Here is a 65,862-nt window from a genome sequence, read left to right on the forward strand (position 1 = left end):
GGGATGCTCGCCGCGCCGCTCGGCCCCTCACTACTACAAAAACGTTGATTTGTCCCGGTTGGGAAACCCCTGTTGTCCCGGTTTCCCAACCGTGAACGCCAGTCCGGGACAAAAGGGGGTGCCCTTTTGTCCCGGGTCTGGCAACCGGGACAAAAGACGACTTTTTGTCCCGATTGGTAACACCAACCGGGACAAAAGGTCCCTTTTTTTCATGTTTTCCTTTTCTCAATTCTTTTTCAATTTCAATTATACTTTTGCATTTCAATTAAACTTATGTATTGGAATTCAGTGTGTATGATCTCCACTAATATATATATATAGTTACTTATATAATATTTGTCCTAGATAGTTTTCATATATAAATTAATTCACTTATATATATATATGTATACACATATCTATACATGTGAATTCCTTTACATATGAAAATGTCTAGGACCAATATTATATAAATATATATATACACATATATATTATTGGAGTGCTTATATATATAATACATACATATTCCATCATATTTGCATAGGTATATTCGTTCTTAATTACATAGTAGAATTCGCCTTTTAGAAATTTAATACATACATACATACTCATAAATAGAAATTTAATACATAGACACACATATATATTTACATAGGTATATTCGTTCTTAATTACATATATACGCGTATATTGTCATATTTGTTATGATTGTCAATATTAGATATTCCATCATAGTAGAATTCGCCTTTTGGATCGAGGACTTGCTCAACAATAAATCCGGAGAATTGTTCTTGAATCGCCATAATCGTTTCCTCCGGTATGAGTTTATCGCGCATCTCCCCGACCTATGGAAAAAGGGGATAATAATTAATTTCGACTAATTAAAATACGAGTTCAAATATTAATAAGTTTTTTACTTACTTCCTCCTCCCAATCTGTCCAGCCCTTTGGAGGACCTACTAGACCATGGATGTTCTCGCATACATAGTATGCGCACAATACAGTGCCTTGTTTCTGCCTCATACACTTTAAGAGAGAAGAAATTATCAGGTATTTACATGAATATATAATAAAACTAATGAATCGTGCAATGAATCATCCAAGTGCGTACCGCAAAATCTGTCTTGATCTTCAATTCCTTGTCAAATTTGCCTGGATGATTTTTAGCGAATTCTTTCCAAACCCTGTGCATGATTAGAACAATTATAGTCAAGTAACAAAGTGATTCAAATTATCGGTCATCGACGGAGTAGTGCTAGAATTACTTTTTCATCATGTTAAGAAGATTTTCGTATTGTTCTGGAGGTCTCCTCAATGAGTCCATAACCACGAGTAGGCTCTTCTCGGGAATTATCACAATTAGGACCCAGTATTCACTGCAAGATTATACGGAGGCAGTTCTTGGTAATTAAGATTTAAACAATTCGATTACAGAATAGAAAGAGTTAGACAGAAGGAATCACTCACGCAAAGTTGTAAGGAAACAATATCATTTGCTTGTTGTGAAGAACGCTTATGTACTTGAACAAGTTTTGTTATATCTCATCGGAATTGACGCGTAGAAGCCTCCAATTACAAGTAATTGGGTCGATGAAGCCGAGGTGAGAGTATCCCTTTCTCCTGCAAGTTTGTATCTCCATTCTACATGATACCGAATAAATCAAGGGATCAGTATGTTGAGATCATGCAAAAAAATACGTAAGGAGAGTAAAATACTTACAGAACCCACAAGCCGACCATAGAAATGTCGAGGTCCTCCTGATGGAATAGTTGGTAAATTTCTTCCCAGTTTATCCATATAATGGCCTCCCCCCGTAAGAAATCGTCATCTTTAATCTTTGCGCCCTGCATGAAGATGCAATCGGCCATCGCACGCATGTAGTGCTGGTGCAGCTTATACATTTGCGTTGGAAGCACAGACACTACTTCGAGGGGTACAAGAGTTTTGCCGATCTCAAACGTCAATTTGACGACCACATCGGCCTTTGGAATATCTTCTCCCCCTGCAATCTGAGCCGCCGTTAGGTTTGATTCTTTCAAAAATGTAACAAAGTCTTGGTCTTGAGTCGTCTGTCCCACTACGAGAGGCTCTATTGATTGTTTCTTTTGGGCTCCGAGCTGTTGAACGTCGGACGACAACGACTTTGATTGTCTCTTCTTTTTCTCAGTAGTTTTGATAATTGTGCATTCGTAGTCTGAAGGGGGGTCTTCGGAATGAATTTTCTCTTATTTGCTTCGCACATTCCCTTAAAAAATTTCAAATCTATCGGATTTATGACTTTCTCGGGCTCCGACTCCGGCTTCGGCTTGAAGTGCTCTTTAACTCTTTCTTGAGTTATCCGATCGCATTCTTCAAGGCTCATGCCCCAGGGTTTAATAGGAGCCTCCTTGGTTTTCTTCTCCTTTTCCTTCTTCTTTGGAGGCTCCTTAGCCGGTGCAGCTACCTTCTTTGCCGGCGGCCGTTTCTGCTTCTTTGCCGGCGGCGGAGGGGGTGACCATGGAGGCGACGGTGACGCTTGAGTGTTCATCGGCACATGAGATGATGGTGATGGAGAATGTGCCGGTGATCCTTGCCGAGACAGTGCTGCCCTTGGGGAGTTTTGCGGAGATGCCGGCCTTGGAGAGGCATGCTGAGATGCCGGTCTTGGTGTTTGATCATCCGACTTTAGGACAATGTAGCGCTTATCCCATAGGATGTAGCCATGAATGGCTTCTGCTAGTGTCCTCTCCCCATCGCCTCCAGGAATATCAAGCTCGAGCGTCTCCCAACCCTGGCACACCTGCTCCATGCCAACTCGTGTGTATCCAGGCGGAATTTGCTGCCTGTGGTACACGTCGCCTGGTTGGGTTGGCATGGAGGTACCGTACGCAACAGTGAACATTAAGTTCTTAACGGCAGTCTGCAGGTCACAAGGTGTCCGCTGGGTGATCTCATCCACTGGAAATCGCTGCGGGGCCGATGCTTCAACTGCGGCCTAGATCCCCGTTGGCTCGGCGATGGCGACGTTTGTGGAAGCGCAGCTGCTTTTCCGCTGAGACAGGTGATCGGCTGCGACATTAGACTCTGGAGGCACCGTTTGCGCTTGTTGTTGCTGGCTCATTGCTATGGCCACTTGGCGTTGAACCTCTTCCTCCAGTCTTTGATCGTGTGACATGAGCCGTTCCTCTAGCCTTCGCAAGTGCTCCTGCTCATCATTCTTTCTTCTTTGCCGGCTTCTATATGATTCAATGTAATCCCTGAACCCATACTTCCACGGAACCGTGCCTTTGCCTCTTGTGCAGCCCGGATGCTCTGGATTCCCAAGGGCGTAAGTCAGCTCGTCCCTCTCTCTATCCGGCTGGAATGTTCCCTCAGCCGCTGCTTGTATGGCCTCCTGTAGTCTCTGGGCTGCTCGCTGGATGTTTGGCCCATAGATGCAGTCACCAGTCAAAGGGTCCAAGCTTCCCCCGTGACCATAAAACCAGGTCCTTGACCTTTCAGGCCAGTTCATGGTCGCAGGTTGGATGCCTCTGTCAAGCAGATCCTGCTCCATCTTCTCTCATTTGGGTATTGCAAGCTTGTAGCCTCCTTGGACTAGAGTGTGATGGTACACTTTTTTCGAGGTGTTGTCTTTGGCCTTCTGCACCTTCTGAAGCCCAAGCTCTGAAGACTTGTATTCCACAAATGCATCCCAGTGACCTCTGAGCTTTTCGAGCTCGCCGGTAAATACGGGTGTGGTCCCGGTCTTGATATATTTCTTTGTCAAAATTTTCTTAAATGATTGCAGCTGTTCGGCCATCTTACTCAGGGTCCAGCGCTTGCATATCTCTTCGGATTCAGCTGGAACCGTGAAGTTTTTCTTAAGCTCCCGCCAGCACCATTCTTTTTCTCTTTCGGGTACCGCATCCCGTTCCTCGCTTGGATTGGTTGCTTTCCAGAGCCTGAAACTGATCGGGATGTGGTCCCTGACAATACATCCGGATTGTCTTATGAATTTTTTGGCGGCAGCTTCTGGAGCGATCGGTTCGCCATCTGGACCAACTTCCGTTATAATGAACCGCCCTTCCAGTTTTTTTGTTGGGCCTCGCTTCGTCTTTTTCTGCTGCGACGATGATCCAGACGGCTATAAAAAACATTCATAGTATTCATATATATTCTGATGAAAATATGATTGTCACTACAAATAAGTATAGTTGTGATATGTACATTAGCACTTTGTTCAGCAGCAGCGTCATCCTGAATAGATGGTGGCTCAATTCCATCACCGGACATATTCAAATATATGTCGGTATTGCTGCCATCATCAGCTTGTTCAGGGACATCTCCTTGACCTTCGCCAATCATATTCAATAGGAACTGTTCGTCTTCCGCGCCTGTGTGTCCTTGGTCCATCGTAACTAAAATATGAATACAAATAAAACCCTTAAAAATTCTCTAAATAATCCACATATTTGCGAGCATTTGACTAAGTACCGATCGATGGACGAGGTCGAGTAATATTCTCTAAGTAATTCAAGAAATAAACTTGAAATATTCTATATATGAAATATTCTAGACGGTTTTTTCACTATGTACCGATCGATGGATGAGGTCGAGAAATATTCTCTAAGTAATTCAAAAAATATACACTAAATATTCTATCTATAATTTCACTAAGTATCGACTGTGAAATATTCTAGATGGTTTTTTCACTAAGTACCGATCGATGGACGAGGTCAAGTAATATTCTCTAAGTAATTCAAGAAATAAACTTGAAATCATCTATATATGAAATATTCTAGACGGTTTTTCACTAAGTAACGATCGATGGATGAAGTCAAGAAATATTCTCTAAGTAATTCAAGAAATATACACGAAATATTTAAAAGAAATTTAAACTCACTTTGCACATACATACAAACATACACATTCATACATTTAAAAATTTGTAAATATACCTTTATTTACACAACAAATTATGATTTCACTCTAAACAACAAATTATGATTTCACTCTAAATAACATAAACTCTAAATAATATAATTTCAAAAGTAATTAACACCCTATTTGTCATCAAAATTAAATGAATTAACAAATAATCTAAATTTTACAACAGAATTTCTAAACAAATAATCCATATTTTCAAATTTAAACAAATAATCTATATTTAAACTAATTTCTAAACTAATTTCTAAACACATAAGGGTTAGGGCGGCGGCGCCGACCGGGCGCTGCAGTGGCAGGGCCAGGGCGGCGCGTGGCGCACGTACGGCGAGGGCGGGAACAGGCGACGGCGGGCGAGCCGGAGGACGCGGCGAGGCTCTGGGCGGCGGCGTGAGGTCGGCGGCGCTCGGGGATGTTGGGCTCGCGCGGCGGGGTCCGGGCCGGGATGGCGGATGTCGACGGCGGCGGCGCTCGCAGGTACAACGGCACTCTAGGCGGTGACGACGACGGCGGCGGCGGTGCTCGGGGACGTTGGGCACGCGCGGTGGGGGGAGCAGGGTACGGCGGCGGCACCAGGCGCAGATGAAACGACCAAGTGTTTGGGAAGGGTGAAGGAGGAAGGAAATATATGGGGGGCCTTTTGTCCCGGGTGAAGCCACCACCCGGGACAAAAGGCCCTTTTGTCCCGGGTGGTGGCATCACCCGGGACAAAAGGTGTTTTTGGCGGGCCGGGAAAATTCCCAGCCCGCGGCCCACCTTTAGTCCCGGGTGGATCTACCACCCGGGACAAAAGGGGCCCGTTTTCCGTTCCCGCCTAATCTTATGTTTGTTTTTGTTTCTTTTTACTTCTCTTTTAAAATTGGCTTTCATTTGTTAATTCAGTTAATAAAATTATGATTCCAAAAATTATGGAACAAAGTTTCTTATCTCTATATAAACTTGATACACGCAACAAAAATAATTAATTTTCATTCAAGTGATTGGGTCAATGAAATATCTAACTTTTTTGAAATCATATTTGTTATTTTGACCATGCAAAAATATATTAGGTGAACAAATTTTTTCAAACTGTTGCTTTTCGACAGAAAGTGGATTCTATCACGATATTAACGTTTAAAAAGTGAATTTTAGATAAAATTAAGCAATTTCATAATATTAATGAGTAGTGTGTGAGTTTGAGAGATAGTTTGTGTTAGTGAGATTGTGTGTGTTAGTGAGAGAGTATAGTGTGTTAATGTGAATGTAATTTCATGAAATAAATAAAATTAGTTGAGTAATCCATTATTGAATGAAAATTATAATTGAGTCTGGTAATTAAGTGAAAAATATATAAAATAATATATATAACACATAAAGTATAATTGTACAGTACATATATAATAAAAGTATTCGAATTGCGATTATGTTTTTATACAATAATATAAAATGATTCAAGTACATGAAGGATTAGCGGTAACAGACTTTCTCTTCACAAATGTCCCTTGATTATGATCACGGCGCAAGTATGGAGCATCATCATTGGCTAGCAGGATGCATGGATCAGCATTTACTTCGAAAGGTGGAATGGCAACAAAATTATTATATTCTTCTGACAAGTCTGTCTTGTCCTCCACTCCAACGATGTTTCTCTTTCCTGATAGAACTATGTGTCGCTTAGGCTCATCCTTTTGCTTGTTTATCCCCTTCTTTGGCTTGCTGGACATGTCCTTAATGTAGAAAACCTGAGCGACATCCTGGGCTAGGACAAATGGCTCGTCTCTGTACCCAAGATTGTTGAGATCAACTATTGTCATCCCATACTCATCTTTTGTTACCCCTCCTCCAGATAGCTTAACCCATTAGCAACGAAATAGAGGCACCTTGAAATTGGGACCGTAATCCAGCTCCCATATCTCTTCAATGTAGCCGTAATATGTGTCTTTTTTTCCATTATTGTCCGTGGCATCCATACGAACACCGCTGTTTTGGTTGGTACTCTTTTTATCTTGGGTTATCGTATTAAATGTGTTTCCATTTATCTCGTACCCTTGGTATGTTAAGATATTCCAAGATGGTCCCCTAGCCAATAAGAACAGTTGTTCACTTATATCCATGTTATGCATTAGATGCTTCCGCAACCAGCTGCAGAAAGTGTTCATGTGCTCACGTGTAATCCATGCCTCAGACTTTTCCGGGAAATTGGAGAGCAGAATTTTCTTGTGTTCCTCGATATATGGGTCAACCAAGGATGATTGTTGAAGAACAGTATAATGCGCTTTATTGAATGAGAAATCATCTGTGCAGACCTAAGATTTCTTTCCTAATGTACACTTTCCTGTTAGTCTCCCCTCATATCGCGATTCAGGGACTCCAATCGGTTTAAGGTCATCAATAAAGTCAACACAAAAGTCAATGACCTCCTCAGTTCCGTAGGCACTGGCGATGCTTCCTTCTGGACGAGCTCTATTACGAACACATTTCTTGAGTACCCCCATGAACCTTTCGAATGGGAACATGTTGTGTAGAAATACTGGTCCGAGGATATCAATCTCTTTGACAAGGTGCACTAGAAGATGTGTCATGATGTTGAAGAAAGATGGTGGAAATATCAGCTCAAAGCCAACAAGACATTGCACCACATCGTTTTGCAGCTTTATGAAATTCTCCGGGTCAATTATCTTCTGAGAAACTGCATTGAGGAAGGCACATATCTTCACGATGGTTAATCGGACGTTATCAGGCAGAATCCCCCGCAGCACAACCGGAAGAAGTTCGGTCATAAGCACATGGCAGTCATAGGACTTGAGATTTGTAAATTTCTTCTCTGCCAAATTTAAGATTCCTTTTATATTGGATGAGTATCCAGATGGAACCTTTATACTGCTCAAGCAGTCAAACATGGTTTCTTTCTCTTCCTTGCTAAGAGTATAGCTGGCAGGACTTAAGTATTGTCGTCCATTATCTCGCTGTTGTGGATGTAAGGCATCTCGTTCTTCCATACGTTGCAATTCTTGACGTGCTTCTACTGTATCTTTTGTCTTTTCGTACACTCCCAAGAATGCTATCAGGTTGATGCAAAAATTCTTCGTGAGGTGCATCACATCAATTGCATGACGAACATCTAAGACTTCCCAATATGGTAGCTCCCAAAATATAGATTTCTTCTTCCACATGGGCGCCATTCCGTTTTCGTTCGGAACAGGTTGGCTACCAGATCCCTTTCCAAAAATAACTTCTAGATCTTTTACCATGTTCAAGACGTCTTTACCACTACGGTGCATCGGTTTTGTTCGGTGGTCTGCTTGGCCTTTGAAATGCTTGCCCTTCTTTCGTACCACATGGCTGATGGGAAGAAACCGACGATGACCCATGTATACAACTTTCTTACAGTGAGTCAACCATATATTATCGGTATCATCTAAATAGTGTGTGCATGCTTTGTATCCCTTGTTCGAATGTCCTGACAAGTTACTAAGAGCAGGCCAGTCATTGATCGTTACGAACAGCAATGCTCGTAGGTTGAAGTTTTCCTGTTTGTATTCATCCCACATCCGTACACCTTCATCGCCCCAGAGCAATAAGAGTTCTTCGACCAATGGTCTTAGGTACACATCAATGTCATTTCTGGGCTGCTTTGGACCCTGGATAAGCACTGGCATCATGATGAACTTTCGTTTCATGCAGAGCCATGGTGGAAGATTGTACAGACAAAGAGTCACAGGCCAAGTGCTATGACCACTGCTCATCTCACCAAAAGGATTCATGCCATCCGTACTCAAACCGAACCTTATGTTTCTCGCATCCAAATCAAATTCAGGGTACGTTCTATCTATTTTTCTCCACTGCGACCCATCAGCGGGGTGTCTCAACATCGAGTCTTTCTTGCGTACTCAAACCATTCTGCTTGTTTGCCTCAGCCACAGACAAAAAATAATGCTGGCCATCAATGAATTCTTTCGAATGTCGGTCAGCACTGTACATCCATTGCCGGTCCATCTGCATTTTAAAAAAATCGATTTGAATTCTTTACACGTATCGAATAAATAAAATATATCAAACCTAAATTAAACTAAATGTAACATAACATGAATAATTAAAAGATATGCAATATCCATCATACATCTTGATTAATTAAAAGGAGTACTTAATCCATTACAGAACTTAACAAAGGAGTACTATACATGAAACTTAAAAATTCGATCAACAACACATAGGTTTTCAACCGTCCTTGTGTTGGAACGGAGAATGCTCTAACGGATTTCTTGCTGGCGCAGAAGAAGATGGCAGAGCTGAAACCTCCGAGTTTGGTGGTGACGAACCGTAATGCCGCAATAAATCCTCAAGATCAAACGGAGGTTCCTTGCCCCTTGCCTTGCATTCTCTATATTCTTTTTCCAAATAACAGAGCGCTGCCCTATGAAAAGCACTAGGTTTTTTGGACCGACGACCTACTCGAGTTGTGCCCTTCACTCTAGAAGGACAATGATCACCCCCACCAGCGCCACTCCCTCCAGCTGCTAAAGCCATATTTTACTGAAAAATACCTTTATTTTCCACAAAATTATAAATTCTTACCATTACAATGCAAAAATTATTTACTATTACAATTACAATGATCAGATTAATAACTCTTGCAAATAACAATGAAATCATATAAAAAAGACGAAATGTATCATTAATCCTCAAGAAATCTCTAATTAATTGAAAGAAATCTCTATAACTTCTAATTACTTTGACACCCTTCAGTTCCAGGAGTACACTCTTTTCAATATCCAGAAACCCTCTAGAAGAAAAATAAACCTTTATTTCTGAAAATGTATATGTCAGTAACCTCAACCCTGCGGTGATGACACTGCCTTTCGTGGGGACACGGTGCGGTACAAGGATGTCACCAATCGGCCAGTCGCAGCACCAACATTTACGATTAATAGGCACAGCACTTGGCACAGGCAGCATGCTCGTTGATATGCTCTCAGTACAACAACGGCCATGCTGACTACGTCAAATGCTGTCTTATTATCAATCGGAAGTGCTGGTGATGCGACCAACCGATTTGCGACGTCCTTATAGCGCATCGTGTATCCCCGAAAGGTAGTGCCATCACCGTTGGATGGAGATTAACGACGTATACTTGTTTCGAAATAAAGATTTTTTTAGCTTCTAGATGGTTTCAATGTGAGCCTGATTAAATACATCACTAGAGTGTCAAAATAATCCATTCATAATACAAAAAATTCTAATATACTCATTTCATTAATTCATTCATGAATAAAAAAATCAACTATCCACAATATGGTCATATATACAAGTACATCACATGAAGTGTCTACACTCATTCTAAAAATTTCTACTATCCACATACTCATCTAAATCTAAAAGAAAATCACACCTACATATGCAATCTAGCTAAATGTCTAAGAAATGAGCTAGCTACACATTTTCTCTATTTCTAAAGCATGAAATTAGCTATACAAGCCAAGGAAGAAGAGAAAAACAAGCCCCAAACCTTTAGCGCCGATGGATGGACGGGGAATCAAAGATCTTCACAAATGTGGTGAAGAAATGAGCAAGAACTCCTCTATCCCGAGCCAAGAACAGCAAGAAAACAAGTGAGCTGAATGGCTCGGGCAGGGGGAGAGGGAAGGGGATAAGGGGCCAAGGCCTTTTGTCCTGGTTGGAGGCACCAACCGGGACAAAAGGCCCCCATTTTATCCCGGTTGGTGCCTCCAACCGGGACAAAAGGCCCCTGTCCCCCCACTGGCCCGGCTAACCGTTGGACCCGGGACAAAAGCCACCTATTGTCCCGGGCCCAAAGACTGCCGGGACAAATGGCCTGGAACAAAGGCCTGTTTTGTAGTAGTGCCTGCCCGACCCGTCCCGTCGCCCTGTGCCGCCTCGCCGCAACACCGAGCGCCATTAATGGCTGCTGAGATGCTCGCCGACCGCCAGCCACCGTGCCCCGCCCTCTCCGCCGCCTCCCAGTGCCTATAAATAGGCCGGTGCGCAGCCCTCGACCACCACAAGCCGCCCAGCCCCGCTACTCGCCTTCTTCCTCCCTGAATCGAGCTCTCGAGCCTCTCGTTTTGGACCCTAAACTCATGTTTTGCAACATAAACACCCGATCCACCCCATTGGACCATAAACTCATGTTTTGGTGCGTTTTGTACTGTTTGAATAAATTTAGGACCGTTTTGTAACCTTACGAAAGTCAGTGCAAAACGGGCCAAATTGGTGCAAAAGTTAGTGCCACGAAGTTGCATCGGAATTTTTCGCAACGAATGCAACCGATCCAGCCCATTGGACCCTAAGCTCATGTTTTGGTATGTTTTGTACTGTTTGATAGAATTTGGGACCGTTTCGTTACCTTACAAAAGTCAGTGCAAAAGGGGCCGAACTAGTGCAGAAGTTCGTGCCTCAAAGTTGCGTCGGAATTTTTTGCAACGAATGCACCCGATCCACCCCATTGGACACTAAACTCGTGTACTGATACGTTTCGTACTATTTGAGTGAATTTGGAATCGTTTAGTAGTCTTACGAAAGTCGGTGCAAAACAGGCCAAACTGGTGGTAAAATTCGTGCCACGAAGTTGCGGGCCGCCCTAATCCGGCCCAGAACGCCTCTCGTCGCCCTTCAACGCAGATTTAGGAGCGTGACAACTTTCTATTTTATTGGCCACCGCCCATTCTGCATGCTTTGCTACATTAACCACATCTCAAATCACTGAGCACGCCTGCTAAAATGGTGGGCCCCGTTTGGCAAGGCCCGGATCGGCCCGGAACTGGCCTGGATCCGGCCGGAATAAAGCAGCCCGGTTTGAAAACAGTCTTGGGCCGGAATCGTCGTTCGTTTTGTGTGGCCCGGTTTGGAAACAGGCCCGGTTCGGCCTCCTTCCCAACCATTCCGGCCCGTATTCAATCCGTATGTCACACCCTCCGGATCCAATCCATCCCGACGGCGCCTCCTTCCCGACTGCTCGCGAGGCGAGGGCGACGGCGCATGAAGGCGAGGGCGACGGCGCGCCAGGCGACGGCGCGGCGGCTTGGCTGCGCACCGGCGGCGAGCTTTTCCTCCGCTGCCTTCTCCCCGGTAAGCCGCCGCCCTTCTCCTCCTTCCCCTCTCCCCGTTTCTTGGTGTGGATCTCCGGCGGATCCAGTAGTAGCAGCCAGCGGCGAATCTCTGATGGACCTGCTGCGAAAGTGATGTGTTGGCGACTTGGCGCCTCAAATCCCAGGGAAATCTTGCTCCGGATCCGGTGCCGATCTGATAAGCTAGCTGAGGTGCCCACAGATTTGGATTTCAGCGAGATCGGCCTCGCCAGGGCAGCGCTTCGCGTACTGATGCACGGCGCACCTGTCGATGGCTGATGGGCTGCTGCTGCAGCCCTGCGCGGCTGCGCGGTGCAAGTACGGCTGCACGGTTGCCGGGTTTGGGAGAGCAGTTGCAAGCATAGTCACAGGATTCGGGGTCGATGCCTCGGTGTCGATGCCTCGTCCCTCGACCCAGGAACGTCGTTCCGATTCGAGGGTCGGGGTCGAAGAGGGTCAGTGTCCCATTCAAGGTTGGATCGTGTCCCGGTTTGAAAGGGGTCGCAGCCCCATTGCTAGCAGATTTAATTGGGATAAGGAGGTCAAGGACAGTGGATTGGTGTGGTTTTTGTTAGACAATGAGCTGAGTACGTGTAGCATGGTCTAAATGTACTCTTTTATATGTTTCTTATATGCTTGTGCAAATTAGTTTCTTCATTAGTAGCATATATATAGTTTTTGTCTTTATCGACCCGAAGATATCGACCCCGATGAATCAGGGTCGCGTCCCACATAATAATTTATCGTTCTATAGATGTATACCCCCTTCGTACCACAATTTTATAAAATGACGACCCTCGACCCCGTTCCTCGACCCGGTTGACCCAGGAACTTTGTGACTATGGTTGCAAGCAGTGCAGAGCTCATCCTAATCCTATCAGATCGGGAGTAACTGACAGTAATGGGCGGACGTTAGGCGCAGGGTCGTAGGCAGGAGTGGGCAGTTTGATTGATGATTCAGTCATATGGTTGTGTTGTCGTGCAAGTGCTTAGTGTAGTATAGATAAGAAGGTGGCCGGCACAGGATTGTATTTTTGTGAGAGTTTGCACTTTCCATTGAAATCTATGAGGGTTTTTTCCCTAACACAGAATCTACGAGTTTATAAGCAGGAGTTAGCAAGTATCATTTTGTACAGGCTTGATTTAACTGTGCTTGTGATCGCTGAGGCCGATAAATTTATTTTAGAAATGGCAGTCTGTACTAGGAGTATCCATCTTTGCTATTGTAAAATAAATGTACAATAGTTCTGTGGAGTCCACACATTTATCTTGGTGCACACGGCTATCACTATGGACTATGGATTCATTCATGCATGTATGATGCATCATGTGCTCTTTGAGCTGTTGTTGTGTGTTTCTTTTGCCCCTGCAACCATCTACTCATATGTGATTAATCACATACTATATAGTTTGCTGCAAATACTATATATTTTGCATACTTTGAGTCTCTCTAGTTTGCTGATGTGCTGTCCTGTTCCATAGATGTCTTGTTCCTGTTTCTTTTAAGTTTTGGTGACTGATCTCAGTGGTGTTTGCTGTAGTTCTGTTGCTTGTTGTGTCCTAGAAATGTTCCTGGCCTGGCCTGTCCAAACCTTCCTGGCATTTGCTGGTACTGCTACCGAACAGCCGTTCCTGGCCTGGAACCAAACCTGTGCATGGTGGCCTGGAACTAGTGGTACCGGGTGGATCAACTGGTTCCAGGGCAGGAACGTAACCTGGCTGGATTGGTTCCAGGAACAACCGAACAAGGCCCTAAGCAAAAAACGCGAGCACGCCTGGTATACCAGAACGGAGAGTAACATGTATACCAAATGCTCTGCTTGTTTCCTCGAAGCAAGCAAACTAACATTCTAACAAGCAAACTAATAATGTGATTAGTTATGCACTCACAAGGTACCAGTTGATGCAAGAAAACCAAAGATTCAGTTGTAACATCTAAAAGTAGACAATTAATAATAGAACAACAGTGATTCCTAAAACACTTAGGCGACTGAATTCATAGAAACCTAAAAACAACCACATCAGTACTGATAGTCTCTCCCCTACCCATGGCTGCAACGCTCCCATGTGAAAGGACCAGCTACCTTCTTAGAATTCCGAACGAACGAGACACCAAAAAGTCTTGCATTGTGCTAAGCAATACAGGGCGTCCTTGTATCATAACAATGACGTTATGTATCATGGGAGTTCTTTATTCCCCTTTTTGTGTTTTGTTGTTGTCCTCTTCTAGTAGGAGGGTGCGTTGACCAAGTTCAATCACCGGGGCAGTATCATAAAAAGTTCGCACGGCAAAGGAGACCCAACAGTGGCACAGCTGAATAGTTCGACAAGACGTCCTTGTACCATTATGCCAGCGAAGAAGCTGGCCTTAGCTTTGTTTAAATATTAAGTATACAGTTCCATTCCGTGCAATAAGGAGGTGTCCTAAATCCTAATAACCGCGTAATGATTGTTCTAATAACCTACTATGTCGTCCAACTCTTGTCCCAATCTCTACAACACGATTCGTGGGCTCATTCCCTGGCCTCTCATCGTGCCACGTCGCTCGAAAGACGATCGGCCATCGGATCTTACCAGCATGCAGCGTGAACCATCCGATGCAGATCGAACCGGGCTTGCGACCTGACAGCCCGTGAAGCTTGGAGACCCCCCCCCCCCCCCCCCCCCGAAGCATTGCCGCCGCCTCCGCCTTTCTTTTTCCTGGGAGAAGGTCCCAAGCAGGAGAGCGCCGCCTCCTCCCTTCCTCTGCCTAGCCACAGCGCAACCACCACGACGAGCGGCGCCGCCCGGGATTGAGCGAGGTAAAGCCCTGGTTGCGCGGCCTTGGCACGAGCAATTGCCGGAGGTCTAGAGCACTGGCGAGCAGCGAGCGAAGGCAGAGGGGCGACTCGGGCAGCGCGTATTGAGGGAAGGGCGACAAGGCTGCGCGCGGCCTCCCTGCTCCTCGTGCTGGCGGACGCAGCGGCTGCGGCGGCCCATACCGCTCGAGTAAGAGCGGAGGAGGAGAACAGCAGCGATGGCAAGGAGGGTGTCCACGGCGCCATCAAAATCCACCTCCGACGCCAACAAGAAGACGGAGCCAGGACGGAACTCTGCTGCCTGCAACGTATTTGATAGAATTCCCACACGAGATGTGGTTTCCAGTGGTAAGCTTTATCCTGTACTTCAGTCTTCATCCTGGCAGCACAAGCAGCAAGGCCAAGGATACACGAGTTGATGCTCTGCAATAGACAAATTATATTGGGAGGCCGAGCAAGATCAACTGCATCAGTTTACGAAGGCAATTAGTTTGGTAATCTCTAATCCTGCCTTCTTCTAGGAAATATCTTCATTTACAATCCTCACTTGGTTTGTCATCTGATAACTAGTATTTCCTATGCCAAGCATTTTCAAAAAGACTGAAGATTTTGCAAATGAAAAAAACTTGATTTAATTTTGGAAGTGACTCCATCTGCTGATCCTGTAACTACTGAAATTGCTACACCTGAATCAAAGAATGATTGGGATTACTTGTATTCCTGAAGGATGTTGGTTTAGAAAAATTAACACCTTCAATGCCAAATGCTCAAACTCTCATGTCGCTGTATTACGCATTGTGCACCAAGGTCAATGGTTACTGGTTACAAACTATTTTAACCTATCATACAGCATCTGCTAAGGACAAGCTAAATATATCTTATTGACCAAAAACACTGCCTTCTCCAACATGTACAATATATGGTACTCTACCGCAAGCTGCTAAACAGGTCCTTACAGCCTATCATTATCTGCCATGCACATAGCTCATATATTATTTTCCTTGTTCTATCTGTAAACTTGTATCTATCATGTACTTTTATGTCTTCCAAGCAGTATTCGGACATATATACCTACTGCAGTGCCTTCGTAGTTAGGCTACATATCTTATTATGTTTGCCACTAAAGAATTCCGCATAGTGCAGTTACAACACATATCTCAATATGTTTGCTCTACTGGCCAGCGCGGCAATGCCGCGTGCAATTTCTAGTGTATATATAAACAAATGTAACCGACTAACCACTTACCGCCCCTCCAACACTGAGATACTAACGTCATTCATGGAGCTATTTGTATTTTCTCCTGTTCCTTGGGCTTCTAAATACCACTTGGAGAAGTACATGGGCTGCTTTGGAACTGAACGTAATGTGGTGGTTTCGTTCTCCAACATGAACACAACCGATGACATAAGTGGCCTACTATTTGGATTGTCTTGCACACACAACAGTCCTATGTGGATACATCGCAAAGCTTCAACTGGTGAACAGGTCCCAACAAATGATGAGTCCACGAGATCAATTGCCTTACCATCTTTCCATAAGCTCCATGCCTGAACCAATTCAACCAAATTCATAGCTAGGATATCAGCATGTTTTCTTACGGAAGATGTCAACACGTTTTGATTGAACTGCGGAAATTTCAAGAATAGCACAATACTCACATAAGCTAATAAGCTAGGGAAGCTGGTGAACTGAGTCGAAGTGATCTTTAAACCACTTATAATCTCCAAGAGTATGACACCGAAGCTATATGTATCTGACTTGATTGAAAAGGTGCCGTCCATTGCATATTCAGGAGACATGTAACCACTACATAAAAAGTTAGCACTAAGTATAAACAAATTAAAAGAATGGAAAAAAATTCATATCAAGAATATAATGCATGGATTACTCACTATGTCCCAACAACTCGATTAGTATTTGCTTCTTGTTGGTTTCCACCAAAGATTCTTGCCATACCAAAATCTGATATATTTGGGCTCATATCTGCGTCCAACAGGATGTTGCTTGTTTTGATATCTCTGTGAATTATAGTCAACCTTGAATCCTGTTGGAGATAAAGAAGTCCTCTAGATATTCCTTTAATTATCTTGAATCTTGTTGGCCAATCGAGGGCTCTTTTACTTGCAGGATCTATTTGTACAGACGTACAGTAATACTATATAAGCAGACAAATTTTACATGGTAACTATAGCAAATGTTTATTTATTTCTCGAAAAATATGAGATTAACTACCAAAAATGAAGCAATCCAAGCTTTTGTTTGGTAAATACTCGTAAATCAGCAGCCTCTCGTCTCCTTGAATGCAGTAACCAAGAAGTCTGACAAGGTTTCTGTGTTGCAGTTTGGCAATTAGAACAACTTCATTTCTGAATTCCTCTGCCCCTTGTCTAGAACCCTTACCAAGTCTTTTGATTGCAACTTCTCTGTTATTGGGCAGCATACCCTGCATGCTTTCATCATTCAGGAAATGTCGAAAGTTTCGTACGATGCTTGGATTTTCTTTTTCAAAGGGATGGCAAAAGTTTTGCCGCATTTTTATTAGACGAAGAAAATAAAAATACAAGTGTTCTGTAAGAATTTCATTGTAGTTACCTTATAAACCTTGCCGAAGCCTCCTCTTCCAAGCATGTTACCATCAGAAAAGTTGTTTGTTGCAGAGACAACATCTCTAAAGCTAAGAAATGGAAGCTCGAGATCTTCTTCGTCTCCAAGTTCATTTGACGTGCTCTCTAAACCTATCATTACTTTCTTCCCGCTACCATTGTTTCGACTTGGGCCTTGCAGCAAAGTCGTATTAGTGTAGTCTGTTAACATATGCACTCTAATAAAAAAAAGTTGCCTAGGGGGGAGACCTCCATTAGTCAATTAATCTCAGGGAGATTCTCTAATATATGAACTCTGAATTATTTTTGTTGGAATGGTGGGCAAAAGCCTTGCCGAGAATTTATTAGCAGAATAAAAAGGAAAAGGTTAATAATTTACAAAACGACACGCCGTCCTCCGGGGAAGCAGATAAAACTAAAAAAAGGAAAGAAAGCACTGAAAACCGAGACCACCGGGGGGACTTACTTAAAACTTGCAAACCCATCATGTTCTAAGAACTGTTAAAAAAAGAAAACGCCCAAAAAAACTAAAGACTTGAGACTTGTTGTAGTAAAGTGTGTTTACCTCTAAGCTTGCATATCCAAACAAGGTACATGGCAGTGACCATGAGTGCAAGCACAGACGCCACAACTGGAGCCAAGATTTTCACCACACCCCTCTTTTTCCTTGCAGCTGCAGAAGTGTATTACAGGAGATATTAACACTGTAGTAGTTGATCAAATGATGAATTCTGCCTAACTGGTGAAGTTTTCTGCCTACCAAATTCAGACTTTGCCAACCTCACGTAGAGATCCTGCCCTCTATCTACATAACGAACGTCCACGATGTCATCCATCCACATGACGCAACCACTGCCACCGCCGCCACCTCGGATGTCAGCGGGGGCGTACGCCACGCAGGAGCAGTTGGCGAGGCACCGCGCCCTGCACTGCGCCAGCGTGGCGCTCATGTCCACCAGCGCGTTGTCCGTGTCAGGGAGTTTCACTCCTCCCAACACCATGAACCCATCCGTTGTCGTCCCTTTACTGCAATCCAGTGGCGTGTGCCGACGGCAACCACCGGAGGTCTCCCTCATGGACCACTGTGACGGCGATGCCGGGCTGAACCCGTCTATGCAGCGGCAGAACTGCGTGGACGCGGTGGCCGAGTTGCACAGGCCGAACGTGCCGCACTCGGCGTAGTTGTCGCAGAAGTCCCTTGGCGATCTCAACCAGACGTTCCAGATCTGGGTGGCCGGATCCCACGCCAGACGCTGCACCGATCCGTCGTCGTTCAGTACGAGGCGGGAGAAGGGCGCACCGGGCATGGCGGTGACGACGTAGAAGATCTCGTCGGGGCTGACAAAAACCTGCACGGAGAACATCCCGGAGTAGGACGCTATCTCGGTGATGCCGCTGAACCAGCGACCGTTCCACGGGCCGGCGCGGTAATTCTTGGCGCTGCCTTGCCATGTGAAGATGTCCGGCAGGCCCCTTGTGTCCATGACCCGACGGTAGTCCCCCGTCGCCGGGTCGTCCTTGGACCGCCACGACGTGAGGGACCACTCCAGGCCGGTCTTTAGGTTCCTGCCGAACCTCATACCAGGGAGCAAGGTGTTGGACGGGTGGTCGAATGACTGCCACAGGCTGGCGTTGCTGCTCTGCTCGCGCACGACAAGGTTGCCGGACTCAAGCAGCTGCGCCGCCCAAGAGGCAGAGGCGCCCGTCGTGTTTGAGGACCAGGCGGTCTGGCCAGAGCCGTCGAGGAGGCGGAGGCCCACCCGGCTACTCATCACCAGGACGCCGGAGCTGCTGTTTAGCGGGGTGTCACGGTTGGCCACCCACAACACAGCGCCCGTGCCAGACGCCGTGAACCAGATCCCGAGGTATCTCTTGGTTGGCACCGTGGTCGACGGGGAGAAGAAACCCAGGGTAAATGAACCACCGGCGGAGAGCAGCGTCTCGCCATCGGTGATGTTGCCTCCTTTGTTTAGCGTGTCCGACGAAATGCCGGCACCGGAGGCTCCGAGGAAAAGGAGTAGTAGCATGGCAAATACCATGGTGAGGAGGTGGAGAGCCGCCAACTACCACAGAACTGCCAAGCATCCGGTTCTAGAAGGGGGCACACAACACAGCCGGTTGAACAACCGGTTCTAATAGCAATTAAAAAAATAGAGCCCGGCTGGGCCACCGGCGTTCCACGCGCCGCCGGCCGCTCGCCCGCGCAGCTGCCCCCCCGCCGCAACGCCGCGCCGCCCGCGCAGCCCCGGCCGTCCGCGCCCGGCCAACCGCGCCGCCCAGGCAGGCCGCGCCCCACCTCCCGCGCCGTGCTTCGCCGCCCGTCCAGTCACGCCGCCCAGGCCGGCCGTGTCTGCGCCGCCCGTGGAGGAGGAGCGGTTGCGCGAGGAGGAGGAGAGGAGCTGCGGGGGCCGCGCGTGGAGGAGGAGGAGGAGCGGCCGGGGCCGCCCACGCCCGCGCCGGCGGGGCCGCGTGCGCGCCGCGCGTGGAGGAGGAGCGGTTGCGCGAGGAGGAGGAGAGGAGCTGCCGGGGCCACCCGCGCCCGCGCCGCCGGGGCCTCGTGCGCGCCGCGCGTGGAGGAGGAGCGCCGCTGCGCGAGGAGGAGAGGGGTGTTTGGTTGACCGGTGAAGGCTCTGAGCTAGGCATGTGTAGTGTAAAAAGAGGTCCTTAGCTTGCTGGAAATGGATTTAATAGTATAAAAAGGGGATCTTAGAGTATCTTCAGCAGTCTCTCAATCCCAATAAACTTCTATTATTGAGAAAAAGATGTGCTCCAACAGTTTTCCAATATATTTTCCTTTCCCCAATAACTATTGGGATGTCCCAATATTTCATCCCATCTCCCCTCAAATAAAGGGAGGGTTCATGCTCTCTTAATACAAGTTGTATTGGGAAAAGATCATTGGAAGACTATAAAAAGTACCCCTCCCAATAATAGAAGATGGTATTAGGACATCCCAAAAACATTTTATTGGAAAGTGCTTATTGGGGAACTGCTGGAGATGCTCTTAGCCAGACTTGTTGGAAATGGATTTAATTCACGTTCCCAGCTTATGCAGGCTGGCTCCGCTCGCGGCACCTCCTCACCTCTGCCGCTGTTGGCATCCTTCCTCCTTGCCGCCGCCTCCATCTGCCTTCCTGCCACCGTCGCCTCCAGGGATCCTCCCCGCCCACGCCACTTCCATCTGCCTCCACGCCGCCGCCTCCATGGATCCTTCCCGCCGCCGCCTCCATCCGCCTCCCCGCAGCCGTTGCCTCCAGGGATCCTCCCTGCCGCCGCAGGATGGAGACGGCAACGGGATCCCTCGGCCGCCTCTAACTCCCTCCCCGCCGGATCCCACACCGCTAGGCGGAGCCGACGAGCCGACCGGAGCAGACACTACAAGAAATTTGGCCTTCCATGACGATTAGATTGTGTCACAGAAGACTAAATATTTGTCATTGTATCTAATCTATGACGACTTTGTGACAAAAAAAGTTCGTCATTGAATGTGCGTCACTAATGACAATCAGTGACGAAATATATTAAAATTGTCATAGATTTTATGATGATACATTTATCGTCACAGATTTTTATGACGCCTTAGAATCGTTATTGTTGGAGAGAAAATTGTCATAAGCTGTAGAATGTGATTTCGCCACATAGGATCAAGCTGGGTGATGTGGTTCTGACGTGGCTCTACCTTGTGACGTTTTTATTTCATCATAATTTATCTGGCCCACATTATTTTTAGGCCCACTTGCAGCCTGGTCCAGCCCATGTTTAGACCCATTTACAGCCTGGCCCAGCCCATGTTTAGCCCCACTAGTAGCCTGGCTCAGCCCATGTTTAGGCCCACTTGCAGCCTAACCCAGACATATTTAGGTAACTCAGATCATGTTGAGGCCCAACTATGCTTGACCCAGCCCATGCGAAGTCCATTTGTAGCTGGACCCAATCCATGTTGGCCCAGCTCATATCAAGGCCCGCAGTTGGGCCAACATGAGACCAGCCCACTATAGTGCTGCCCAACTATTGTGGCCGTCCAAACATGAATCGTATAATGCTAATTTAATCTCATTTGTAACCCAACACATCCACATCCAGCTCACAAAATGGTATTTGTAGTATAGAATAACATAACCATACTTCATTCACATAATATTATCACAGTTCAATAGTTCATTGACATAGCAATAATCCATATATTCCACCAACAGAACCATCTCACAAAATATGACAACCACCATCTAGATCCACACACATAATAGGATCTTCACATTTTGCACATTTGGCAGCCAACAGGTTCACAAAACAGCAGAGCAGTATGTCACTTCAAGCCAAAAAGGACCTAGTGTTCACATCTGGACACATCAACTCCTAGATCCAAAGTTAGCTATAATATTCCCAAAATACCATAGTCCCATGAAAGCATAAACCACGTTAGGGATAAGTATTCACCTATCACTGACTCTGATTGAAGCTGATCAAACCACGAAGGAGAGCATTGTTTTCTTCTAATTGCTTCTTGAGATCTCCAACATCTTCTAGATGCTTCTGTCTTGCTTCTTCTGACTGTTTCTTTAGGTTGTCTATCTCTTGTTGCTGACCATCAAGCTTTTGTCGAAGTTCCTCTTTGTCTTGTTTCTCCTTCTCAAGTTGCGCTTCAAGCTCTTGCACACGCAAAGTTTCAGCTCGGCTAGATCTTTTCTTCAAGGCTGGCTGAAGGCCTACATTTTGAAGGAATTTACTTGATGGTAGAACTTGAGAAACTGCTTCAATTGCAGTATTGGGTTGCTGTTCATCTTCAACTGGAGCTGCCATAATAGCGTTCATGTCATCCTAGCAATGAAAGGATAACAAAATATTAGATATAAGTTTCAAGCGAAAGCTATACATCAAATTTGATCATAGTAAACTGACATGGAAATCATCATTAAAAATTTGGTATTAGAAGTGCTAGTTTAGCAATGCATAGCTCCAACAGGAATGTTCAGAATCAATAAAAATTTAAATCTCTACATCATTCATATAACGAATATTAAATAACAGGTGATGTGGCTCATGGTAAAGCCAAAGGAGCAGGTAAAGAATATTAAATAACAGAAATTAGAGATTTGTTCAGTGAATAACTAATCAAATATTGTATGATGTAATGTTAGAAAGAAAGAAGGATGAAATATTTTCTCAAGCTTGCACAGAATGATTGGTATTTCTTCTTTCATTCTATGCAAAACATCTACCTTCAGAGTTTTAGCACATAATTGCTGAAAGAAGTTACCTAATTCAGCAATTGCTTCATATATTTCCTTAGGCATGAGCCCTCGTAGAGCAGCAGGCAAAATCCTTTGTAGTAAGATATGGCAATCATGAGTTTTGAGTCCTTGGAGGTTGCATGCATCAACACTAACATGTGTTGCTAAATTAGAAGCATATCCATCTGGGAATTTCACACTTCTTAAAAATTCACAAAAAGCAAGCTTTTGTGTTTTACTTATTGTGTAAGGGGTGTGTGGTAAACAGTATGAATCTCCATGACGACACAAGTGTAGATTTTGTCTTATGCCCATGTCTTCCAAATCAAGCCTGGCATTAATAGTGTCCTTTGACTTCCCAACAATGCCCAGAAAAGTGCCAATAATGTAGTCACAAATGTTTTTCTCGATGTGCATTATATCAAGATTGTGTCGCAGCTTCAAATTTTCCCAATATGGCAGATCCCATAACCTCGACTTCGCTTCCAACATTGATCTTCTGCTTCCCGCTTTCTCTTTTTGCTTCCAGGATGCTTTCCTGGCCTAACATCCTTCACCCTCTCCAATTGCTGCATCATCTCATCTATACTAAATTCCTCTGGCTTGTCACGTTTTTCAGTTTGACCATCAAAATATTTCTTTGTCCTCCATGGATGGTCCCTTGGAAGAAAACGACGATGTCCAATATAGCAGATTTTATTCCTAATTCTTCTGGAGCAAGGATTTTTGTCACAACGCACACAAGCATAATATCCTTTTGTGACTCTACCAGACAATGTGCTCAAAGCTGGATAATCATGAATGCACCATATAACTGCGGCATGTAGTTTAAACTCCTTTCCACTAAATGCATCTTTAGTTTCCAAACCTGCCCAAAGGGTGAGCAACTCTTCGACGAGTGGCTCCAAAAAGACATCAAAGTCCTTTCCTGGGCATTCCGGACCAGGGATGAGTAGGGACATCATGAAGTTGGATTCATCCATACATATCCATGGGGGAAAGTTGTAAGGCACAACAAAAACTGGCCACATGCTATATGAGGAGTTCATTTTGCCAAATGGATTAAAACCATCCGTAGCAAGACCAAGTCTGATGTTCCTTGCATCTTTTGCAAACCACTCATATTTTCTATCAAATTCTTTCCATGCCTCACCATCAGCTGGATGGCTAAGCTCATTCTCCACTGGTTTTCTCTTCAACTTGTGCCATTGTGCCTCCTCAGCGGTTTTTTTGGAAGCAACTATCCTCTTCAGCCTTGGAACCAATGGGAAATGCCGCAATACCTTCTGAGGAATCTGTTTCCTTCCATCCGCATCTTTCCATCTTGATTCACCACATACTGGGCAATTATCATGTTTTGCCAACCCCTTCCGGAACAAAACACAATTATTCGGGCACACATGGATTGTATCATATACGAGTCCCAATGCACGAATAAGTTTCTTTGCTTCATCATAAGATGTGGGAAGAGAGCAAGCTGGGAATGCTAATGATAACAACTTTAGTATTGCAGTGAACGCAGCATTGCTGATTCGATAGAATGACTTGATGTGGAGTAACTTCACAACAAAAGAAAATCTTGTAACAGCTGCACCAGGGAAAAGTTCCTCCTTCATCTCTTCTAATATGGCTGCAAACATAGAATTCTCAGCACCTTGTTCCTCAGCTATGAACAACTCCTTTACCATATCAGGAATCCTATCATCAAGGTCTTCTTCATCCTCATTCATACCAACATCCTCGTTGAAAGGAATATGTTCATTAAGATGATCTGCATTTTCAATAATTCTGCCATCTAGTGCTTCTCCATGATGTATCCACTGATCGTATGTGCTAGTCATCCCATGGATGTACAAGTGATCCTGCACAACTCCTTTATTTCTATGAACCCGATTCAAACACCTACGACATGGACAAAGTATGTCTTCGTCATTGGGAAATTTCTCAGAGACAAACTTCATGAACTCACTGACTCCATCTAGATGTGCCTTGCTAAAAAGCCTACTATTGATCCAATTTTTGTCCATCTGAAGATCACTGAAACAAGTGCAAAACTTAGCGAAAGATGGGAGGATGCATCTAGAAATAAAGAATGGATACAAACTACCATGAGCACAAACATGCTTCAGCAATCAACATAAATTAGTAAGCTTCTGTGAAATGACCAAGCAATATATGAATTCCACAAATACAGTCTAAAGTATCATGTCCAATTTTATCTGGTTATTACCATGAATTCTTCTCCTCTCTACACAAATCAAATAGCAAGTGCTAGGCGCTAACATGCGACATGAATCCATGAAATAAAATGGTGCACTATAATGCATCCGTACCATCAAGTGAAATGCAATACTATTTCCTTGTCATCAAGTAAAATGCATTGTTGTAAATAATTCGAAGTCCATGTGCCTTCTGCACTTGGCTAGAAATATGTGCATATGTTATCTGTAGTTGGGCAATTCCAATAAAACATAAACCTTTACCGAATCTGTTTTTCCTTGAAGGTTCCAGTTATGTGGATCAAGTATTTAATTTGCTTCAGTTAAGGCATAAATTTTGTTGCAGACTTAATTTAATAAAGAAAATCTGCCAAATTTATGTATGCTTTTCATTTATGCATCAATATTCTACCTTTTCCATTTGCAAGATTTTGGTTTATGAACAGGGACTGTGCATGGAGTTCAGCAAAATGGAAATACAATATGTACATTTGAGGACCTTATCCTCTATGCTCACCATTTGTGTAGGATATTCGTCTTTCAGTGTATGATTAGAAATGAAAAGCTGACCATGGGTGAATTCATTGTAATGCGTACTACTTTCTGTGATGATTATTTGTCTCCCCGTGAACAATAGCAGGGAAAAGATTGAGCAAAAAATAGAGGAACAAATACCCTCAACATTTGAATGCTATTCACCAGCATTTAAATAATCAATTTATTACCATTCAAAGGTTGGGAACCAAAACCAGGGAATAATAGCATAGTAAAGCAAAAATTATGTTCCAATAACTAGCCTTATTTATGTATTCCTACCATCCATGTACATACATCTGCTATGTAGTAGAGCAGCTCCCTGTGTACATATATTGTATCCACTTAAGATTCCCAAATAAAATCTCAGACAACAGAATGCGCGCAGGGGGCGCGCAATGCACTAGTAATTTCTAATTCCCTAGTCTGCTGATTGCAATTGGAGCAAAGAGAAAGAGTAGTAGTACCAATCAGTAGCGATGGGCGGAGAGATGCAGTGGGTGACTGATAGCGGGATGTGACGGGTGGCCACAGCACGGCGCAGGCTGGACCAAGCGAACAGATGCGCCCGCAGGCCGCAAGCCGCAGGGCGGCGGGTGGAGCCGCCGGCCACACAAGGCACAGGCGCGCTGCGCGCTGCGCTAAGGGGCGGCAGGGCGGCGGGCGGCGGGAGGGAGCGGCGCGCAGGGCGGCAGCGGGCGTGCGGGCGACGGGCGGAGCCGTGCGGCCGTCGAGGGAGCCCGGGCGCCCCCGATTGGATCTCGTCTGCGCCCAGTTCCCAGGAGCGGTGATTTTGTGCTGGTGAGAGTAACTAATAATTGTAGAAATATGCTTTGTTTACGAGTAAAATTAGGAAACATTCTCTAGCTCAGTGGATATGGTGAGAGTTTGGAATCTGGAGGTCTCTGGTTCGATCCGTGGCACCAATCTCTTCTTTCCTGTTTTGCTTTTTTATTTACATGGACCGCCAAATAGCTCCAGGTTAAGGTGGGCTGTTATTTTTCTTTTTGAGGGCGTTAGGATGAGCTATTATGTTCAATGAGTTCAATATACTATAGGTAAAATATTATATTTAGCCATGGCTCATATCGTACCATTTCCATCTTAAAATCACAATTTCTATTTTTTCCTTTCACTTATTTTTACATGAACAATGGGTGTGGGACCTAATAAGTTTGCACGTAGGTCACCGTCGTTGCCTAACGAAGACATTAGTGACGAACACCTAAACTAGTGACAATTTAGCATTGTCATAAAATTATGACGTTTGTAGTTGGACTCAAGTGACAAAAATGCATTCGTCACAACATGAAGTAAAACTAGTTTATGACAATTTTCATCTTGTCTTAGTGACGAACACCTAGTTTTCGTCGCTAAATTGTACCACCCTATATAAAATGTCATAAAAGGGAATGACCTAGTGACATTTTGATCGAGTGTCATGAGATATTCGTCATAGAAGGTCACATTTCTTGTAGTGAGAGGAGCATGGTCGGGCAGCGCACGCGGGCGGGTCGGAGGAGCGCGGACGAGCGGCGCACGCGGGCGGGACGTAGGTGTGTGGACGAGCGGCGCACGCGGGCAGGGCGAAGGAGCGCGGACGGGCGGCACATGCCGGCGGGGCAAAGGGTGAGGACGCCGCATTGATCCTGGCCTTGGAGTGGAAGGGGGCAACGAAGCACGCCGCTGTTGCGTTGTCTAAACCAGGCTTTAGCTGGTCATGCATTACTTCTGGCCAGGTTTATGCTAGTCTGACCAACCAATCACCCCCTGGAACACGCCAAATTTGCCCAAACAGTGATGCTGCTGCTAAAGTCTATTCCACTTTTGCATAGTACCAATCACACCGATCTTGAGTGGCACTGGCCCACCCGATCTATGAATCACAAGTACTGTATTCAAAGTGCCAAGCACGCAAATTATAGTAGGGTGTAGAAAAAGACGCGCGGATGAGAGTCATACGACGTCAACACGCCACGGTACAGCCGTAGAGAAGGGACCGTCACGTTGTCACCTGGCCCATGCAGCGTCATGCATGTCAGTTTGCAATTAACCGGCCGGGGATGCAGGGGCAGGGAGCGCGCAGGTGAGGATTAATGCGGCAGTGGGCCAGTCAGGTTGAAGCCCTTCTTCAGCCATGACTCTTTTTTTTTTTTGCGAAAGAAGAGAGTTGTATTAAACTAAAAGGGAACAGTACAATCCTACTCTATTATAGAAAAGACCCATAAGAAACTGAAACCGAAGATTACAGCCGCCACACCAGGGTCTTCATGCCTTTTCCCTCGATTCCGGACGCAACAGCTCGCTAGAACCAAGGCAATAGCCGCCGTCTGCACCAACAACGAAGTCCACAAGGTGGAGACTGCATAGGAGGACTTACTGCTAGACGACGAAGCCGAATAAATGGCCTCCCAAACACATCGGCCATCCCCGCAATAAGTGATTCTTCAGCCATGACTCATGACGGGCCAGCCGTGTTTGGATGGTATCCTCTCAGGCACGCTGCCGCTCAGACATCCATCGCAGTCTGAGGCGTCCGAAATTGAACGCCTAGTCAGGCGAGCTGCCCAAGGCTCTAATGAGACGCTGCCTGCGTACATTCTCCTGCCGTGCCTACGGAGACGAATCGGGGCTATGTTTGCATCGCCTCGTCAACTTTTGGATCCGCATTTCGAGAAAAGAATATTGTATGCATGGAGTAATAAATGAAGTCTATTTGTAAAAAAATTTCACAGATGGATGTAACTTTACGCGACGAATCTAATGAGACAAAAAAATCTATGATTGGTTACAGTGATACTACAGTAACCGTCTTCTAATTACGGATTAATATATATCATTAGATTTGTCTCGTGATTTTACGAAAGATGGTGCAGTTAGTTTTGTCATTAGTCTATATTTAATATTCATAAATAATGATCAAACATACATTTATGATACCTCCTCAACTTTTGACCCTCTCCCAAAAACTCTCCGGCTCGGTCCCTCAAGCGAGAAAAAGCACTGGAAGGGGTGTTTAAATCCAACTGTGAAAAATTTGTTAGAAAATTAGGTAAATTCTTGTTAATTTTAATCCAGAAATATAGTAGCATATACGTGATGATAAAAATGTGTTGCTCGAGATTACCAGTAAACAGCTCTAGTATACTAGCAATTAAATAGAGAAACACAATAGAAATATACCCTGCGGAGGGACCAGTGCCGAGGGCACCAGCGGCTCCATTCCCATCAGACATGATGAGTTTGTTCGGTGTAGTCATTCAGAGTCGATGCAGGACAAAGTACGCAGTGCCGTCCCGTGTATAGTGGCTTGGTTCGCAGATCGCCGGGAAGTAATCGAAGAAGTGGTATAGATCGCTGGCGAGCAGTGGCATGATGACGTTCCCCAAAAACCTGATCGCCCGCACACCCGAGCAGATGCGTCGATGCGGGTGAGATTCCGGAAGCCTGCTCTCCCGTTCCTCCATGCGCGCACAGATCCGGGACATGGAGAACTCGAAAGGCAACTCGACAGAGGAAGGAAGGTGAAAGATCGGGTACGTATGCGTAAGGAAAGCCAGAGCCGGGGAAGGAAGGTTATAGCCAAGAAACGGCTGTCATGAATATAGGAAACCGACGATCATCAAATCCGCAACGTACAGAAACTGACCATCAATTCCATAACGTATAGGATTGATATCACACCGATAGGATTCCTTCCATAAACCACGTCCGTTTCCAAATAGCAAAACCAGATCTCTCTCGCGGCGGCTCGGCTCGGCTCGGCTTCGCGACGCACGCAGCGCACGCTCGCCTCGCCACGCCACGCCACGCCTCGGCTCGGCGGCGGCGGCGTGGCTTTCCCTTAGCCTCTCTCAACTTCTCTAACTAATGCACCACGTGTACACCTATTAAGTTGAGTTTGCAAGTAGTCAATATCTCATACGGGACTAAACTATTTTGTAGCAATAATATTTAATATGGACCTAGAATAATTGTTTTAATTAAATAAAATATAGGCCAAGTCCATACAATATCTAACAATCCCCACCAAATCTAGTGCTCATATGAAATGTTCTCAAATTCCTCTCTGTCGTTTGATATATCAGCGTTTCGATGGAGACTGTTAAGTTGAACATCCATCTAGAGCAAAGGATATACCTATTCACAACTGAACAATGGACTAAGCCTTGAATTGACAGTTTTGTGTGAAACAGGTTTCACCTAAGCCCTTTACTGATACTAGGTTACCAAAAGCATCCCCTCTGGTTGGAGCGTATGAGTCATACTTCTAGCCCATTCATGAGTATTTAGAGATTCCCACAATCTCATAGATTATGACTAGCAGTCGAACTCACATAGGTGCATTCCTCAAAAGACATAGGACGACATCTTAGCTTCTCTTAAGCATGAACACATTAAGGTAAAAACCAACATGCCATACAGTATAGAAAAGAGTACATCTGAGATGAGCCGATAAGGGTCTTTTCTCTCAGACTAAAACTAGCTTGTTTCACCATTCTACTTACGGGATCTCCGATCACATAGAACAGATTACCGCTAGAATAGTCCATCATGTGGGTCTCAAGCCCATCTCACTCGATGCACTGTTGATCACATTTCGTGACAACCTCTTTGTAAATTGATCTGCCAGATTCTTAGCCATACGAACATAATCCAACGCTATCACTACAGAGTTTCTCATTAGTGACGTAAACATCTGGGCCGACATAGTAACCACCGGGGGCGCGAGCCTGGGCGGAGCGGCCGTCGGTGCAGATCTTGGTAGTAGTAGCAAATATTCAAATGAGAACTTTGAAGGCCAAAGAGGAGAAAGGTTCCATGTGAACGGCACTTGCACATGGGTAAGCCGATCCTAAGGGACGTAGTAACCCCGGCAGACAGTGCGATCACGCGTGTTGCCCGAAAGGGAATCGGGTTAAGATTTCCCAAGCCGGGACGTGGCGGTTGACGGCGACGTTAGGAAGTCCGTAGACACCGGCGGGGGCCTCGGGAAGAGTTATCTTTTCTGCTTAACGGCCTGCCAACCCTGTAAACAGTTCAGCCGGAGGTAGGGTCCAGTGGTCGGAAGAGCACCGCACGCCGCGCGGTGTCCAGTGCGCCCCGGCGGTCCATGAAAATCCGAAGGACCGAGTACCGTCCACGCTCGGTAGTACTCATAACCGCATCAGGTCTCCAAGGTGAACAGCCTCTGGCTAATGGAACAATATAGGCAAGGGAAGTTGGCAAAATGGATCCGTAACTTAGGGAAAAGGATTGGCTCTGAGGGTTGGGCTCGGGGGTCCCGGCCCCGAACCTGTTGGCTGCAGGCGGACTGCTCGAGCTGCTCATGCGGCGAGAGCGGGCCGTCGCGTGCCGGCCGGGGGACGGACCGGGAACAGCCCTCTCGGGGGCCTTCCCCGGGCATCGAACAACCAACTCAGAACTGGTACGGACAAGGGGAATCCGACTGTTTAATTAAAACAAAGCATTGCGATGGTCCCTGCGGATGCTGACGCAATGTGATTTCTGCCCAGTGCTCTGAATGTCAAAGTGAAGAAATTCAACCAAGCGCGGGTAAACGGCGGGAGTAACTATGACTCTCTTAAGGTAGCCAAATGCCTCGTCATCTAATCAGATGGACGTAAAATGGCTAGGATGAATATTCTAAATGGACACAAGTGTCTTATTGGTGCAGTGCTCTTTTTATTAGGAGCTTGTGAATTCTTCGTGCCTACAATCAAGCTTTTGGAATGTGTTTAAGGTACTCTTGAAGCGAAAATCATTTCTGCGTATGCCTAGCGAGGCTCAAGTAGCTTCGCATGTAAGCCTTATCCCACTAGTAGAAAACAATCGCATGTTGGGTCTAAAATCCATTAGGCCCTCTTGGATGTGCTTATTGAGACTAAAAGTCTATTGAAGATCTACTTTTCCAGCCGTTACCCCTACTACACATTATCCACCCATCTCCACCTTAGGGGTAACATGGTCTTTTATACAATTCATTTTATGACTTTTAGTTCCCTTTATCCCTGGTTTCAAATAGGAAGGGGACTAAACTTTTTAGTCAAGGGACTAAAATTAATTCTGGGACTAAAGGAACCAAACAGATCTTAGGGTCTTAGGCGCACTTTGGATGCACTTGGTCTTGCTTGAACGCTTTGATTGTGGTGTAAGACACTGCCGAGTTTTAGGTTATTTTGTCATTTCATATGAAGAAGCGGGGTTCTGTTCTTTCTTCTCCTTTTCCACCTGCACAGCATCTTTATCTTTTTCTATGCTTTCTGAAGAACAGTCTCGACTTTGGCGAGTACTGAAAATCGGGGGAAAAAGAGGCCGTGCGTGCTCTGCCCGCTGCCCGCTGGTGCTCGGCCGGCAGCTGAGCCCATTGATAGTTTAAAGTTGATGTCGAAAGCCCTGGAAGGCCGCGGAATTCCAAGGTAGCTGGGGACGACCGCGTCTGCTAGGTCGTGAAGCCAAATTGGTTCTATTCGACACTGATGAAATGGACAGCCAGTTTTTAGTCATTGCTTCAAGTAATCTCTCATGTAGAACGTGCTAGTCGAAGGACAGAAGAAACATCGTCACAGCTCTTCCCGAGTCATGGCAGTTTACATTAGTCAGTCCGTGACTGGCCAGCTACACGTACGAATTGAATCAGCAGCATATGCTGTGCTGAAGCTTTATTGCAGGGACCTGGTCACCTGGGAATTCCGCGGCCGCTCCATATCACCGATGACGAACTGATGCAGCAAGCACCGTGTCTTCACCGTTTCACAGCTCGTGCGTATCACTCCATCTCAAATTATAAGACATTCTAACTTTAAGCATATCAAATTTGAGCAAATTTATATAAATAGACTAATAAAATTTGCGATACCATATTTTCATAGTACACCTATTTGATATCATAAATCTTTTTAATTATCTCTGTAATCTTGGTCAAATGGTTTGACTAAAAAAATTAGAATGACTTATACTTTTGAAACGGAGGAAGTATATAGCGTATAAAACAAGGCGGACCGAGGGTGCAGGCGCAGGCACACGGTACGTCTGAATTAACTACTACTACTAACGGGCCAAGATTTCGCGTGCTCCCGTGCATTCTGGCCCCACATGGGGCCATGTGACTGTTTACGGTGGGCCAACAGTTCTGTGGCCGACGGCCCCCTCGATGGGACTCACGCTGCACTGTTCATAGTGGGCCCCAAAATACTATTTATAGTGGGACTGTAGCCGAGGGCACCCTTCCCCGGTTGTTAGTCAAAATTTGGTTTCTAAATTTTATATACAACAACATTCCAATTTTTTTAAACCTCTCTAAATGAACATAAACTCAAACATATATTACAAACAAAAATTATCAAAATCATAAATCACTTTTCTATAACGTTAATAAATTATAGAACACACTCTATTGTCTACAGCGGACCAGCGCTAAACAATGATAAACTCAAACATATGCTCCAACAAATTATCGAATCCATAAACCAGTTCAATGTAATGTATACAAAACCATTTCTCCTATAAAACAAAATACATAAACTAAAAACCTTAAAAAAAACAATCAATTTGCAAGCAAAGAACCTACTCTACGGCTCCAAAACCAATAAAACGACATAACTATTTTTTCCAAAAATGAATTCCATGCAATCAATTTTTTTTTCTGATTTTATCTTAGTATCTATATTCAAATTCACACCACGACATACCGCTTTAGTACAACTATTTTTAATTTTCCGCACGGCACGCATAGCGCGCCAACCTAACTAGTTATTCAAAACACTGCACGGCCATGCCCCCCAGGCACCTTCTCGCCAGCACCCTAGTGGCAGCTGCGCTGCTCGCGCTCGCCACGGCAGCGCCCAGGCACGATGCCTCGGAGGCGAGCCCGCCGGGCAACAGCACCGACCTCGCGGTGCTGCTAACCTTCAATGCCGCGCTCTCCAACCCGCTCGGCGTGCTTTGCCTCAACTGGAGCGGCAGTGTCAGGCCCCTGAACATGGTATGAGAGCCATTCAGTTTTGTCAGTCAAATTCAGAAGTGGAAGCTCTAGTGGAAGTCGGCGTTGGAACCTCCAAGTTGACGTCTTCGCTGAGAAGCAGCCGATTGAAGATCTATGGTGGAGATCAAACCATCTTTAGTCACCGTGTGTTAAACAGTAATTTGGGTAATTCAACTACCTGCTGTAATTCGAATATCTGTAATAACGCCTTGGCTGGAACGGAGAGAACTCATCGGGTCATTTCGTGAACTAAGTAAACCCTAGGTGAGAGTATCTATAGCCGCATCCGCTTCACTGGCGGCGCCTGGATCGGTGTACGAACCCTAAACCCATCGATTCAGTGAATTCAGTTGCTCTTCCTTGGAATTATCCCCATCTATTTGCTATCTTGTTTCGGTATTTCTGTGATCCTCACAATTGGTATTCAGAGCCAGTTCATTTCCTGCGAGATCCACTCGCTTCTAGAGCCAGTTCCTCGTTTCTAGTCCGATCGGTGTGGTGCGAGGTGGTTTCGGCTCACCCATAGAAAATCCCACCCTCCCACCCGGATTCGAGGAAGCCACCCTTCAATTACCCTTCATCTTGCAGTTGATTTGGTTGTTGGTGAGGGTTGCAGAGCAATTGTCTCTGTGTAAAATTCCGGGAACCACACCGATTCAATCTGCGGCGGCGACGGCGGGAAGCACCATTGATTCGGGTTGCAGGACAAATTCCTATGTAAAATTCCAAGATCAATTCCGTGCTTCGGGCGGTGGTAGATTTGGTTAGCAGATCTTGAAGGGGAGGGTTTTGCCCAAACCGATTTGCAAACCAGCAGATGGGGAAGGTTGGAGCTGCACCGGAGGATGAGCAGTACGCCACCTCAGTGGAAGTTAATGGCATACACCGAACATTGACCAACTTCATGAAGACACAGGAAGCTAGTAATGAAGCAATGAAGGGCCTGTTTGGCAGGGCTCCGGCTCTTCCAAAAACAGCTCCGGCTCCGGCTCCTCAGATAGAGCGGCTTCTCTGGTGGAGTTGGAGCCGTTTTAGAAAATGTTTGGCAAAACAGCTTCACTTGTTAGATTGATGTGTAAGGCGCGTGAAGCCACGATTTCATGGCTTCACCTTGCCTGTGTAAGCCGCCGATGACTTCAGGACCGGCTTCACACGTGAAGCCGGTTATAAAACAAACGTTTGGGAGGGCTTCACCTGGAGCCGCTCATGAAGCCGCTCCAGAAGCCCTCCCAAACGGGGCCGAAGAAAGGTTTGGATGATGTGCTAACAACACTTGCAAAATTGAATGGTCCATCGGTTGACGACAAGGGTTCCAGTTTTAAAGGTAAAGATCCCCAGCATACAAACCCACAGCACTCTACTCATGCCTATGTTCCTGCTCTGGAAGAGATTAATGGGGGCCACCATGATTCTGTTTTTGTGGAATATGATTTGAATGACTGTCCTTGGAATGCTGATGAATTAGAACAGTTCTACTAATTTGCTACTGCTCCTTCTAATGAACCCCCACACACTGTCAGGCCTTAGCAAGTATATTAGCACCAAAACAGGCATGATTACCATCAAGTTCACACCCATATTCCTGAAACTATATTTTTTCACCCTCCACCACTTTTCCATAATCATATGCAAGTTCAGCACAGAGCTGTTGCAAAAGGCCCTAAATTAAGTTTTCCTGAGTTTGATGGATCTGACCTGTGGCGGAACCACCCAAAACTACTGGGCCCGGGTGCACTGATCTATGTTGCTAAGCAACTCTGACCCAAATTGGCACTCACCGGTAGTTCCTCGAGTGAAGCCTCGATAAAAGCCACGCTATTCCAGGATCAGCAGACAACACTCACGCGAAGGTGAGCCCAGAGATTACAACACAGAACATTTCATACATCTCAGAGTGATTGCAGCGGAAAAGAAATTTATTACAAACCAAGTTCAGAATAGTAAAGCACTACAGAGTTCCATCTACTCAAATTATTCAAGTCTCATTGTTCAGCGGAAGCATTAAGAGAACACTAGCGAAATAACGTGACGCATCGATAAAGCCCGTACGAAAGCATCATTCAGTGGGAGGGTGGTCAGCACCAGCTGAAGGGCCATCCCACTCAACAGACCAACCCGGAGGCAAGGTACACGGCCAAGTAAGACTCGCGAACAGATCTTCGAAGTTAGTACCTGAAAAATAGTGCCACAAGCAAGGCTGAGTATACTAATACTCAGCAAGACTGACCCGTCACTGGATATATCATAGTCCGATAACTAGACATGCAAGGCTTTTTGGTTAGTGGGGTTTGTTTTGCCAAAAACGCCACTAAATGTTGATTCTTACGCAAGGCTTAAGAATTTCAACTTAATGAAAAACCACCGGATATATCATAGTCCGATAACTAGACATGCAAGGCTTTTTGGTTGGTGGGGTTTGTTTTGCTAAAAATGCCACTAAATGTTGATCCTTACTTTCAGATTTTATTTAGCCATCTTCCAGTTGGATTAACCATTCTAAGTTTGCATCTAACTCTACACAAACATGGTAGAGCAACCATTTAATCATACATCAGTATTATCATCATCATGTTCCACTTGTTACTCTGTGTGACCGAAAACATTAAGCAATCTCATGCCGTGAGAGGCAGACGATTCCGAATCGAATTTCAACCTGGCCAGGGGAACCTAGACCACACGCATGGGGATCGACTTCGCTCCTGCCCACGCTACTTTTCCCCTTTCTTTCCAGTCTGTGGATCCGGCACACCCTCCCCGACTACAGAGCCCGACGTCTCTGCACCCGTATGTCGCGACAAAAATATAAACCCTACTTCTACCAGGAGGGTGCGAGATCGTTCCACACGCCGGTCCAATCAGGTACTTAAGCTTATCGATTACCATATTTCTCGGTATGTGGCTAGTACTTTCAAACGCTTAACGAAATGAGCCACACACCGCGACCTTAGCCATTTTTGACTACACCAGCGGGGTATCACAACTACACAACCCCACCCGTTGTCCTTACATTTCAGCAGGAATTAAAGTCAATCAAAAATTCCTATTTGCTCGCGAGAGGCAGGAAACCACTCGACTTCTACCGTATCTAATTAGAATGGCAACTAGTCGATAAAAAGATCCGGTCTCAAACATAGGTACCTAGGGATCATGCATCTAAGGTTTTCGATCAACGCCTAGAAAACTTAAATGCAGAAAGAAACTACTACAACAAATTATGAATAGATAAATGAATAATAACTCGGAAAATAAGGCATAATGCACCGGGGCTTGCCTTCTTGGGCACTGTCAGGCAGAAAAGCCTCTGGGGCTTGGCCTAAGTCTTGAGACAAGTTAGCACAATTCAAATTGACCTCCTGATCTACACGAGAGTCCGCGGGCACCAATTTGTAGTCCCCGTCCGCGAGATTAATCGTTTCTATATGCAATGCAAGATTAGGAGTTATTCATGGATAACAATTTATTTCCTTCACGATAAAGTTGTAGTTCAACAAAAGTTAATTTAGTGATGATTTCAACATTTCATTTCATGGGCAGTCATTTATGGAGTAGTAAACACAACTATGTTTCTTCATGAATGGGTGTGGGTTTGTTTTTCATTTCCAAATTTAAAACATAGCATGCTTTCATTATTTCATAACAACAAATTTACTCATGAGCTAGTGATGAAAAAGTAATGTAACACAGATCCAAACTTAAGTACTTATGGTATAATTTTCAGCCTCTAACCATAAAGCAATTACCACTACTATCCATGTAAGTAGATTACTCTAGTTGCTTCACCTTTTTGCACAGAAAGTTTTGTATGGGTTCTGGTGCTACAAATTTTACGAGAGCATATAAAAAGCATCTACTCAGCACTGAAATTTTTCCAGATTTTATTCACCTATACAGCAGAGGTGAAAAAAAGAACAAAATCAGCAAGCCATTAACTAAGATTAATTCTACAGAGAGTTGTACCATGGATATGGTTCTCAAATTTTTACCAGAGCCTAATCATGAGCTAAACATGCTCTAGAAAAATTATCAAGCTTTATATCCACAAGATAAATTAGTTATGCAATTAATTTAACATGAGTTAGCATAAATTTCTCACAGATTATTTGACCAGTACTGCATGTGAACTTTTTATTATAGCTATCACGTACTCTAAACAAGAACATATCCAAAAATCATGACCAGATATAGTGTAGTTTACTCAGAACAAAAATGGTAAATCTAACCATGAGATGCTAAGCATGATTTTTAACTAAGGCAAAACTCAGTAACTGCAGATCAAAATTTTTAGGCAGGACCACAGAACAAAATTGAGACTTTAGAAATAAATATAGATTTTTCTGAGCATAATAAATATATATGATGAATTAAGTTGATTAAACAAGCATAAATCATGATATATAGAAAACGAACTCTAATAAATCTGAAATTTATGGATTAATAGGGCTTCAGTTGCACATGCATGCAGTAAAAAATTTCAGAGCCAGTTCATGTATATATTTTCCAGTATTAAATCGAGAAAGCCAACAACCGATTAGAGAATCTTGATTGTTCCAACATGATAACTATTTTGGTTAGGTGTCATCTTTTTACTGTGATCTTAATATTCCATTAGTGATAACATATTCAAAAATAAAGGTCATTTGTTGAGTGAAACTTCCTAAACATGCATAGGGTTATTTTCTTATTCTTTTTCCTAGATTAAATTTGGTAGAATTTCTGCAGATCTGACTGTTACAAAACTTGTAGATCTTGTTACAAGGATTCCAGATCAGTTGAGTTTACATTTTTACGATTTTTCTATGATTTGTTTAGCATTTTAGAAGTTCACTGCCATACATTGGAATTCTTGCAAACACACCCTTGAACGAAAAAAGAAATTACAACCGGGCCCTTCGCCGGCCTTCTCTGTCGTGGCATCTTGCCGGTGGTGTTCTGCTAGGAAGGGCTTACCGGGGCTGCCACGGGGAGGCGCGTGGGAGAGTAGAGATCGAGGAACACCTACCCTTATAGTCGTTCGGGTGGAAGAAGGTCGGAGGTGAGCTCGCCGGCACTAATGGCGGAGAGGAGGTTCGGGTCACCGGCGTTGTAGGCGAAGGAGGGCTCGGGGTGGAGGAACGTGGCGCACACGAGCACCGCGAGGGCGTGATGATGCTCCTGGGGTAGCTGTCGTGCTCGGTCTCCCTCTGGGTTGGCCGGTCCGCGGTGAGCCCGAGCTCGCCGGCGGCGGCGCAGAAGGGGAACGGCGTCGGGAGGGGGTTTGGGTTCGATTCCGCGTGCGTGGAGCTCAACTGGAAGGTGGAGAAGCTCGTGGGGTGGTCAGATGGAGCAATGCAGGGCTGTGATGGCTTTTCCGCGCGAGCTTGATCTCGCCGGCCATGGCGGACGGCGGGAGGAGGAAGAAGGAGGAGAAGCCGTGCAACGGCGGGGTTCTGGGGGTTCTTATAGGCCAAGGAGCACCTGAGCGAGGGGAGTAGCGTCTGGGGGAGGCGGGTTGGGGTTCGGGGCGCACGACGGCGAGCTGGCGGAGCGGGCAGCGGCGCTGCACGTGGAGGAGTGTCGTGTCGGCTCGGGAGGACGCCCAGGACGCGTGTGAGCGTGGGGAGGTGCCAAGAGGCAAGCCAGGTGGCACTGGAGGGCTCCCCGGGTTCATTTGGCCGCGGACGCGTTGTGGACGAGGTCCACCGGCGGCGTACGGCGGGCGGCGAGCGAAATAGAGGAACCGGGAGGATAGAGATGGAGGTGAGGGCATATCTGCGATTTCTGAAATTCCAGGGACCTGTCGGTAAACTAAAAATATCTCCCACTTAGAGGGCTCAAATGAAAAAGTGTTGAATACCAATTTTGCATAACTTTTCAGGATCTACAACTTTCGTGTTATGCAAATTTTTATTTGAAACTCAAATTTTGAACTATTTGTAAATTTGCAAACTTGCACAAAAGGGCTTTGGTTTTATTCAGTTTTTGATTAGTTTTTGGCTGAACTTCAATTGAGCACATGTCAATTGAAGTACCTCTCATGAGCCAACTAAAATTTTGTGCACATTTTTGAATTGAAATTTGAGTAGCTTTTCACTCCTTTTTCTTTCTCCTTTAATTTCTTTTGTATACTTTGACTTTTATTTGACCCCCTTCTCTTTGAATTAATTTCCCACATTTTTCTTTTAAGTTTAAAATGGGGTACAATGATTGTTTTTTAAGTGTACTAACACCTGAGGTGTCACAGCCTACCCCCCTTAAAAAGAATCTCGTCCCGAGATTGGTTGATTGAATTTAGGTAAGGAAAGTGATATACCTGAGGTGGAGCTAAGAAAATTCGGATAATGTCGATTAAGATAATCTTCCGTCTCCCAGGTGGCTTCTTCTTCAGTGTGATGAGACCACTGAATTTTATACATTTTTACTACCTTTCGATGAGTACCTCTCTCTTTTTGATCCAGAATTCTTAGTGGATATTCGGTATAAGAGAGATCGGGCTCCACTAAAATTTCTTGTTGGTCGATGATTTCAGTAGGAACTCGAACACATTTCTTGAGTTGAGATATGTGGAAAACATTATGGATGGCTGCGAGTCATGAAGGAAGTCGCAAACGATAAGCCACGGGTCTACATTCTTCAATGATTTCATATGGCCCGACATAGCGAGGTGCTAGCTTACCCTTGACTCCGAAACGTTGAACGCCTCGAGTTGGTGATACTTGTAAATAAACATGGTCACCAACCATGAACTTCAAAGGATCCCTTTTTTATCAAAATAACTCTTTTGCCGAGACTGGGCTGCTCGGAGATTTGCTTGTACTATTTTTACTTTTTCCTCAGCCTCGACGACCAATTCGGGTCCAAATACTTGACGTTCTCCAGTCTGGGAACAACTCAAAGGAGTTCGACACCGTCGACCATACAAGGCCTCGAATGGTTCCATCTTCAGACTGGCCTGATAGCTGTTGTTATAAGAAAACTCAGCCAAGGATAAACATTTGTCCCAGTTCTTGTCATAATGGATGACACATGCTCGAAGCATGTCCTCGAGAATTTGATTCACCCTTTCGGTCTGTCCGTCGGTCTGTGGATGGTAAGCTGAGCTTCGAATTAATTTAGTTCCAAGAGCCTCTTGGAGTTGCTCCCAAAACCTTGCCACAAACTGAGGACCACGATCCGAGATAATCGTTTTGGGTATACCGTGTAAACAGATAATCTGATCGATATAGATTTCGGCATATTTCTTAGCTCGATATTCAGTATGCACTGGAATAAAATGAGCGGTCTTTGTGAGCCTGTTGACAATGACCCAAATGGAATCATGATGCTGAGAAGTATTTGGTAAGCCCATGATGAAATCCATACTAACATCTTCCCATTTCCAAGATGGAATTGGCAGAGGTTGGAGAGTTCCGACAACTTTCAAGTGACTAGCTTTCACTCTCTGACATGTGTCACACTCTGCGACATATTTGGCAATCTCTCTCTTCATGCGAGTCCAACAAAAAATTTGTCTGAGATCTTGGTACATCATGGTGCTACCCGGATGAATGGAGAATTTAGAGAGATGAGCTTCGTCCATGATTTGTTTTCGCAGCTCATGATTTTTGGGAATGACTAGGCGATCCTCGAACCACAAAATTCCTTTATGGTCCACTCAGAAACATTTGTATTTATTTTCACCTTCTACTACTTTCTACTTGATGATACCAACACTTTTGTCATGTAATTGTGCCATGATGGTTTTGTCATAAAGTGTCGGTTCCACCGAAATATGATTTAGAGAACCCTGAGGAATGATTTCCAATTTCAGCTTTTGCATTTCAGCACATAATGTGTCATTATATGACTCCACTGAAAGGCAATTGCAGTGAACCTTACGACTGAGCGCATCGGCTATGACATTGGCTTTGCCCGGATGATAATGAACTTCCAGGTCATAATCTTTGATTAATTCCAACCATCTTCGTTGTCTCATATTCAGCTCACTTTGGGTGAAAATGTATTTGAGACTCTTATGGTCGATATAGATATTGCAATGAGTACCCATAAGATAATGTCTCCAAATCTTGAGAGCATGAATAACTGCGGCTAGCTCAAGATCATGAGTGGGATAATTTAGCTCGTGTGGCCGAAGAGCTCGGGAAGCATATGCTATAACCCGATTGTCTTGCATTAGAACACAACCAAGACCAGTACCTGAAGCATCACAATAAACATCGTAGGGTTTATTGTTGTCAGGTTGAGCCAAGACTGGTGCTGTGGTAAGATGTGCTCTCAATGTATGGAATGCTTCATCGCACTTCGCATCCCATTTAAACTTGACATCCTTCCTTAGTAGTTCTGTCATGGGTTTTGCAATTCTGGAGAAGTCCGGAATAAATCTGCGGTAATACCCCGCCAAGCCGAGAAAACTGCAAATCTGATGAGCTGAAGTAGGAGGTTTCCAGTCCATCACTTCTTGTACTTTGCTAGGATCAACGGAGATGCCTTCGCTGGATATCATGTGACCCAGAAATTTGACTGTGTCCAGCCAGAATTCACATTTGGAGAATTTTGCGTATACTTTATGATCTCTGGGACGTTGAAGAACAATGCGCAGATGTTGTTCATGTTCTGCCTCATTCTTGGAATAGATTAGAATGTCATCAATAAAAACCACGACAAACTTATCAAGTTCCGGCATGAATACCGAGTTCATGAGATACATGAAATAAGCTGGCGCATTGGTGAGACCGAAAGACATAACCAAATATTCATAGAGACCATATCGGGTTGAGAAAGCGGTCTTGGGAATATCACAAGGCCGGATTTTAATTTGATGATACCCCGAGCGAAGATCAATCTTGGAGAAGATCTTTGCTCCAGCCAACTAATCAAACAGTACATCAATGAGGGGAAGTGGATATTTATTTTTGATGGTCACCGCATTGAGAGGCCGGTAGTCAACACACAACCTCAGACTGTCATCCTTCTTCTTTACGAACAATGCTGGACAACCCCAAGGTGAAGCACTTGGGCGAATAAAATCCTTGTCCAGCAGTTCTTGCAGCTGGCTTTTTAGTTCAGCCAATTCTTTAGGCGGCATTCGGTACAGCCTTTTTGAAATAGGTGCTATACCAGGCTGAAGTTCAATGACAAACTTGATATCCCGGTCTGGCGGCATACCCGGTAAATCGTCCGGGAACACATCTGCATATTCACGGACTACCGGAATATCTTCGAGACGAATATCTTTCATGGCATAGGCACAAAAGTTGTTGCATTGGGGATGATGTAAATATAGAACCGAATGACCATGAGTTGGGGAATTTATTTCAACGGCTCGGGAAGAGATATCTAACAATACCCCATGTCTTTTCATCCAATCCATTCCCAGAATAATGTCCATACCTTCTAGTGGCAATAAAATTAATGTGGTAGGAACGGTTTTACTACCCAAACTAAGTGGCGCATTATTAACGATTTGGTTTGATGCGACTTTACCACCCGGAGTAGATATCATGAATGACCCTTTCGTGTGACAAAAATCCAACCCAAGCCTTGCTCCGAATTTAGAACTAATGAAGCTATGAGATGCACCAGAATCGAATAAGATAACTGCGGGGTGATGGTTTATGAAGAATGTACCCGACATAATTGGTGCTCCCTTAGGAAGGTCAGCAAGGCTGGTGAAGTTAAGTCGGCCCTGCCTGACTTGAATGGTTTGCATCTTGCCCTTGTTCTGATCATTTCTGCGAGAAGCCTGCCCTTGAGATTGTCCCGCCTGGGGGCACATCTTGGCAAAGTGATCCGGACTCCTGCATTTGAAACATCGGTTATTGTTGTCAGGGCGAGCGGATTGCTGAGTATTCGGCCAAGGGCCAGTCTGCTGCTGCTGAGGTGCAAATCGAGCTTGCTGAGAAGCCCGAATCGAGTCTGCTGCTGCTGTTGAGGAGGCCGAATAATCCAACGCCCTGGCTGAGGGGCCTTCTGAGAGGGTGCGGGTGGGTTATTCTGCACAATGCGATACCTCGGTGCAGAGGCACTCGAGGGTCCAGCAGGTGCCTTGCGCTTCTTTTCAGCGTGGTGTGCAGAAATAAGATCGTCTTGAGAGATAGCCATATTCACCAATCCATTGAAAGAGTCCGCACGGACAAGATTTAGCCTTTCTTGTAACTTGGTGCTAAGGCCTCGATGGAAGCGTTCACGCTTCTTAGCGTCGGTATCCACGTGATGTCTAGCATATTGACACAATTGATTGAATACTTGGGCATACTGCACCACAGTACGAGTGCCCTGAGTTAAGGCCAAGAACTCGTTGAGCATACGGTCAAGAAGTCCAGCTGGAATATGATGATCTCGAAAAGCCAATTTGAACTCATTCCAATTCACCACATGATCAGCCGGTAGCATCCCATGGTAATGATCCCACCACATCCGAGATGATTCGCGAAGCTGCTGCGCGGCGTAGCGAGTCTTGTTCTCTTCGGAACAAGGAGTAGTCAATAGAGAAAACTTGGACTCGATTGTGCGAATCCAAGCGTCCGCGTCCAGAGGCTCATCCGCTTTATTGAACAGCGGAGGCTGAGTACTGAGAAAATCTTGGTAGCTCACTTCTTGTGCTTGGTGAGCATGATGCCCACCCCGCGGTTGTTGCTGAGCTTGAACCAACTGCCGCAAAATTTCCGTCTGGGCGGCAAGAACCTCAGCGATACCCACTGGTGGAGGAGGTGGAGGTGGATCGCCATTTCCCCCGGCTCCAAAACCACTAGGGGTGCCTCGAGTTGATCCAACCATCTGAAATGTGAGTACTTTTGCATTAGGCTCAACATTATCATCATTTCAAACGGAACATACAACTCAAAATGACATGGAAGTATTCGGAATCGCTTAAATCAGATTGTGCAGAAAAACTAGGGATACGAAAACGCTCATAACTGGAGTTCTGTAAATGATATAAACTTGAAATTTTTACAGGAGATATATAATTTCATGAGATACAACTTTGGTAGTCATCACAAAGTCAGATTCCAAGAATAGGTTAGTCGAAAAATTCATTTACTCCTCCTCTGGTTTTTCTGTTTTACAGAAAACAGAGCTTCGGTAATTTACGATTATCTCCTGCGATACTCATCCGTTTGAGCTGAAATTTTGTGAGCATTTCTACGATGAAATTTGGAACAACTTTGGTATTAAACTCAGAAGCTAAATCAGAAAGGAAAAGAGGATAACAATTCGAACTAGCTGCTACATTCAGCTTTTCACAGATCACCGATATATCACATTAGTAGCATTAGAGATTCATTACATTCATCATCCTCTCATTTCTACTTGGTTGCTTCTACATCAGTACTAAGGGGGTTACTCAACTCTAAGTTAGCCTAGTAGCCATGATCCAAAAGTAGGCTACACGAAGAGGAGTCTACAAAAGCTAAGAAAACAGCGCCTCGGTCTACATTTTGACCGATGCCTCACTCGCCGCGGGAGTGTGAACCTCAACCGGTGCGGGCTACGGTGCCTGGTCCTCGGAGTCCATCTCTGAAATGCCCTCGATCTCCTAGGGCTCGTCCTCACCGTCCACCTGTATCTCGTCGGGTGGTGCGTGAAGGGCATCCTGCGCGTGCTGTATCGCGTGGAGCTGCCCCTGAGCCTCGTCCAAGTCAAGCTGCATGTCGTGAAACTGGTCCTCCAAAAAGTTGATCGTAGTGTCACAATCCAACACCATGTCCTGAAGCTCATGAACCTGTCCGTGGAGCTGGGCGATAAGAGCAGCCCGACTCTCGAGCTCGACACTAGCCTCCTGAAGTTGCTCATCTCTCAGCTGAACCGCCAGGTGCAAGGCCTGAGCATGGTCCACCAACTGAGCGACGGCGTAACTCTAGTAAGTGTGAAGTCTGTAGAGACCGTCCAAGCACATCTCTGTCGTCCAAAGTGCTCCGACTGGGTCGAGGGTAGCGACCACGTCCACGTGTGCCATCCGGTCAAGCCAAAGCGGGTCTGTCGGGTCGGGTGCAGGGAACAACCCGAACGCGGTCAGAACCACCTCCAGAGGCTGCGAAGAGCAAAAAGTGGTCATCGCCCTCATGGCGGTAAGCTCCCAAGTGTCCAGCAGGTAGTGACCGACCATCTGAGTCATGATCGGCTCCCACCCGTTGAGCGGGTGCTGCGGGATCACCATCGTCACACTGCAGCGACGAACTCCGCCCTCCACAAACTCGTGGCCATCGTAAATCGGTGGCTGGAGGTAACCGGCTGCACTCAAAAGCTCCCAAAGACGGCGAGGAAACCCGTCCCAGTGCAAGCAAGCGGAGTGCACGTGCCCCTGCGCGTCAACAACCAGCAGCTCCTCCATCTGTCCCAACAAAAGACCGATGGATCAGCCGATGGTAACAAGGAATAGCTGACTCTGGACAGTGAAAGAAATTGCCAAAGTGATAGATAATTTGCTCCAAAAATTCTCAAAAATTTTCACAAGATCCCTATGATAACTAGGAACGATTCATCTAGTCAACACTAAGATCAATTTGGACTCCATGAGGGTGATATGCTCAGGTTGTCAAAGTGACGTCAACCAGGAAAACTGGGTGTCCCGAGAGGGTGTATTTTGACCATAACTCCCAAAAAAAATTGTCAAAAATTCTTAAACTTTTTATGGTAAGTTCATCACTTAGTTGTATACAACTTTCATGTTGAAAGAGTTTTCGTTCGAACAACTTATGAAGGTCGAAAAATTTCAATTGTACAGACTGTTCAGAGTTAACAGTTTTACACAGGGTTGATCTAAAATCACAAATACAAAGCTAAAAGGCTTCCAAAATTCTCAAAATTTTACAAGAGTTTGATAACTTAGGGAACATCATTTCGTCTTACTACCCCAAGTCGGTTTGAATAATTTAACAGAGGGTTAAAATTCGTGGAAACCAATTTCCCTGAAATTGCAGACTATCTAGATGTTCCTTAAGATAGGTTTTTAGCCAATTTGATTGGGATTTCTTCCAAAGATTTCGTTGTTAACCATTTTGAGGATGAATGCAGAACCTATCCGTCCTCACCAAGGAAAATAATTGCCAAGTAACCTTGGTCTTACGCAAATGACTTTGGTGGCATACATATTACGTCTCTCACTATATAGCTTCTCGATATAGCTAGATAGCCTAGAATTCGATTTCGAGTTAGCGTACCTGCAGAAAATTGACAATATATAGATTGAACCTTCCGTGCCAGCACTCACGAAAGTGTTCCCATATATTACCGATCACTATAGAACCGGCATCCATACAATTACCGCCGTATGGACAACGTTAATCATATGTCATCAAAACAACGTATTAACGGAGTACCGTCTTTGATGGGGAATTGAATTCCAATTTCGAACCATTACTCCCCATATAATCAACTGAAGTTGGTATATGGGCAGCAGCTCAAGTAGGCCACTGCTTGAGCTCCAGCGTTCGGCTCGCATCGCCGACGGGAAGGTCAGACTCCCTCAGCTAACTGAGTAAGCATACCTCCGTGGCGACGATGTAGTTGCAGAATTTAAATTACAGAATTTAAATACTGAAAAGTAATGTGCTGGAAGTTAGCCATACAATATAAGCCACCTGATTATACCCATAAGATCCCCTAGGGCTTTACGTTCTAGACTTGTCCTTGGAGATCCTAAACTAATTCAAAAACTTTAGTAGTTTTGAAGTCAAGTTTTAATTTGTTGTTTTCAAAACAGAGGCTGCCATCTCTGGTAGGCTGTCTGCGAGCTCTGATGCCAGCTGTGGCGGAACCACCCAGAACTACTGGGCCCGGGTGCACTGATCTTTGTTGCTAAGCAACACTGACCCAAATTGGCACTCACCGGTAGTTTCTCGAGTGAAGCATCGATAAAAGCCACGCTATTCCAGAATCAGCAGACAACACTCACGCGAAGGTGAGCCCAGAGATTACAACACAGAATATTTCATACATCTCAGAGTGATTGCAGCAGAAAAGAAATTTATTACAAACCAGGTTCAAAATAGTAAAGTACTACAGAGTTCCATCTACTCAAATTATTCAAGTCTCATTGTTCAGCGGAAGCATTAAGAGATAACTAGCGAAATAACGTGACGCATCGATAAAGCCCGTACGAAAGCGTCACTCAGCGGGAGGGTGGTCAGCACCAGCTGAAGGGCCATCCCACTCAACAGACCAACCCGGAGGCAAGGTACACGGCCAAGTAAGACTCGCGAACAGATCTTCGAAGTTAGTACCTGAAAAACAGTGCCACAAGCAAGGCTGAGTATACTAATACTCAGCAAGACTGACCCATCACCGGATATATCATAGTCCGATAACTAGACATGCAAGGCTTTTTGGTTGGTGGGGTTTGTTTTGCTAAAAATGCCACTAAATGTTGATCCTTATTTTCAGATTTTATTTAGCCATCTTCCAGTTGGATTAACCATTCTAAGTTTGCATCTAACTCTACACAAACATGGTAGAGCAACCATTTAATCATACATCAGTATTATCATCATCATGTTCCACTTGTTACTCTGTGTGACCGAAAACATTAAGAAATCTCATGCCGTGACAGGCGGACGATTCCGAATCCAATTTCAACATGGCCAGGGGAACCTAGACCACACGCATGGGGATCGACTTCGCTCCTGCCCATGCTACTTTTCCCCTTTCTTTCCAGTCCGTGGATCCGGCACACCCTCCCCGACTACAGAGCCCGACGTCTCTGCACCCGTATGTCGCGACAAAAATATAAACCCTACTTCTACCAGGAGTGTGCGAGATCGTTCCACACGCCGGTCCAATCAGGTACTTAAGCTTACCGATTACCATATTTCTCGGTATGTGGCTAGTACTTTCAAACGCTTAACGAAATGAGCCACACACCGCGACCTTAGCCATTTTTGACTACACCAGCGGGGTATCACAACTACACAACCCCACCCGTTGTCCTTACATTTCAGCAGGAATTAAAGACAATCAAAAATTCCTATTTGCTCGCGAGAGGCAGGAAACCACTCGACTTCTACCGTCTCTAATTAGCATGGCAACTAGTCTATAAAAAGATCCGGTCTCAAACATAGGTACCTAGGGATCATGCATCTAAGGTTTTCGATCAACGCCTAGAAAACTTAAATGCAGAAAGAAACTACTACAACAAATTATGAATAGATAAATGAATAATAACTCGAAAAATAAGGCATAATGCACCGGGGCTTGCCTTCTTGGGCACTGTCAGGCAGAAAAGCCTCTGGGGCTTGGCCCAGGTCTTGAGACAAGTTAGCACAATTCAAATTGACCTCCTGATCCACACGAGAGTCCGCGGGCACCAATTCGTAGTCCCCGTCCGCGAGATTAAACGTTTCTATATGGAATGCAAGATTATGAGTTATTTATGGATAACAATTTCTTTCCATCACGATAAAGTTGTAGTTCAACAAAAGTTAATTTAGTGATGATTTCAACATTTCATTTCATGGGCAGTCATTTATGGAGTAGTAAACACAACTATGTTTCTTCATGAATGGGTGTGGGTTTGTTTTTCATTTCCAAATTTAAAACATAGCATGCTTTCATTATTTCATAACAACAAATCTACTCATGAGCTAGTGATGAAAAAGTAATGTAACACAGATCCAAACTTAAGTACTTATGGTATAATTTTCAGCCTCTAACCATAAAGCAATTACCACTACTATCCATGTAAGTAGATTACTCTAGTTGCTTCACATTTTTGAACAGAACATTTTATATGGGTTCTGGTGCTACAAATTTTACGAGAGCATATACCAAGCATCTACTCAGCACTGAAATTTTTCCAGATTTTATTCACTTATACAGCAGAGGTGACAAAAAGAACAAAATCAGCAAGCCATTAACTAAGATTAATTCTACAGAGAGTTGTACCATGGATATGGTTCTCAAATTTTTACCAGAGCCTAATCATGAGCTAAACATACTCCAGAAAAATTATCAAGCTTTATGTCCACCAGATAAATTAGTTATGTAGTTAACTTAACATGAGTTAGCATAAATTTCTCACAGAATATTTGACTAGTACTGCATGTGAACTTTTTATTATAGCTAGCACGTACTCTAAACAAGAACATATCCAAAAATAACGACCAGATATGGTTTAGTTTACTCAGAACAAAAATGGTAAATCTAACCATGAGATGCTAAGCATGATTTTTAACTAAGGAAAAACTTAGTAACTGCAGCTCAAAATTTTTAGGCAGGACCACAGAACTAAAGTGAGACTTCAGAAATAAATATGGATTTTTTTGGGCATAAGAAATATACATGATGAATTAAGTTGATTAAACAAGTATAAATCATGATATATAGCAAAATAACTCTAATAAATCTGAAATTTATGGATTAACAGAGTTTCAGTTGCACATGCATGCAGTGAAAAATTCCAGAGCCAGTTCATGTATATATTTTCTAGTATTAAATCGAGAAAGCCAACAACCGATTAGAGAATCTTAATTGTTCCAACAAGATAATTATTTTGGTTAGGTGTCATCTTTTTATTGTGATATTAATATTCCATTAGTGATAACATATTCAAAAATAAAGGTCATTTGTTGAGTGGAACTTCCTGAACATGCATAGGGTGATTTTCTTATTCTTTTTCCTAGATTAAATTTGGTACAGTTTCTGCAGATCTGAATGTTACAAAACTTGTAGATCTTGTTACATGGATTCCAGATCAGTTGAGTTTACATTTTTACAATTTTTCTGTGATTTGTTTTGCATTTTAGAAGTTCACTATCATACACTGGAATTCTTGCAAACACACCCTTGAACGAAAAAAAGAAATTACAACCGGGCCCTTCGCCGGCCTTCTCCGCCGTGGCATCTTGCCGGTGGTGTTTTGCTAGGCAGGGCTTACCGGGGCTGCCACGGGGAGGCGCGTGGGAGAGTAGAGATCGAGGAACACCTACCCTTGTAGCCGTTCGGGTGGAAGAAGGTCGGAGGTGAGCTCGCCGGCGCTAATGGCGGAGAGGAGGTTCGGGTCGCCGGCGTTGTAGGCGAAGGAGGGCTCAGGGTGGAGGAACGTGGCATGCACGAACACCGCGAGGGCGTGAGGATGCTCCTGGGGTAGCTGTCGTGCTCGGTCTCCCTCTGGGTTGGCCGGTCCGCGGTGAGCCCGAGCTTGCCGCCGGCGGCGCAGAAGGTGAACGGCGTCGGGAGGGGGTTTGGGTTCGATTCCGCGCGCGTGGAGCTCAACTGGAAGGTAGAGAAGCTTGTGGGGTGGTCGTATGGAGCAATGCAGGGCTGTGGTGGCTGGTCCGCGCGAGCTAGATCTCGCCGGCCATGGCGGACGGCGGGAGGAGGAAGAAGGAGGAGAAGCCGCGCAACGGCGGGGCTCTGGGGGTTCTTATAGGCCAAGGAGCACCTGAGCGAGGGGAGTAGCGTCTGGGGGAGGCGGGTTTGGGTCCGGGGCGCATGACGGCGAGCTGGCGGAGCGGGCAGCGGCGCTGCGCGTGGAGGGGTGTCGTGTCGGCTCGGGAGGACGCCCAGGACGCGTGTGAGCGTGGGGAGGTGCCAAGAGGCAAGCCAGGTGGCACTGGAGGGCTCCCCGGGTCCATTTGGCCGTGGACGAGGTCCACCGGCGGCGTACGGCGGGCGGCGGGCGAAACAGAGGAACCGGGAGGAGAGAGATGGAGGTGAGGGCATATCTGCGATTTCTGAAATTCCAGGGACCTGTCGGTAAACTAAAAATATATCCCACTTAGAGGGCTCAAATGAAAAAGTATTTAATACCAATTTTGCATAACTTTTCAAGATCTACAACTTTCGTGTTATGCAAATTTTAATTTGAAACTCACATTTTGAACTATTTGTAAATTTGCAAACTTGCACAAAAGGGCTTTGGTTTTATTCAGTTTTTGATTGGTTTTTGGCTGAAGTTCAATTGAGCACATGTCAATTGAAGTACCTCTCATGAGCCAACTAAAATTTTGTGCACATTTTTGAATTGAAATTTGAGTAGCTTTTCACTCCTTTTTCTTTCTCCTTTAATTTCTTTTGTATACTTTGACTTTTATTTGACCCCTTCTCTTTGAATTAATTTCCCACATTTTTCTTTTAAGTTTAAAATGGGGTACAATGATTGTTTTTTAAGTGTACTGACACCTGAGGTGTCACATGACCTAGATGGATGGATTAGAAAAGCTGAGAAATATTATGAACTAGTGGGAGTCCCAAAATGAAGATAGAGTAAAAATTGTTGTGTTATATATATCAGGGAAAGCTGAATATTGGTGGCGTGGCACAGGCTGCAATGCAAATATTCTTCCTTGGCATCAATTTTGCAGAATGATTAGAGATAGATTTAATGAAACATCTTCTTATGAGGCCATTGGGCAATTCCACAACCTCAAGCAGACAAGAACTATTTCTGAATATGTGGACAAGTTTGAGGAATTCATGGGTTTGGTCAAGAGAAATAACCCATCCTTGCCTGAGGACTATTTCATCAGCAGTTTTGTCTCTGGTCTCAAGGATCACATTCAACACCACTTACAGTGCCACAAACCCACTACCCTAACCAATGCTTATTGGTTTGCAAAAAGATTGGAACAAGCCCAACCAGTGGTTAAAAGGTTTCCTTTTGTCAACTCTACACTGAAAGCTCCCAAACCTTGGGTCAAGGATAAAGAAGTGAAAGATCAGCCAAACCCAACAATTGCTGACTTGAGAGTAGCTGGCAAATGCTTCAAGTGCAGAGAACCATGGGTACCTGACTATGCTAAAGTGTGTAAAGGCAAGCAAAATTTTTCAGTGATCCTTGTTCAAGATGAAGAGGGGCAAAAAAATGTACATCTGGTGAATGGTCAAGAAGACACAGAGTCTGAAACATTTCAAGATGCTTCAGACCACCAAGTACATTCCCTGAAAATTTCTATGCATGCATTACAAGGCACATCCTCCTTTGCATCTATCTTCACTCTGAAAGTCAAACTAGGGAACACATTTGCTACTGCTCTAGTGGACACTGGAAGTGATGCCAGTTTGATTAATGCTAAGTTTGCAATCAAGGCAGGGTGTCAAGCTTCAACTGCTCCAAAGATCAAGGTGGCTGCTGCAAATGGCCAAACATTGTTCAGTGAAACAGTCTATTTGGATTGTCCTTATACAATACAGGGCCATCAATTTAAGTCCAATTTGAGACTGCTGGATATTCAAGGGTATGATATAATATTTGGGGCAGATTGGATATATGCTCACAGTCCTGTGGGATTGAATCTCAAGACAAGAGAATTTTCCATCACAAAGAATAGTGAAATAGTAGTCACTTTTGTGGATGAAACATTACCTGCTAAACAACATACTATATCAGCCAAACAACTGTGCAAAATGCTGAAAAAGGGAGCAGTGGGTGCAGTCATGGTACTAAGGAATGATAATGGAGATGCCAAACAGCAATCAGTACCAATACCCCATGAATTACACAGACTACTTTTGGAGTATGATGATATTTTCCAAGAACCAAAAGAATTACCCCAACAAAGGCAAATTGATCATACAATTCCATTGATTGATCCTGCTAAACAAGTAAACAAGTAAATCAAAGGGCTTATCGAATGCCACATCATCAGAAAAATGCAATGGAAGCTCTTGTAGAACAGCTACTGACTTAAAAAATGATCAGACCCAGTGTCAGTCCATTTTCTTCACCTGTGATTTTAGTCAAGAAGAAGGATGGAACTTGGAGAATGTGTGTGGATTACAGACAGCTAAATTCAAATACCATAAAGAACAAGTACCCAATTCCAATCATCGAAGATCTGCTGGATGAGTTGTTTGGGGCCAAAGTTTTTTCTAAAATAGATCTGAGATCTGGCTATCATCAGATCAGGATGAAAGCTGAGGACATCCATACACTACAAGGTTTCACCCCTGATGCAATGGCCTAAAAGTGTTGCAATATGCCAAAAATGGTTGCAATAGACAAAATTGCAACACAAAAATTTGGTTGGGAGGCGTTGTCACTGATGTCGTAGCAATAGGTTTGCACAACGGTTTATTTTGGTGTTGCAATAGGTTTTTCCCTATTGCAACACAATGGTGTTTTGTTGCAACACCATGGAGTGTTGCAAGGCATAGCATAAGCAACCACTGTGGGTGTTGCAATACTAACTATTGCAACACACTCATTGTTGCTAGAGATACATATTGCCAAATTCTCAAAGGGTGGCAATAGGTGCACTAGCAACGACAATGGTTGCTGCAATAGAACCTATTGCCATGCATCAATAGCATTGCAATAGATGGATCCTCTATTGCCACACTATCTTTATGGTTGCAACACATGGCCACTCTATTGCCACACTAATCATTTTGGTTGCTATATGCGAAACACTCTATTGCCACCACAAATATTTGGTTGCTATAGGTTGCTACTCTATTGCCACACTAAACATTGTGGTTGCTATAGGTGGAGCCCTCTGTTGCCACAATAAATGTTTGGTTGCGAGAGGTTGTCGTTCTATTGCTATAGATGGAAGTTTTTATCGCCACGATCAACACTTGGTTTCTATACTTGGACCTTCTATTGCCACGCATATTGTTTCATTGGTATGAGGTTTTTGCCGCACCGTTTGTTTGTTGCTATATCATATATTGCAATACCAAATGATTATCCTAATATGACAAATGGTAGCTTCAAACAATATTTGCACAGCGAACAATATATGATGAATGAAGCATTTAGACATCCATTAAACTAAAATATTCTTTGTTCCTAGAAATCATTAATTGAACCATCCAATGACAAACTTAGTCGAAACACACACAACTGAAACTCCGAAACACACTAGCTAGTTTGAATACATTAAAATATAATGAGCTTATAGCGCTGCAGCAAAGGTTGTCTTGGTGCTGATCATCCCTTCAATCTTGCGCTCCACTCAAATTGCATCTTGGTTCTGAAATAGAATCATTGACTTGGCATGAATCAGGTTAGCTAAAATTGTATTTTTTTTTTGCCAACAACAGCGTGGAGCCGACAAAGCAATCAATTTGGAATCTTAAGCTAAAGACCAGATGGTTTGCAAATAAATTTGCAGCATCATTCAAAAGTAAAATTCCTCATGAAAATGCTATATGATCAATTTTGCCTTATAGCAGTGGCAATGTATTTTGCTATCAGCTGCTAGACTTAATGGAATGTACCCAACAACGATATCTAATTTGCAAATTTGCAGCATGATTATCTTATAAAATCTAGAATGCTAAATCAAACTTTCAGCTTGGATTAACAAAAATTGACACCTGAAGCTTTATGGATGAAAAAAATTGACACTCATGATTTGGGAACATCTACTATGGGGACATCTATTAATAATTATACAGTTAAATGAGTTAGTTTTATGCATAAAAAGAATCATATCTCCATGAATGTATCACCAGAACTTTTAATTATTGATAATAAAGAATGATTATCAAGACCTATGCAACAGCATGGCTTTCATTTGATCTATCAAACCTTAAAACATAGGAGGGCCCCGAATTTGATGACTACACAATTTGAATATTACTTGGCAGAAATATGTTATGCTACCAAGTCAGTTAGGTATTTACACAAAAAAAATACTCCCACCGATAGAAATCTGATTCCCAAATATTCACAGGTAGTGGAGTTACAAGAAAAATCACCTGTGCACTGCCAGATTGTTGATTCCTTTTGGATACAGCACCCTTTTTAGCCGCATTATCCTTTAGTACTTTTGCAGTAGTATAAAGAATTGTTGTATTCCCTCCTTTGTTTTGGCCTATTTGTTTGTTGTTCGCAACACTACTTCTTGTTGTGCGAGTAGTATTAATACCTGCAGGTGCGGTAGATGCGAGTTTTGTTTGCAGGGGGCTGCTATCTAGGTTACCCTGGGAATCAATAGTTAGAGGGGAAATTAGGCCCCACATATAGACTATATATGACATGACAACATTAAACACTATTCAATTCTCACTCTCAGTCTGCCTGCTGATGTGTTCTTTCTTCACTTTCGGTAGTTGTTTCATTTCCGTCACACATGATTGTTGCAGGAGCAACTTCTGCAATTTGTTGCCTATCATTGTTAGCCTGCATTTAAAGTTTTGTCAAAAAAATTATGAGTAGAGTTTGAAAGTACAATAATAATAATATTGTTTACACATTCAAGTTTCAATTTATATGCATAATTTCTTTACCAAAACAACGTCTTTACAATATGTAAGAAATAAACTTCTACAAGCATGGTATGTAGACAACTACCTGAGCACATGGTTTTAGTTCAACAAACAATAAAAAAATAGACCAGCTTACAGATATAGGACCTAGACATAGATAAACACATCAATTAAATGTACTGGGCAAGTTAGGATTTTGCATCAATATAACCTGTTGTAATGATGGTTGTCCTTGTGCTGCTTGCATTAATGACATAAACTCTTTCTTAAGTGCTTCTCTATCAGCCTCCCTTGCCTTCATCATTTCTTCCATCTGACGCCTATGTTCTGCCCTTTCAGCTGCCATTTCTTCCTCTTGAGTTTCAATTCTTTCTTGTAGCTTCAAGAATGCATCCATGAGTGCCTCATCCTGACGGACATGGTGCTGGTAATCCTCAGACAGTAGTTGCCTTCTAGGTGGGTACTTTGCTATGTATCCATTAGCATGGAGCTTGGTTGATTTGCAGTTTGTTGTTTCCTGGTAGGCTGACTGGAAAATCTGGTTTTGCTCCACATCTGAGACGCCATTTCTATTTGTTTCCCTCTCCGAAATTTTGCGACTTGCATTATCCTAACAAAGAGAGGACATTAGAAGAAGTCTTAGGCTTTCACTTAATAAGGATTGTATAGACTGTTATATACTCACATAGACATCCCTTGATTCTTGGCTTGTCCATCGCCCATTCTTACTGTGTGTCATCATAAAAAGGTCCAAATCATTTGGCTCATCTCCAGTAACTGGGTCCCTCTAATGTGGCAAGAATGTAACAAATTAGCAATATTTCATCATGTAAGGAAACATGCACATGTGCTTATGAAATTACTACCTGCTCATAGCTTAACTGAGAAAAAGACTTTGATCCTGTCAAAGGGTTTATCTTTCGATTCTGCGATTTTGAGAATTCTTGCTGCTAATCATCTACACAAGGAGTTAATTTTGTTAAAAATAAGTGCATTGCTTGCAGCATAGCCTTTATATCAGCAACTGCAATTGGCAAGAATAAAATGAATGTCATCAAACCTGAAATTCTTCACAGCCAAAATACAACACCAGATAGTGCCATTCAAAAATGTCCAAATCCTCCGGCTTGTTTCCCATTCTCTCATCATAGGTGGCGTATGCCTTGTACGTGGCACTAAGTGTTGATCGCCATCCTTTGTAACGCTCATTAGCGATGGTACATATCTTTCTATTGTTTTCAGGGTTATTCTCAATGTCCCACTTATGCTGGTCAAAATAAAATAGAAATGCTAGGTCACTTCTTCATTAATTTGGTTAAAAAATGTGTATGCCGCAACCAAAAAGAAACCTAAAGATTACCATCATATCAGATATTATTGAGTCTTTTACATCTTGGTGGATATCTCTCCATGTTCTCACTCCAATGAGTGGTGCTCTCTTCCTTGTAAACACTACTATTTCATCAACAAATGTGCGTGCGTTCTCACATGCAGCTCCTCCAAGTCTTGAGAATTCAAGTTTGAGCTTTTGACTGCCAAACTTGGATCTCTTATTGCTTGCTGCCAATCCTTTCACAGTACCTCGTGTCTTCCTCTTCTGGGAGTCTTGTGATTAAATAAATAAAATCACAATACATACTATTTCCATGTGTTTACATAGAGAACTGAAATAAACCTCAAAATAAAAACATAATAACCATTACTTACTATTTCCTTGTGTTTTCTTATGCCGAGCATGAGATGGTAGGTTCACAGGTGGTGTTGGATTGCTATCTCGACTTGCATTAGATAAATCTCTCTGATCCCTAGGGTTGTCATATGCACCTATAGACAATATAGGTCACATGTGTAAGCTATAAATGGTTTGTGAAGGACTGATAATAATTTGGTTGACATTTTTGGAAAAGATGTTATATTACTAATATCATCAAGTTGTCCTCGCACCCTTAACCATTCTTTGTAAGTCTTGATCGTGTCATCCCTGTAGATATCTTTAAATTCTGCAAAAACCATTCTGATATTAGTTATGTGGCCATTGCAATCTAATATAATGTAACCATTTAGAATAGGTCAGCAACATAGCTTACCCATGCCATGGCCCTCTTCATGCATATCCTGAAGCCACACCTTGTAATCATCAATTGACTCATCATCTATACTCTTCACTAATTGATGTCACTCTTGGAAATTTAATAGGTGTTATGTCCACATTTCGCTCTATTATTTGATCCCTTGACAAAACTAATCTAACCTCCCTCTCATTCGCATTACTTGAGTACACGCTCCCATGCAAGCACAGGCGTGCACTGATGTCGTGCAAGTGCACGTGTGCTGTAGAGAAACAAGCAAGCTACAGGGGCATGCACGAGTACGTGCGGCGGCAAAAAGGAAGTAACACTACTAGAAAACAAGCCAAAGGTCCAGGCCAAAAGTACCAGCTCATATTGCAACCGGTACTGATACTAGACATTGGTACCGGTTGTAGCAATAGCCGGTACTTTTGGCCTGCGCCAAGCGCCGGAAAGTTACGCCCCGTCAGAAACCGGTACCAATTGAATATCAAAGGTACCGGTTAATACCATGAGCCGGTTCCAATTAGACTATGCATGAATGGCACCGGGTAATGGCACAACCCGATGCCTTTAGAGCAGACATTAGCACCGGGTAAAATCATGACCCGGTGCCAATGCATGCGTTAGGTACTTGTGCTCCCAACTCGCGAAATTTTAAAGTCTCTCACTATTGGCACCTGATGAGCTCTCATCTCTCTCCCCGGTCACTCTCTCTCCCACGCACACCGCCCCTCCTTGCTCCGGCCCTCCCCTGCTCCGCCCCCTCCCCTCCTCCCTGCACCGGCGAGCACCCGCGCCGCCTCCTGGAGTTCGCCGCTGCCCACGGGCCGGCGGCGGAGGGGCAGGGCCGAGGAGCGGCCTACCCCGGACGGCGGAGCGGCGGGAGCGTGCCTGCTCCTCCTCCTCCTGCACGTGGCGGCGAGGGTGGCGGACGCGCTCTGGTGGCGCCCGCGGCGGCTGGAGGCGCACTTCGCGCGGCAGGGCGTGCGGGGCCCACCGTACCGGCTCCTCCTCGGCTGCGTCACGGAGATGGTCGCGCTCATGGCGGAGGCCGCTGCCAAGCCCATGTCGCCGCCGGACTCGCATGACGCGCTCCCCCGGGTGCTCGCCTTCTACTACTATTGGAGGAAGATCTACGGTAATGAACGATTCGCTTGCTTGTCCAGCTCTAGAGTGGTGATCGATCGATCGATTAATGGCGGCGGTGCAGGGCCGATGTTCCTGATCTGGTTCGGGCCGACGCCGCGGCTGACGGTGGCGGACCCGGAGCTGGTGCGCGAGATCCTCCTGACGTGCGCGGACGCGTTCGACCGCTACGAGGCGCACCCTGTGGTCCGGCAGCTCGAGGGCGTCGGCCTCGTCAGCCTCCACGGCAACAAGTGGCCGCTCCACCGCCGCATCCTCGCCCCGGCCTTCTTCCCCGACAACCTCAACGTACGCGCACGCCGAGCTGTCTCCTCTCTCTCTCCCCTCCTCCCGGTTGCTTGAGCGGGCCCGAGCGCGGCAGCAGGAGTGGCGACGGCCAAGGGAGGAGGGCGGATATCGGCGGCCAAGGGAGGAGGGCGGATCTCGGCGGCCAAGGGAGGAGGGCGGATCTCGGCGGTGGAGCTCCGAGCCCGAGCGCGGCAGCAGGAGCGGCGGCCACGAGCGGCTCGGAGCGCGGCAGTAGGAGCGGCGACGGCGACGAGGCGAAGCTCCGAGCCCGAGCGCCGGCAGCAAGATGCCTGCTTTTATTTTTTTTGTTTGCCAAAAATGCTTTGGTACCGGTTGGTCTTTCCAACCGGTACCAATGGATGTCTAAGGCACCGGGTGAAAACCCCGGTGTCCTAAACTGAGGCCAATGGTCTCGGTTTGGGGTACCGGTTGTAAAACTGGTGCCTAAGCACCTCTTCAACCGGTGCCTAAGGCGTCGTTTCTAGTAGTGTAAGCTGCCTCTTCGTACACACGCATTGCTGGAGTCACTCCATCCACGACAGTGCTGCCACGATGTGGACCTGGTCCAGCTCGCGCGACCATGCATCGCCGACGTACCTCTACGACTACGACGCCATTCGAGACCGACGAGGCCGGATGACTCAGGCGGGTGCCGCTGATGCTCCAGCTGCGCTACACCGACTCATGAACACTGACGAGGCCATGGACGACGCCTCGTCACCTCGGCTCAGCTCAGCTCGATCACCTCGGCTCTAGAGTCTGACTTGTTAGTATAACGAGCTAGCACGGATCGACTCGTTATCCTAATGAGCTAAAAGTCTACCTTAATTACTTCGGCTTGTTGAAGAGCTTGGAGCTACCGCTCGCGACTTGTGATGGTTTCGCTGTCGCTACGGCCGACGTTCAAGTTAGGCGACGCTGTCACGACTTGTGACGGTTTCGCTATCGCTACGGCCGGCGTGCACATCTAGCGCCAGCCAGCGATCGATAGGTGTATGTTATATTCATCTATTGAGGTCAAGTCTGTTTGCAACACAACATGCTTGTTTGAATCGGATTGGTCTGGTGCCCCCGTCTTGAGGGCTGTGGGTAGGTTTCGAATCCCTTTGCTATAACAAAATTTTTTGGTTGATGCAATTTTTGCGTTGCATGAGACTCTGGTGGCTGCCGCCTGCCGGGTGGGTCGTGGCGTCGCTATCTTGCTTGCTGCTCGGATTTTTTGGGCTGGGCGACGGCGGCTGCGGGCAACGGCGCGAGATTTGCCCTCGAGCAGGTTGTGGCTTGGTGCCCTGAGCAATGGCGGCTGCATGCAAAAGAAACCTAGCTACGTGAGACTTGTCCTAGACCAAATTAAAAAGAATCCTGGAATCGGTGGACTGCAGGGCAGGCGAGCGCACGCGTGCCGGCCCGCCGCGCTGCCGCTGGAAGCGCCCTACCCCAATCTGCACTCGGTGAAGAACACCTCACGTACGTTTACGGTGAGTTTCAGATCTCATCTTTTGCATCCATGGTGCACATCATGGCTTATTTACTCCATCGATTCAGGCGAAAGCATGCTGGAACCCCTACCGCCTTCTAGATAATCCAAAATCATCACCGCTGTGAGCGTACTGCATTGCCGCCCGCTGTCGCAATCCCCCTCCATCGCCGGCGTGTTCCGTTACCGTCGCCTGACGTCGCTAGGGGCGCCACCTCCCACCGACGCGATCCCCCACAAACCACAAGTCTACATCAGGTGTTCTAGGTATTGTTCATTTGCCCAATAATCAATTTTTAAATTATCTCCAATATTTTGTCTCCTTTGGCGCTGAGCAGTTCCATATTAGTATATAGGTAGTTCCCTATTAGCACTCTGTTGAACAAGATTATATAGGTATTTACCGCTAATTTTTATTCTTAGACTAGGTTCGTGCCCGTGCTTTGCTACGGGCAATACAAATCATAGATAAATGGTGTCAGATTAAAGGGGCTAGCAATATGGATTGAATCGTTGACCTTTCCTTCTCAAACTTAGTGTTGGTGTCTAGTACCATAGTCTAAATCTCTATTGCCAAACTCAAACAGATAGCAGATAGCTGAGATGCCGCTGCAAGTGGTTGGTATAACAGAACTCGATAGGAATTCTAATTTGTTGAGAACTCTTTGTACATGTACTTTTATTTTTAGTGGATATATATACATATATGCACACTAGCTGATAACTCTTTGTACATATACTTTTATTTTTAACATAATTGATAGAATTTTAATTTGTTTTTGTTTGATGTGATCATCATCATGCAGAATAATGTCACGTGGCGATAGGAGTTGGATGCGCTTGCCTCGTTCTTCACCTGAGTGGCTTGAGAAATTCCCACAATTTCTGGACATCACATTTGGTGGCACATCAACAGGTGGAACTGCTGCGTGTCCATGTCCGAGATGTGTTTGCATGGTATACAGACCGCGATCTGTGGTTCAGATTCATTTGCTTAATAGAGGGTTTGATGAAAGCTTTATTCGGGAAGGGGAAGGTTCAGATGTAGGATTACACAATGAAATCGTGCAACCAGATGATGTTGAAGTTCACAATGACATACCAGTAGCAGCAGATGTACATGTATACAATGAAGCCACACCACCTGAAACCGCAGTAGACAATGAAGAAGATCAACAGAGTGATGGCTATGGTGCCACTAATTTGGTTAGATCCCTAATCAGAGGTGCTATACATGGAGAGATCAGAGATACTAATGAACAGCCGAATGAACATGCGAAGATCTTCTTCAAATTGTTACAGGAGGCAGAAAAGGAATTGTATCCTGGTTGCTCAGATGCTACTAAGGTCTCATTTATTGTGCAACTTTTTCAGCTTAAGTGCATGTACGGCATTAGTAACAGAGCATTGGAGGGGGTACTTAATCTGTTCTCAATGGTTCTCCCTAAAGGCCATTGTGTTCCAGACACAATGGAGAAAGTGCAAAGGGTGGTTCGAGATCTAGGCTTGGACTATTTAAAGATAGATGCCTGTGAGAAGAATTGCGTGTTATTTTGGAAGGAAAATGCAAATCTGGATACATGTCCCAAATGTGGCGAGTCTAGGTGGAAAATACCCGACAATGGTGCTCACATGGGTGATGCGGATGGTGGTGCTGTTACAACAAATATAAAGCATGTCCCACGAAAAATACTACGGTATTTTCCTCTTACTCCTTGCCTGCAAAGATTATATATGACAGAGAGCACATCATCACAAATGCGATGGCATAATGAAGAATTGGTCAATGATGGGAAAATGCGTCACCCTGCTGACTCGAAGGCATGGAAGCATGTGGATAGAAAGTATAAATGGTTTGCAGATGAAGCTCGTAATATTAGGTTGGGTCTTGCTTCTGATGGCTTCAACCCCTTTGGCATGCAAAATATTACATACACCATATGGCCTGTTATCCTAATCCCGTACAATTTGCCTCCTTGGTTGTTTGAGAAACAACCTTATTGGATGATGTCGATGTTAATACCTGGTCCAAAATCTCCTGGAATGAATATTGATGTATATTTGAGGCCCCTGATTGATGAGCTCAAGGATCTTTGGGAAAAGGGTGTTGATACATGGGATGACAAGGTAAAGAAGAATTTTAAACTACATGCTATTCTGCTTTGGACAATTAATGACTTTCCTGCATATGCTATGCTTTCTGGTTGGAGCACAAAAGGTAAATTTGCATGTCCATACTACCACAAAGATACAGATTATTTGTGGTTGAAATTTGGGTCCAAGCATTGCTACATGGGACATCGTCGTTTTTTGCCCTCGGACCATCCATGGCGCATGAACAAGAAGAGCTTCAATAATGAGGTGGAAACCAGGGAGGCTCCAGTACCACTATCAGGTCAACAGGTATTGGACCAGTATAAAACTTTTGATCAAGTGACATTTGGAAAAGCGACAACCAAGAAGAGGAAGCGTGACGAAGATAAAAGATGGCACAATTGGAGGAGGAAGAGTATTTTTTTTTGAGCTCCTTTACTGGTCTTCTTTGCTCATAAGGCATAATTTGGATGTGATGCACATTGAGAAAAATATATGTGAGAGCATATTGGGTACTCTGCTTGAAATAGAAGGTAAATGTAAGGATAGCGAGAAGGCCCGCCTTGACATGGAACAGCTAGGGCTAAGGCAAGATCAGCACCCTGTGATTGACAATGATAATTATAGCTTACCACCAGCCTTGTACTTTCTAGATAAGGATGAAAAAAAAACGTTTATGCCAATTTCTACATGGAGCGAAGATGCCTGATGGGTTTAGCTCCAACATAAGGAGATGTGTTGATTCAAATGCATGTAAGGTGTCTGGACTCAAAACTCATGACTATCATATTATTCTACAGAAATTGTTACCCTTAGTCATCAGAAAGATTTTGCCAGAAGATGTTGTCATGCCATTGATTCAGCTTAGTAGGTTCTTCACTACACTTTGTTCGAAGGAGCTGGTGGAAGAAGATCTTGACAAACTTAGCAGTTCAATTAAGGAGACTCTTTGCCAGCTTGAGATGGTATTCCCACCTGCGTTTTTTGATATCATGATTCATTTGCCGGTTCATCTAGCTGAAGAGGCTAAACTTGGAGGGCCGGTGTGTTATAGATGGATGTATCCAATGGAGAGGTATCTACGTACTGTTAAAGGATATGTGCGGAACAAGGCGCACCCAGAAGGTTCAATAGCTGAGGGATAGATAGTCGAAGAGTGCCTTACATTTTGCTTCAGATTCTTGGATGTCGATACCAAGTTGAAACGTGCTGATCGTCATGAAAGTATAGCTGTGAATGATACGCCATCTGGCCTGAGCATATTTGGTGAAATGGATTACAAGAGGAGAGGACATACTATCAAGATATTTGGTGGAGATGAGGTACAGAAGATGAGGCACTACATAATTAGTAATTGCGATGAAGCCAGACCATGGGTCGAGTAAGTTGCAATTTACCATCATTAATTATTGTACTATACTATCTATTTTGGATCAACTAATTAATTGGTTATTTTGATGTAGGGAGCATATGGAAGAACTCAAAAAAATTAGTCTAAGGAATCTTAATAAACGACACGAGGAGCACTTTGTAAGGTGGTTTGAGGGCAAGGATAGTTCTATTTTTTATTTTTTATTCCTTGTGTGGTTAGATCAATTTACATATTAATAGAGACATATGTTTTCAAACTGAGTTTGCAGATCTCCAAGCTATATGAGAAAGGGGAGGCAGGTGAACTGATGTATGCCCTTTCTCAGGGACCGGACCATAGAGCTCGTGTGTTCAATAGATGCTACATAAATAACACGCTATTTCGAACGACTTCCATTGAGAGAAATCTTGTCACTCAAAACAGTGGTGTGCTTGTGAGGGGTGATGGTACTACTAGCAACATGATTTGGTATGGAGTGATTAGAAGAATTATCTCACTCGAATTCCCTACACAAAAAGAAGTTCTATTGTTCCAATGTGATTGGTATGATGTGCCGGCTGCCAGTACTAGCAGAAATAGAGGCTACAGTAGGAATAAATATGGTGTTATCGATATTGATACTTCTAGGTTTCGATATTCAAATGAACCTTACATTCTGGCAATACAGGCAGAACCGGTGTTTTTTGTCAACCTTATGAACAAGTCGGGATGGTCCAGTGTTGTTGCAGTGAGACCAAGAAATTTGTTTGCCATGCTAGAAGCAGAAAATGAGGGAGACATGGAAGTCGATCTACTTGATGTGAGAATCCAGGACATGAACTTATTAGGCTCAAATGAGGATTTGTCAAATTGGACAAGAGGAGACAAGCAAGGGACAACTGGTGATGCCTCCGTTATTAATCAGGTGCGTGGTGAAGCTGTTCCCGAACCAGATGATGGAGTCTTACTTGATGAGGATGACCACGAAGAAGATGACACCTACATCGATGATGGAGTTGTTGCACCAGTTGTGGTAGAAACCCTAGAAGATGATTTCTTTATTTAGAAATTTAATCTTTATTGAAACTATTTTTTGTATTCAAGCTAAATATGGATATGTGTAGACCTTAGAATTTAAATAAGATACAATGCACTATTCAGAGGTGTGACTTACAGTGATGATGCCGGCTGGACTGCATGGTGCTGGTTCGCTGGGCAAAAATGAGATGGAAGTAAGTCATGAGCACGTCACAGTTAAAAAGTAAAAATAACAAATATCTTCACAAATGATGGCACAGCTCGGTGGCAAGGTGGTTGATTGTCTTCCCTATGATGTAAGTTCGAGTCTTCCTTTGGTCATTATTTTTTGCTGAATTTATATTCGAGCTGACGGACATGGTGGTAATTTAGTTTAGTTCACGTTCAGTGCATGTACTGAAAGGTAAATACTAAAGGTAGCCTTAAACAAAGACTTTGTTTAGTGGTAAGGCATCTGAATATAATCCTCGCTGTCTGGGTTCAAATCTCCTTTATGCTCTTTTTTGTTCCATAATGCTATTTTTTTAACATACCTGAAAGCATAATGCTATTTTTATTTTGAGAAGCCGAATGTGCATTTATAGAGCCACGTGTTTTACCTTTGTCTTTGCCTCAACGAGTTCTCCCACTTTTATTTTCTTCATTTGTCCATCTAACTTTATCTAAATAATTTAAAATTTATGTTGACATAGCTAAAGTCATGGTTCCTATAAAAAATAAAGTACTAAATTTTTTTCACAAACATAGTGGTAGTAGTGATCTTGCTGTCACCGGTGCAGTTTAGCGAGGTTGTGGGTTCAAATCTTGGTCATGTCATCTTTTTTATTTTTTCTTGCTATTTTTTCCATACCATGATAAATTTGAATATCATAATATGAAATTTTAAAACGGCATTTTGGGATACTAAAATATTTTGAAAGAATTTGTCTTACTAGGTGTATGCCATACG

The 65,862-nt window shown here is 44.5% G+C and overlaps 2 protein-coding genes across 5 annotated transcripts; both read right to left on the reverse strand.

Moving 5' to 3' along the window:
- Window positions 1–14,679: 14,679 nt before the first annotated feature.
- On the reverse strand, window positions 14,680–19,786 carry LOC120639592 (G-type lectin S-receptor-like serine/threonine-protein kinase At4g27290). Of its 4 annotated transcripts, XM_039915453.1 has the most exons (8): window positions 18,112–19,774; window positions 17,917–18,024; window positions 17,341–17,552; window positions 16,981–17,191; window positions 16,641–16,878; window positions 16,407–16,554; window positions 15,994–16,295; window positions 14,680–15,170 (listed from the first exon to the last, which is right to left on the reverse strand). In XM_039915453.1, exons 1-8 carry the CDS (start codon window positions 19,388–19,390, stop codon window positions 15,122–15,124), a joined length of 2,547 nt encoding a protein of 848 aa, XP_039771387.1. In that variant the 5' UTR covers window positions 19,391–19,774; the 3' UTR covers window positions 14,680–15,121. The 4 variants fall into 4 exon arrangements, with proteins under 4 accessions (XP_039771387.1, XP_039771389.1, XP_039771388.1 ...); XM_039915455.1 differs by lacking the exon at window positions 14,680–15,170 and having other exon boundaries at window positions 15,512–16,295; window positions 17,341–17,525; window positions 18,112–19,773; XM_039915454.1 differs by lacking the exon at window positions 14,680–15,170 and having other exon boundaries at window positions 15,512–16,295; window positions 18,112–19,773.
- Window positions 19,787–21,791: 2,005 nt separating this feature from the next.
- On the reverse strand, window positions 21,792–24,423 carry LOC120643130. The gene is made up of 3 exons (XM_039919654.1): window positions 23,073–24,423; window positions 22,571–22,767; window positions 21,792–22,169 (listed from the first exon to the last, which is right to left on the reverse strand). Exons 1-3 carry the CDS (start codon window positions 24,421–24,423, stop codon window positions 21,792–21,794), a joined length of 1,926 nt encoding a protein of 641 aa, XP_039775588.1.
- Between the last annotated feature and the right edge of the window lie 41,439 nt (window positions 24,424–65,862).

Source organism: Panicum virgatum, chromosome 7K (genome assembly GCF_016808335.1).
Source record: "Panicum virgatum strain AP13 chromosome 7K, P.virgatum_v5, whole genome shotgun sequence".
In the NCBI taxonomy this organism is placed as follows: Eukaryota; Viridiplantae; Streptophyta; class Magnoliopsida; order Poales; family Poaceae; genus Panicum; species Panicum virgatum.

What these genes read in the sequence shown, in the direction of transcription:
- LOC120643130 (XM_039919654.1), bottom strand. Translation starts at nt 24,423, where the DNA reads ATGACTAGCACATACGATCAGTGGATACATCATGGAGAAGCACTAGAT. An exon ending in GCGGGAAGCAGAAGATCAAT is followed by an intron (nt 22,768 to 23,072) that starts GTTGGAAGCGAA and finishes TGAAATTCCCAG; the next exon opens with ATGGATATGCTTCTAATTTA. An exon ending in TATGTGCTAAAACTCTGAAG is followed by an intron (nt 22,170 to 22,570) that starts GTAGATGTTTTG and finishes TTTCATTGCTAG; the next exon opens with GATGACATGAACGCTATTAT.
- LOC120639592 (XM_039915453.1), bottom strand. Translation starts at nt 19,390, where the DNA reads ATGGTATTTGCCATGCTACTACTCCTTTTCCTCGGAGCCTCCGGTGCC. An exon ending in GCTTCGGCAAGGTTTATAAG is followed by an intron (nt 17,192 to 17,340) that starts GTAACTACAATG and finishes GAAAGCATGCAG; the next exon opens with GGTATGCTGCCCAATAACAG. An exon ending in CTTGGATTGCTTCATTTTTG is followed by an intron (nt 16,879 to 16,980) that starts GTAGTTAATCTC and finishes CTGTACAAATAG; the next exon opens with ATCCTGCAAGTAAAAGAGCC.